The sequence below is a fragment of the Marmota flaviventris genome, chromosome 15 (genome assembly GCF_047511675.1).
Source record: "Marmota flaviventris isolate mMarFla1 chromosome 15, mMarFla1.hap1, whole genome shotgun sequence".
NCBI lineage: Eukaryota > Metazoa > Chordata > Mammalia > Rodentia > Sciuridae > Marmota > Marmota flaviventris.
In genome coordinates, this window is record NC_092512.1 from 76,586,922 (window position 1) to 76,647,869 (window position 60,948).

General features: G+C 36.5%; 2 protein-coding genes across 6 annotated transcripts in view; one reads left to right on the forward strand and one right to left on the reverse strand.

Moving 5' to 3' along the window:
- The window catches only part of Mrpl15 (mitochondrial ribosomal protein L15), a 12,567-nt gene extending 3,009 nt beyond the window's left edge, over positions 1-9,558 (reverse strand). Inside the window, exons 1-4 of the mRNA XM_027932830.2 lie at positions 9,397-9,558; positions 8,375-8,529; positions 7,448-7,613; positions 4,237-4,360 (exon numbers count right to left, since the gene is read on the reverse strand). Coding sequence (XP_027788631.1) covers positions 4,237-4,360; positions 7,448-7,613; positions 8,375-8,529; positions 9,397-9,504 — 553 coding nt within the window. The 5' untranslated portion in view covers positions 9,505-9,558. The remainder of the gene's footprint in view (positions 1-4,236; positions 4,361-7,447; positions 7,614-8,374; positions 8,530-9,396) is intronic.
- A 14,127-nt stretch (positions 9,559-23,685) lies between these two features.
- On the forward strand, positions 23,686-59,962 carry Lypla1 (lysophospholipase 1). 5 transcript variants are annotated; one of them, XM_071602363.1, is made up of 9 exons: positions 23,686-23,963; positions 25,122-25,153; positions 44,285-44,310; positions 45,885-45,932; positions 47,536-47,606; positions 51,042-51,115; positions 53,082-53,183; positions 54,492-54,668; positions 58,058-59,962. In XM_071602363.1, exons 1-9 carry the CDS (start codon positions 23,948-23,950, stop codon positions 58,109-58,111), a joined length of 600 nt encoding a protein of 199 aa, XP_071458464.1. In that variant the 5' UTR covers positions 23,686-23,947; the 3' UTR covers positions 58,112-59,962. The 5 variants fall into 5 exon arrangements, with proteins under 5 accessions (XP_071458464.1, XP_027788679.2, XP_071458465.1 ...); XM_027932878.2 differs by lacking the exon at positions 23,686-23,963 and adding an exon at positions 24,125-24,298 and having other exon boundaries at positions 44,285-44,350; XM_071602365.1 differs by lacking the exon at positions 23,686-23,963 and adding an exon at positions 37,466-37,640 and having other exon boundaries at positions 25,135-25,153.
- Positions 59,963-60,948: the final 986 nt, after the last annotated feature.

The window sequence follows — 60,948 nt, forward strand, 5'->3', positions numbered from 1 at the left end:
TATACCAGAGGATAATTAAATATCTGATATTCTCACCAAGAAATTTCCTGTGGCAACTGAACAGGCACTTCACAGAAGAAATATAAATGGTCAACAAATATATGAAAAAAAATCTTCAACATCTCTAGCAACTTAAAACTACACAACAAATTAAATTTAAAACTATACTACAAATTAAAACTACATTTTAATTTAAAAGATTCCATCTCACTCTAGTCAGAATGGCAATTATCAAGAATATGAGTAACATTCTGGCAAGGATGTGGGGAAAAAGGTACACTCATCCATTGCTGGTGAGACTGCAAATTGGTGCTATCACTCTGGAAAGCAGTATGGAGATTCCTCAGAAAACTTGGTGGAATGGACCCACCATTTGACCCAGTTATTCCACTTTTCGATATATACCCAAAAGACTTAAAATCAGCACACTACAGTAACACAGCCACATCAATGTTTATAGCAGCTCAACTCACAATAGTTGAACTATGGAAGGAACCTAGGTGCCCTTTAACAGATGAATGGATAAATTATACATACACAATGGAATACAACTGAGCCATAAAAAAAGAATGACTTTATGACTTTTGCCAGTAAATAGATGATTCTGGAAATTATCATGCTAAGTGAAATAAGCCAATCCCCAAAAGCCAAAGACCAAATATTCTCTTTGCTATGCAGATGCTAACACACAACACGGGGGCGGGGATAAAGAATAGAAGTGCAGTGAATTAGACAATGGGGAATGAGGGGATAGGAATAGGGAAGACAGAATAAATTGGACATACACCACCAGTGAAACCACACATATGTACAACCACAAGAATGGGATCCTAATTAGAAGTTATACTTCATGTATATATATGTCCAAAATATATTCTACTGTCATGTACATCAAAAAAGAACAAATAAAACAAAACAGAGTGTGGCAGGTTTTTAGTTTTTTTTTTTTTGGTGGTGCTGGGGATTGAACCCAGGGCTTGGTGTATGCAAGGCAAGCACTCTACCAACTGAGCTATATCCCCAGCCCTAATTGTGGCAACTCTTAAAAAATAAAAATAAATTACCTTTGGAATATATTTAAGAAAGAAGTTCACAAAATACTTTATATAAGCTATCCTCACTTTAAAAACATTTTTTTTTTTTTCTGGTAAGGAACTAGAGAGTGAATAAAGACACAGTATATGGGAATAACCTTGTTTCTCTGAAGAGAAAAAAGTTTGCATCAGTCCACAGTCACCAAATAAACTGTATGCACCCATACCCCAAATTTACTTTAGGCCTAAAACATGACTGGATACAGCCATTAAAAGTTCTAATAAGGGGCTAGGGTTGTAGCTCAGTGGTAGAGCACTTGCCTTGCATGCATGAGGCACTAGGTTCGATCCTCAGCACCACATAAAAATAAATAAAGGTATGTGTCCATCTACAACTAAAAAAATAAAAAAAAAAAAAGTCCCAGTAAGTGGGCTAGTAGAATGCTCGCCTCTCATGTGGAAGGTACTGGGTTCGATCCTCAACCCCACAAAAAAATAAAATAAAATAAAGGTATTGTGTCCATTTACAACAAAGAAAATATTTTTTTTAAAAAAAGTTCCAATAAATTAGGAAAACGTGCTTATGGCTGCCTAATCATACAAAAATGCAAAATAAATCAGGCATTATTCATCATGATCAAAGTCTTCTCATTAAAAGAACAGGCATCAGCCAGGTGCAGTGATCCACTCATGTAATCCCAGAGGTAGCAAACATTCAAAAAATGAAGAATTTATTCTAAACTTTAAAAAATTTGGCTCAACATGATGGTACATGCCATAATCCCAGTGGTTCAGAAGGATGAAGCAAGAAGATCGAAAATGCAAAGCCAAAGCAAGCCTCAGCAACTTAGTGAGGCCCTAAGCAACTTACTGAGGCCCCATTTCAAAATCAAATATAAAAAGGGCTGGGGATGTGACTCAGTGGTAAAGCTCCCCTACATTCAATCCGAGTACCAAAAAATAAATAAACGTTTGACTAAATCAACTTTGTTCAATCACAAAGAGAAAGAACTCTTCTTACTTTTAAAATATCCCTTTTAAAAAGGGAAGAAAAGCTGGGGCGGTGGCTTGGTGGTAGCGCACTTGCCTGGGATAGGTGAGGCACTGGGTTCAATTCTCAGCACCACATATAAATAAATAAAGGTCTATCAACAGCTAAAAAAAAAAAGTATAAAAAAAAAAAGGGAAGAAAAATGCGTATTTATTTTCCATAATTGAAAAAGTACAATTAAGTCAGTTATTCAGAAAAAATTACTACTAAATGTTAAACCTGTGATTTCATTGCTTAGTTAACGAAAGGCTCCCAAGACAACTGTAGAGTAGCCTGGAAAGGCCAAGCACAAGAGTCTCAAGGATGACGATGACTCCCTAGACTCCAGCAAATGGCATCAGATGAGCAAACACCATTGTCATACTCCGTGGTGACAATGACTGAAAAATATTCTGACATCAAAAAACCTTCCAAAAATATTTGTGATTAATGTAAAGAAAAGTATTCATTTTCATATTCAAGGAAGCTCACTTTAAAAAATATGAGTGATGAGGGACTGAAATGGGAGCAAATTATTTTACATGCTTGCATGAGTGTGTCAAAATGAACCTCACTATTATAAATAAATATAATACACTAATAAAAACATTTTTAAAAAATGAGTGACAGACCAAGCTAAGAGGCTCATCTACAATAAGAAGAAAATGAGAATTATGATTTATATTTTTATAAATTTTCAATTATGAAGAAAATGAAATGGTAACTAATTGTTTTAAATTCTCCATACAGAGAATATGAATATTTCCTTTTCTACTTTATACATCAATTTTAAAAGAATTTTCTTATAATTGAGCCATTTGGTCAGGAAATGTTTAACTCCCATTTTAATGTAAAACCATTAAAAAATACTTTGTAAAAGCATTTAGTCATCAAGCTGTGTTTGGTTTTCATCTCTTCAATTTAAATTGAACTGAATGAAAATCTCATCCAAGGAAGAGAGGGAAATAAAATTATAGCTGGGTGTGGTGGCACACACCTGTAATCCCAGGAATTTGGGAGCCTGAGGCAGGAGGATCACAAGTTCAAGGCCAATCTAGGCAACTCGGTGAGACCCAGACTCAAAAGAAAATATAAAAAGGGCTAGGGATGTGCCTCAGTGGTACAGTATCCTTGGGTTCAATCCTCAGTACCAAGAAAAAAGAAAAGAAAAAAACATCTGCTGGTTTGTAACGGCTACCGAGAACAAACACAACTCGGGAAAAGGATATAACTGTATGTGTGTGCACATGTGTGTGCACGTGCACATGCATGTTCCTGAGGGTATGGGTACATATATGCATGCATATGCTTTTGTGTAGGCCTACATACACGTGTGCATGTATGTACTTACGCATGTGCACGTGCTCTTTTATTTAGTACAGTCAGGAATGACCTCCCTAGTACATGAAGAAATGATCTCTCCTTCATGGCCCAGAGCCATGAAGATTCTAGGTGGAGGAAGTAATATCTAGGAAGCACCCAGAAGTATCTAGGAGGAGGGAACAGCTAAAGAAGCCTGAAGGTGAAGGGGCTTGGCATGAGAAGGCAGGCCAGGGCAGGTGGCCAGTGATGGAACTGAGCAAATGTGGGAGTGAGGCAGAAGGTGGTCCAGATCATACCCAGCCTCAAAGGAGCAGCAGGGATGCCACTGGAGCCTTTGTGGTAGCTCATGTTTTAAATGAAATCCTGTGCCAGGTTCCACCACAGGCAGGACAGACACAGAGAGGTCAGGTAGGAAGTATCCCAGTCATGCAGGCAACAGGATGGTGGTTTGGACCACATGTAGCTGGATTGTGAACACAGTATGAAGAACAAACTCATAGGATTTATTAGGGTATAAAGAAAGAGTTCAGAGGACTCCAAATGTGGAATAGGAAACCAGAAAGATGGAGCTGTCACTTACACAGGGGAAAATGCAAGAATAGGATGAGGTAAAAGAGACATTTTTCACATGTTAGGTTTGAGATCCCTCCTGAATTTTCAAGGAAAGACTCCAGACATAGGCCTGGGTTCAGAGGACAGACTGAGAAAACTTATCGTCTTTGGTCTGTCAGCTGCATGCTTTATTCTTGTATCATGATAATCCACATGCTAGATATGGATCAAATTAACAACAGTTGCCATTCACTCAGTTATTAATAAAGAAGAAAATGACTACTAGAACAAGCTTACCCAGACTTCTTGGATCATAGAAGGCTGTAGTAACTACACCACCGTTTTTTTCAATTGCAGCGATAGCTAGTTCTGAAGCCAACTGTACTTCAATATTGATTTTTGCCTTAAAAGTGTCAGCACCCTGCCATAGTCAAAACAAAGTCTGTTAATAAATAGCTTGAATAAAAATAATTAAGGCATGTTTCCTTTTTATTGATTTTGTATTTGTGTGTATACTGGGGAGGGAACCCAGAGGACCTCTACCATGGAGACATATCCCCAGCCTTTTATTTTTTATTTTTGTTTAGTTATAGGTGTACCTTTATTTATTTATTTATTTATTTATATGTGATGCTGAGAACTGAATCCAGTGCCTCACACATGCTAGGCAAGCACTCTATCACTAAGCTATGACTCCAGCCCTTCAATTTATTTTTGAGGCAGGATCTTGTTAAGTTGCTAAGGCTGGCCTCAAACTTGAAATCCTCTTGCCTCAGCCTCCTGAGCTGCTGGGATTACAGATGACCACCACATGCGCAGCTCAAGCTTTCTTTTAAATTGTACTCTCCCCTGTAAAGGACCTGTAATTTAGTAATAATTTCTATTTAAAATATCTATCAAAAGTTTTTTTTTTTTTTTTACATTTTATTTAGGCCCCGTTTTACCAATTTTAAATCTCTGTAAGTAGAAATGGATATGTTTTCATTAATAGTAGATAAATAGTAGATTAATTCATGTTCATAGCAACTATATGGCAGGGTTATTGCTATACCAACTTCACAGACAGGGGGCTGAAGCACAGAGAGTTTGAGTAAATGGCCCATGATCAGAAAGCTAGGATTCTAATCCAAGGACCTAGTCACAGCATTTGAGGTAGTTTTTGTTTTTCTTTTTGTGCAGCTGGGGATGGAACCAAGAGCATTGTACTTGCTAGCCAAGCACTCAACCACTGACCTACACTCCCAGCAGATTTTATATTCTTAACTACAACATTTTGCTGCATTATAAAAAACTAATCTTCCTTATCCCTAAAAAATCAAGAGACCAAGAGGAAGTGAAAGTTTCCACAAGGGAGTTGGAACAGTGAGAAGAACAAAATATCTGGCAACACCTGAATTTTAGAGGGCGTCAGCCCTCATTTTAGGAAAAGGTAGAAAACAAAAATTCATTTTGTACTCACTAGACTTTGTTATAATCTCTAAATTGAAAACAAAAAAGGTATTTTTATTTACTTCCAAATAAAAGATGGCACCACTGCCACTCTTTTGTAGGAAAAGAAATTTTTTTTTTGCTATTTTGGTGTGGTTAAAACAAACTGGGGGCTGGGGATTTAGCTCAGTTGGTAGAGTGCTTGCCTTGCATGCACAAGGCCCTGGGTTCAATTCCCATCACCACAAAAAAAAAAAAAAAAAAGAAATCTTTGGGCTGGGGATGTGGCTCAAGCGGTAGCGCGCTCGCCTGGCATGCGTGGGGCCCGAGTTCGATCCTCAGAATCACATACAAACAAGGATGTTGTGCCCGCCGAAAACTAAAAAATAAATATTAAAAAATTCTCTCTCTCTCTTTAAAAAAAAAAAAACTGGTTTCCAATTTGGTTCCTTTGAGTAAAAAATTTTCATGTATTTCAAAAAACATTCCATCAAACCTAAAATGTAATTCTCATATTTTTATCTTTAATATCAGTATGAATTTTTATAATCAATGGCCCTTTGGATTCATAAAATAGGGCCTTGACATATTATTTTTGATTTTTAATTACTATTCCATAAACTGTGTAAATATCTCCCTATTCTTGGACACTGATGTCAGTTCCAGTATTCTCAGTATAATAAATAGCATTTTTAGAAATAGCTTTATATCTTGTTTCGTTTATTACCCACTATGTACTTGTGTATGTAAAATCCAGAAAATGTAAAGAATTTACAAAGCCATAAATAATGTATGATTATATTTACTCAACCACAGCCCTGGGGTAAAGTTTTCAGGAAAATTTTTGCTAGTTTAATAGACATAGACCTGAAGATATTGGGATGTGCAATTTAAGACCTAATGAGCTCATGGATTTTCCCATATGTTAAGATATATGTCTGATTCCTTATACACCCAAAGTAAAATATTGAGGCTTAATCATGTACTTGGTATGCTCTTTTCAAATTATCTTATCTGAAAAGTTTAATCAGGAGACTGCTTTTTCAAACGTATCTAAAAGATTTTTCCATAAACATATGCTTCCCCCTAGTGGACACTACGTTATCTACCCACCTACATAGAACAAACAGTAGTTGATTAACCTACAAAAATTATGTTTATGAATTCCTGGCCAGTTCCTATAAACAAAACTTATTTAGTGCAATTAGAATGGGATTTGGTTCATTCCATACCTCTCTCCTATAAATATTCACTGAGTGACTATCATAAAAGATTATTGAAAATAACAGCAATCAAATTACCTGCCCCCAGGGGAACTTATATTCTAGAAAGGAAGACAACGAAACATAAATGCCTAAATAATAAATAACAGATGTTAATATAGATTCAAAAAAAATGCTTTGGGCAGGGTAATGGAGAAAGTGTGACTGCAAGGGTAAGGCAAGTACTCTTATAAAAAGCTGTCAAAAACCACCATCCTGATATGTTCACCTTTAAGCAGGGAACCAAAGGTAGTGAGGGAGCAAGCTGTAGGATACACAGAAGATGTACATTCCAGGTCCAAAAATATCAAATAGAAAATTCCTGAAATAAAAACAATTCATCCTAAGTTTTAAACTGTGCACTGAGTGCTGACATCTAATACCATCCCACCCCATTCTAGTATATACCAACTCATTAGTCTCTTACAGCACCACAGTATTTATATTCAAGTAACCCTTATTTTTACTTATTAATGACTCCAAAGCGTAATAGTAGTGATGATCGAATTTTGTACAATCCAAAGAGAAGCCATAAAGTACTTTTTCTAAATGAAAAGGTGAAAGTTCTGGGCTTAACAAGAAAAAAAAAACTGTATGCTGAGACTGCTAACAGCTACAGTAAATTATTGATGTTAACCTCTCCTGTCTCTAATTGATAAATTAATCTTCATCATAGATATATTATATAAAGGCAAAAACATAGTTTCAGGCCTCCACTTTAAAGGTATCACCCATGGAGCTGGTGGGGAGGGAGTCTATTATACGGGGAATTTAAAAATTCCTTCTATTTAACACCAAGAGGTCTAATTCAGACTTACCTCCTCAACAAGCTGGACACCATAGTCCCTTTTAAGAGGCTGGATAGTCACACCTCTCCCATTGACAAGCTGGGTTAAGTCAATAGGTTGAGTAGGATCAACTCGACCCAAATCAATAAGATACTGCAGTCTCTTGAGACTCAAAGGCTGATACTGGCGTCTGAAGCTATGAAACAACAATGTAACAGTTGGAAAATACAAATTAATTATTCCAAAATTTCTAGAAATCAATCCAAAGCTTTGACCTCTGTTTTCTTCCATCAGTTTTGAAGGTTTAACAAAATAAAACCCTCCTGAGTATAACAAAAGCATGTAATATTGCTGAATTTGCAGTAATGAAATAAAACTAGTACTTCCTTATTCCACTAAAAATAATTTGCCTCTCTAAAGCATTTACTTCACCTATATACACAAATTAACAAATTTAACCCACTATCTGAATTACATAGTAATGGAGTATAAAGAAATAATTGCAGTTATCATTTAATAGGTAAATACAGTGGACTAGATATTATGTGTTTATGTGTATGTGTGTGTACAAATACCATACATATACATATATAATATTGAAAATGCCTGTTTTCTTTATACATGAGAGCCAAATTTTCTACCTCTAGGTCTCTCCTAAAAGAAAAGAAAAAAAGAGTTTAGCATTTTCAGATGTGTGTGTGTGTGTGTGTGTGTGGAAATCACAAGAGAGAAGCACAGACATTACCATCTTCATTTTGCAGTACAATGTTTGAGCTTTTTTCCACTACTAATCCAGGCCTAAGTCTCATTACAAAAGTGATTTGTAGGACCAATAGCAAAAAGATTTTTTTTCTAACATTAGCTCCAAAATGAATTTAAAGTTTCTACTAAATTACTGTTTAGGTGATTTTCAGTGTAAATTAGTGGTTTGTACTTTGAGAAACTGCACAACCTTACCTATGTCCTTCATTAAATCCATATTTTGGGATTCGGATATAAAATGGAGTCTGGCCTCCCTCGAAGCCCAGCCGTGGCCGGGTTCCTCTCTGCCTTTCTCCTTTATGGCCTCTCCCACATTTTCTACCTCTTCTCCGACCTCTTGGTCGCCTGGCCTATAAAGATAAGAGTTGAATTTTAAGATCTTCAGATACATTTCTAAAAACTATATTTCGCTTCTTTGCTCTGTGTGTGTGGTTATGTCATTCACTCACCCAACCAACCAGTATTAGCTGACACTATGTTCCAACCACTGTTCTAGCTACTCAAACATACACATAGTCTATTGGTATCTGTGCCTCTGAGGATGTAATTACTTTTTATAACCAAAATACAAGTTGTGGAGAGCTGCAAGGGTGGGATGGGACTAGGGTTCTGTAATAGCCCAAAACTGGGGGGGGGGGGGGGGGGGAATCCCTAGAATTAAACATCCACAACAAAGCTTAAATTATAATCAAGAAAATGTTTTCATTTTAAATGTAACTGTACGTATGTAATTGTTGCCAATATACACTGTTTTATTTAAATACTTAATTTATTTTAAAAAATATTTTTCCTTAATTTACTTGCTGTCACTTCGCGTAAGCAATAAATTGTTACAATGACCGAACGTCGACCACAGCTTTTCTAGCTGTATTCGGTGAACTGCAGAAGAGATAAATGACAAACCAATTCACGTCTTTCCGATGCCGAAAAAATACACTTTCTAGGAGAGCACTTCATTTTAAATCCAAATTTGAATTACGATCATCTCGTAGTGCTTGGTTTGCTCCTCTAATATGCTTTTAAATAAAGCTCTCTTTATGAATGCAGAACAGGCGGAAAGACTTTCCTCGGTACAGTGAAGGGGTACCAGGGGTCCGGCAAGCCTATGTCCACCCCGACACCCCCAGGAAAGGACTTCTCGGGCTTGATGTGCAGAGAAAGGCCGCTGCCATTGCCCGGGCCCCCAGCGCTCTCCCGCACCACCACCAGTCCTTTACCGGTTTCCTGGAGCCGGGATTGGGCTTTAAATTGGCCAGGCTCACACGCGGCAGGGCCCGGAGCAGGTCTAGGGACCTGGCCCCACCGGCCTGCGCTGGACCAGCCATGACCGCAGATCCGGGAGCTTCCAAGGGCGCCCTGAGCCGCCTCCAAGGCCACGTGGTCTCGGCACAGTGCTCTACGGCCGCGGCCCCGCCCCTGTCGTGCTGCTGTCGCGCGTCGGGAGCCCTGGATTCCGGCCGTGGCTGTGGAATTTGCAATCTTGCGTCGAAAGCTAGCAACAAAGTTTTATTCTGGTACTTTGAGGCTGTGATCCAATGTTGCAAGATCCTGCTTAGTTTTCGAGTCCCCGTTTCGATTGAAAAACAGTCTCTTCCGCCAAAAAAGGGCACGCACTTAAAACGGTGCGTTAGAGGGTCCTTTTTTTTCGGTCAGTATTTGGCTTTGCATATTTTGCGTTAAGAGACAATGTCACGAAGCAATGTATTCGCTAAGCTTAATGTGGAACCCAGAATAAAATGATTTGAGCAGGATACACTGCGAGATACAAAAAATAATACCTGGAGTGGAGTTTTTAAAATGCCTGACTTTAATTTTAGTATCTGAATAAGATTCCAACTGAATTCTCATCTGTGTGTATATGGTTTCGAGTGAATCACTGAATACTAACTTGATTTACTATTAATGATAGGAACCACACCGAGCGCCTAGTAAGTGCCAGACAATGCGTAAACTTGGTCTTATTCAATTTATCTAACTAAACCACCACTCTCGAGGTAGATGTTAACCTCGTTTTGCAGACAGAAGGTAAGGCGTGGCATCGACCCAGGTCGCACAACAGCAGAGCCAGAATTCAAACTTACACAGCCTCCTTCTAGTATTTTTTTTTTTAAAGAGAGAGAGAGAGAGAATTTTTTTTTAATATTTATTTTTTAGTTCTCGGGGGACACAACATCTTTGTCTGTATGTGGTGCTGAGGATCCAACCCGGGCGCTCGCGTGCCAGGCGAGCGCGCTACCGCTTGAGCCACATCCCCAGCCCCTTCTAGTATTTTTTGTATTTTTGTAATGTAAGAAGGGATTATTTATTTTCGTCACAGAACACATTATTTTAACTCCAAGAATAAGTGAGTTTAAACACACTGAGTGAGTTTAATGTAAAAAAAATTATATGTTGCTTCCCTTCTCTTTCCTTTAATATTCTTTTGCTATTTCACTGTTTTGCAAGGGAGTTGTTCCTGTTGACTCTTACTAGCAATCACAAATACTAAAGGTGAGAAACTTTTTGGAGGACATCTGTTTATGTTTAACTAAAACGCTTTGAAGTTATCTTAAATCCAGTGTAATCTAGATCCATAAAGAAGCATTTGCATTCATTCTTTTATTTAAGCAGTGTGTTTGAGCAATATACTGAATTTATTGCATGGATGAAATCAAGCAGGATTTTGTTCGCAGAAATCCAGGAGAGAATTTCCAAAATAAGTATTTTTGAAAGTTTTTTGGTTTTTTTTTTTTTTTTTTTTTTTTTTTTTTTAAGGAATACTCTTGTGTAGCCCGCGGCCAGCACAGGCTTCATAAATGAAGGTTCAGCTACGCAAGAAATCTGAAGGGAGTTTTGAATTAAAGAGACAGGCTCTAATTACCTTTAAACCAGCTCAAGGATAGCTTCTCCTAGCTCCACCCTCCTACCTATTAGAGTAGCGAGGTTTACTGAAGAGGCTAGCCAGAGAGACGCCAGGGAGTGGTCTTTTATTGGGGAACAAAAAATTCTGGGGAAAATCCCATCCAATGAAGATTAAGGGGGGCAGTGTCCCAAGGTCAGGTGGGACAGTTGGGTCTTCCGGTACTGGCCAGACACACCTCCACACAGACAAGCCCTGGGACCTGAGAAGGGTGAGGAAAGCTCTGGACACAAGGATGTGTCTAAGCGCCTCTGCCCAGGCAGGGAGGTAACTCAAATCATGTAATTTATCTTGTAGATAAATTAGCAAAAATAGAAGAAATAAGATATAAGTGTTCTGCACAATTACATGAAGGTAAGGTGCAGACTTTATATAAAAGTATCAAAGAAATGGAATGTAGGGGGGAAAATAGAAGCTACTTCTTGTCTGTAATGGTTTTTGTTTGTTTTTGGTTTTGTTTGTACTGGGGTTGAACCCAGAGTCTTATGCATGGTAGGCAAGCACTCTTCCACTGAGCTACATCCCCACCCCTTTTTTGTTTTATTTTGAGACAAGGTTTTGCTAAATTGCCCATCCAGCCTCAAATTTGCATCCTTCTGCCTTAGCCTCCTCAATAGCCAGGCTGAATGTGGTGATGCACACCTGTAATCAGAGGTTCAGAAGGGTAAGGCAGGAGGATCTCAGGTTCAAAGGCAGCCTCAGCAACATAGTGAGACTGTAAACAAACTATTGAGATCCTGTCTCAAAATAAAAATAAAAATGGTCTGGGGATGTGGCTCAGGAGTTAAGTACCTTGGGTTCAATCTCTCATAATAGTAATACTAAATAGCTTTTAATTCAAAAGCCTCCATCACCTTTTTATTAGAACTTTCATATCTTTGGGTGGAAAAATCACAAAATACAGAAAGATACATGATTTTTTCCCTCTACTTAGAAAATAGATGTTTGCATTAAACAATGAACTTCTGGTTAAGTGTTAATACCAATAATGGTTTTTGTTTTGGGAAATTTTTATTGAGTAAATGAGATACAGAAAATGCAAAATAATGTGCTGTGCTTCTCGGAAATAGATATTATCTTTGTTGTGTGGGTTATGTAATGTGATTGGTGGACATCAGTTAATAGTGGAAATAATAATGGTTTGCAGTTAATTGTAGGCTACTTGTTTATCTTATATTCAACATGTTAATTAAGCATATAAATCTGTCAGAATTATTTGATGAGTTTCATCTTTGCTGTAAGAATGTAAATTGAGGAGGTGTGGTGAATAAGTCAGTGATCCTTGCCTTAAGTCTGTAGAAGTTTTTCATCATCATCACAGAATTAGTATTTATTACACACCCACATGCTTGGGGTGTTGTTCTAAACCCATTTTTAGATCAAGCTAAGGAGGCCTTGTAATAAGGAAACATTTATCTCAACAACTATTCAGGGTCTATCCTGATTCCAGCCCCAGTTCATAGGGACTACTGAATCATTACATAAAAACAATGAAATGAATCCTGTAAAGATGAAGTAATTAGAAATGCCTTGGGAAAGCCCCAAGCACTCTCAAATAATCTCTCATCTGTACCAGTGCCTAATAATTTGTTAATGTAAATTGATTCCTTTGAGCTCATTATTTTAGAAATACATTCTCAAGGTGAGAGTGAAGAAATGAAAATAAAAGGAAATAAATTCATCATATGCTTTGCATGAACCCCTCATACTATCCAACAAAATGAAGTGTTTGATCAACTTAATCACCTGTTATTGAGCTTAAAAAACAACAAAACAAAATCACATCTCCCTAAATGAGATAACTCATTAAATAATACCTTAATATCTTGGCAGAAATGTGAACAGGAGGAAGAAAGAATCTGCATTTATTAGATTATGATTGAATTTTACTACCTGCCAAAAAGTAAGGCATTTTCAGAATGGAACCAAGAATAGACTAGGTGTGTGATAATCAATTTTGAGGAGCAGAAAGCAAAAATAATTATTCCTTAGAGGAAGTAGGAGGAAATCAGGCCCAGGAAAGCTTTGAATTCCTTTGATTTGGGGAGAAAACTAGTACTGAGAGAGTTCTATGAAGAGGGGATAGAAGGGGGCTAGAAATCAGTCTCCTTGATAAAACCTAGTTCATTTTACAAAAGCGTAGTTCCAAGTTCACACCTAGATAGGCTTTTATTTTAATTTTATTAAAATATGGTAATGGCCACATATGCTATTTTTAAAAATCAAATAGCACATAAGGGCTTATGATGTGAAGCAATAGTTTCCTATCCTATTTTTATTTTCACTTCCCAAAAGCAATTCCCTATGTGATGAGGATCAAACCCTGGACCTTGAGCATGCTGGTCAAGTGCTCTACCCTGAGTTGCACCCCCAGCCCTATAAGCAATCACTTTTAGCTTTCCATTTTTGTTTCTTCTGGTGATTCCTGCTTATTAATAAATTTATAAATAAATAAAATATCTCCACTAATTGTATGTGTGGCTTTTTTGTTTTGTTTTTTCTTTGTGTGTGTGTGTGTGCGCGCGCTGCGCAGCTGGGGATTGAACCCAGGGCCTTGTGCTTGCAAGGCAAGCAGTCTACAAACTGAGCTATATCCCCAGCCCCATTAATTGTTTGTTTGTTTTTTTAAATCAACTTTCAACATGGTATTCACTTATGGTAGATAAACATTTAGATAACATAAACTATTTCCTCCCAGTATTTTAATTATCTCATGGTAAAGTTTGTAATTTAAATATGTAATTTCAGTACTTTAACCCATTAGATCCCAAGTTTTCAATTCTGCAACTATTTCAATGAAATTTTTGACATAGTGCATTAACATTTTTTTGTGTGTGTATGGTGCCGGGAATTGAACCCAGGGCCTCATGCATGCCCAACAAAACACAGGTTAATTAAAAATAGGCTGGAAATCATAATCTTGAGCTTATATGTGTGTGAATGTTAATTAATATCATAATTACTATAATATATTATTGTATATTATATACTATATTTAAGTTTTAATACATGTTCCACTTCTATTTCTTGGATTTTCATCCTTAAAAAGTATACTTTAGCTCTTCATTCTCTGTAAGATGAAGCTTTGAAATGTCTAATCTCTTACACTTCTTTGCCCCTTCTACTTTCCAAATTTTGTTAGTTGTATGTTTCTCATTGTCATGGATTATATTATACCTGTATACTTCAAGTGATTATTTAGGAAAATAAACTATAATTACTGTATAAGCTCTCTCTAGACCCATCTAGAGCAATTTTCAGTGTTCACCTCTTTACTGACTGCAGAGAACTAGCTTTCAGGTTGACAGGCTTCTTTTAAATTCTTAATCAGAAATCTCAAATTAGTTATTCAGTTCCCAAGATTATTTCACTTCCCAAGATTACTATTTTTTATCTTTTTTCTTCTTCAGCTAATGATTCTTTTTTTAAAAAAAATATATAGTGAGATTGGGAACTTCCTCAACATCCTGCCACGAAATCTGCAATCCTTCCTGTAACTGCATTTGTTCTCTATCATCCTATTAAAGTCTTTCCACCTGTGATCTGCACTCCTATTTGTTTGTTGTTGTTGTTATTTGGTACTAGGGATTTAACCCAGGGACACTTTATTACTGAGCCACATCCCCAGCCATTTTTTATTTTTATTAATTTTGAGATAGAGTCTCTCTGGCTGAGGGCCTCACTAATTTGCTGAGGCTGGCCTTAAATGATCCTCCTGCCTCAGCCTCCTGAGTTGCTGGGATTACAGATGTGCACCACGATGCCTGGCTCCATTTGCTTTTATTATCCCTTTTCTGTCCCACATCTCTCCTTATATTGGATAGTCTCTCATCATCATATAAAAATGCTCTAATGTGAGAAGGAATAACTTCTAATGTTTGGTATCACAGTAGATGACTGTGGCTGACCAGGATTAATTGTATATTTCAAAATAGGTAGTAGAGAGATTTTTGAATTTTCCCAAGACAAAGAAGTGAAAAATGTCTGAGATTATAGGGATGTCAGTTTCTCTGATTTGACCATTATATAGTCTATATATATACTAAAATGTCACATACTATCCAATATATTTGTACAAGTACTGAGTGTCAATTAAAAATAAAAATGTATTTTTTGGGAAATGCTCTAATGTGAGTTTGCTCCAATATCACTCATCTTTAAAAAAAATGAAAAAAAAAAAAAACCCACCACTTTTCTTCACCCTTCCATCACTCTGTTCCTCTAGCTTTGCCCATTTCTCTGTTTTCATAGCAAAAGTCCTCAAAAGAGTTCTATGTATGGTATCTCATGCCATATTTTTAAAATTTATATACTCTATTATTAATAGCTTCCATATTGCCAAATCTGCTAAGGACTTTTCTGTTCTCTTAATTGAGTTCTTAGAAGCAGTCTAGGCAGTTGATCTCTCCCTCCTTGTAATGTTTTCCTTGTTTGAATTCTGGGACAGCCTGTGCTTGGGGTTTCTTTTTCCATCCCTCATTGATCTTTCTCAGCCACTTTTGTTAACTCTTCCTATAGTTATCTAACCTCTAAATAAATGTTGACATTTTTTCTATGCAGATGTTCTCCAAAAGTGGTCATAAATGGCTTAAAAATTCTTAAATTTATATCTGCATCCCCAAACTACAGATTTTTATCTACACTGTGAGTTATCCCCAGCTGATCAATTGGTTATCTTGACTAAGATGTCTTCTTAACATAGTCAAAAGGAAATCATGAATTTCTGATTATTTGCTACAACCTCCCAAACCAATTGTTCTTTTCTTCTATTCATTCTCTCAATAAATGTCATCTCTTATTTATCTAGTTCAAGCTAAAAACCTGAGGATCATTCTTGATTCCTCTTTCCCTGTTTCCCACATAACAAGACCGATATCTTTGATCCACAAACACTACCCTAGTTCAGCCGACTATCATTTTACCTAGAAAAATGCAAAAGGCTGCTAACTGGTGTCTGTGTTTTCACTTTCTCTGTTGTCCCTTTCTTATCCATTCTCTGAAAGTAATCAGAGCCTCATTACCCTTCTTCAGTGACTTCACACTGCACTTAGAATAAACCACAAGCTTCTTACTATGGCCTGTTTGTATCCAGCTTCTCCAATCCCTGCCTATCTATCCTCAAAGTGTGTATACTGCAGTGAGTAAAATAGGCAAGGTTTTCTGTTCTTATGACGTTCTCTGTCCTAGAGGATGGGAGTGTGTATGTACACACACACACACACACACACACACACCAGAAGTACAAGTAAATAAAGCCATTTCACAGCACCATAAAAGCAAACCGGAGTGTGTTAGAAAGTAGCTGATACTTGTGGGTGCTTTTTGAATGAATGCTCAAGGGTTGACTGTCTGAAAGGACATTAGAGCTGAACGATACAAAAGAACCTTTAGTGCCTTCTAAGCAGAGGTTCATTTCTGAATCGCATAGTAATCCCATGTAAGATCAGCTAGGGGCTCTAATTTTAAAACCCAGTCGGAGAGCAGCCACCATCTTGAAATTTGTACTCTGCTATGACAAATGGAAAGAGGACTCTGGAGGGTCTCACACTAGCAAAGAAAATCTCTAGACTACTATTAGCGGCACTTCTCTCTTCCAGTTAAAATTCATTGATCACAACTACTCATACATATCACCTCATCTAAAACAAGCCTGAGAGTCAATCCTATGACACCCAGGGAGATAGAGAATCAATCAGGAATATTTGGATAACATGATTAAAGACTACCATGATCCTTTGCACCCAAAGGAAAACAAAGCAGACGGAAGGCACAGATACATCTGGCAGTGGTAAGAGTTCTCCCACTGTACAAGGTCATCAGTATTGCCAGTTCTGGTCTCACTGGTAGGCACACAGTAGAAACACAAAGTGGCTTGGGAAGTCTTATTGCTACCTCATCCCCCTAAGATTGAGGAAATAGTTTTCTACTATTTTTACAGAGCTGGAAGAATGAACCCTTATGATGTTTCCTCATTTTCCCTACTCAACATTCCAGTTTTCCCAGCTTCAGCCAGCCTACCTTAAGATTTTCTAAAAGTACAGAACACTATGGAAATACACTTACTCTCCTTATTGAATTCTCAGAGCAAAAATCAAAGAAATGGTATAGAACTGGCTCCATGATTTTATGATAGTTGATTATAATTTCAAGACTTTTGCTTATATATTACACATACATTTGAAGAAGGAATAAAAGGTTTTATCAAGGTTATAAATCCCACTAAGATATACATGCTTTTTTTTCTTCCCAGTATTTTTATGGTTTCTTTCTTTAAAAAAGAAAACAGAAAGAAAAGAAAAGAAAAAAAAGAGAGAAAAAAGCTTTTTCTATTTTAAATCTTTTCATTATGAAATATTCTAAATGGGTCTGATATTAAAAATAGCTAATAATAAATGTAATACCTTATGCCTAATACCCACTTATGAACCATTACACATATAGTAACAGGTCTATTTTATACATAATCACATTCCTCTTTCTCCCAGCTTCCCCAAAGTAACTACTACTTTGAATTTAGAATTTATCTCTCCCATACTTTTGTTTATGTTTTTTTTTTCTGTACTTGTATATATATCCATGAACAGACTACAGTTCACTCTTCATATCCATCTTCTGCAACCATGGATTCAACCAACAGAAGATCAAAAATATTTGGGGAAAAAAAATTGTGTTTGTTCCAGGCATGGTGGCACATGCCTACAATACCAGTGACTTGGAAGGCTTGAGGCAGGAGAATCATAAATTTGAGGCCAGCCTGGGCAACTTAGTGGACCCTGTCTCATAAGAAATTAAAACTAGAGAAGGCTGGAGGTGTAGTTCAGTGGTAGAGTGCCCCAGGGTTCACTCCCCAGAATCAAAAAAAATAAATAAATAAAAATAAAAATCATTTGTGCTAAACATGTATAGACATTTTCTTGTAATTATTCCCTAAATTATACAGTACTTTATATATTTAATATTATAAGGAACCTAGAGATGGTTTTAATGTATGGGAACTTGTGTATAAGTTATATGCACATACTACATCATTTTACATAAAGAACTTGGGCATCAGTGGATTTTGGTATCAGTGGCAAGGTGGGTGGTCCCTGAGAGCAATCCCCTAAAGATACTGAATAATGATGTGTGGTATTTTTGAGAATATTCTTCCAGGTGATGAAGTAGAAACAACCAGATTTAAAAAAAAAATGAGATTTATCTTTCCACCATACATAACTAAGAAACCAGACAAAATATATGACATGAGAGTTTCCAGATATTAAGTAACAGCCAGTGAAAGAGATGTCTGGGAAAAAATGAAACAAAAAACATACTGTTGCTCCAGCTTACTTCCTGGAGAGAATTTCCAGGATACATGCTCTGAGGAAATATCCAAAAGAGGCCTGTGGTCTCCCTGAGCAGAGAAGACATAGTTTACATAGGGAGCTTTATTAGAATTTATGAGGCTGAGCATAAAAGATGAGAGAACTGCACAGGGAGGGTTCCAAATGCAAATCTATCAGCACATGTATGCAATCAAAACATTCAAAGCCATAGGAAGAGCCAGAAAGAGTCAGATAGAAACAGTCTGAGAGCTCACACAAGGTTGGGAATACTTTACGTTCCCACCAGTCCAACAAAAAAATTTGCTCATGGAAAGGGGTATTCTCAAAAAGGTATTGTATCAGTATTGAGATCAAATTCACCCTGCATTAAAGCTAAAAAAGTGAAAAAGCAAGCTTCAAAAGGACCAGATTGACTATAATTGACTTAATTGAATCCCCAAATAAAGTCACAAATTTAAAAAAAAATCTACAACTACCACCCAAAACAAACAAACCAATAAAATATGTAGAGCCATGTCAACTGACAAAGTAAAATTCACAGTATCTGACATTTGTGTTTGTGTGTGTTTTTTTTTTTTAAATACCACGTAGGCAAATAAACAGAAAAAAACAGAGCTATGATGAAAAGAAAAAAAAATCACTCAATCTAAACAGACCTAGACGTGACAGAGGTGATAGAAATTGTTAAAACAGTTTTAAAGCAGTATAAATATAGTTCATATATTTAAGAAGGTAGAAAGATGAGCCTTTTAAGAAAAAATATGAGGGCTGGGGTTGTAGCTCAGTGGTACAGTGCTACAAAAAACTATACACTGGGTTCAATCCTTAGCACCATATAAAAATAAATAAATAAAATAAGGATATTGTGTCCACCTACAACTAAAAAATATATAAGAAAAAATACAAAAGATATACAAAAATCTAATTCACAACAATGCAAATATAATTAACACAAGTGCATTGTATATTTAAAAATTATTAAGATGGTAAATTTTATGTTTTTAGCAATGATTTTTTATTTGTTATTGTTTTTGTTATTCATTATTATTGTTATTATTATTATGGTACCAAAGATTAAACACAAAGGCACTTAACCACTGAGCCATATCCCCAGACGTTTTGATTTTTATTTTTTGAGACAGGGTCTCACTAAATTAGGAGCACAAGTAGATAATATAATATAGGGCCTTGCTAAATTACCAACACTGGCTTTGAACTTGGGATTGTCCTACTTCAGCTTCCCAAGACACTGGAATTATAGGCATGTGCCACTGTACCCAATGGCTTACCACAATTTTTTTTAAAAAGCACTGGATGAGGGGAAAATAATAGCACTTTGCTACTCTAAAAGAAAAAAAAAATCTACACATAGAAATCTAGAGAAGAAAAATATAATGTCCTGGTAGAAAAAATGGTCTGAATAAGATTATCAGCAGATTAGACCCTGTTTAAAAAAGAAAAGATTAATAAACTTGAAGACAACCATAGAAATCACTTAAAATGAGATAGAGGAAGGACTTGGAAAATGAACAACACAATATCTGTGAATTGTGAAATAACACCAAGTGTCCTGATATGGGTGTAATAGGATTCCCAAAAGGGGAGAGGATGAGACAAAAAAAGTTAAAGAACCAATGGCTGAATTTGGGTTAGGATTGTGGTTCAGTTAGAGAGCACTTGCCTAGCACAAGTGAGGCACTGGGTTTGATTCTCAGCCCTACATATAAATAAATAAAATAAAGGTCCATTGAGAACTAAAAAAAAAAAAAAAAATTCCCTGAATTTAATAAATTATAAATTTATAATCCTATAAGCAGAATTTTCCCAAGCAGGAGAAACAAGCAAAAAATCATGCTAATAAATACATCTTAGTCAATTAAGCTGATACACAAATTATCATAGTGGGTGGCTTAAACACAAACATTGATTTGTCAGTTATGAGGGCTGAAAATTAGAGATCAGAATACTCACCTGGTTGAATTTGGATGATGCCCTCTTTCAGGGTCTCTTTTATAAGGGTACTCAACCCTCATGAGTTAATTGTCTCCTAACAGCCCTGCCTCCTAATACCACATTAGGGATGAGGATCTCAACATATGAGTTTGGAGGAGACACAAACCTTCTGTTTTTACTAGCATATCACCCTGGGTTCAATCCCCAATACCATAAGATAAATAAATAAAGATTAAAATAGAGATTGTATAGAAAAGTGGGACATATTTGAGAAAGTGAAATAATATATTTTTTAAAATAACCTATAGGACAGAAAAGGAAAAAAATGAATATATTTAATGGGGTGAAACCAAAGCATAACATAAAAATGTATGGGGTATGGTTAAGCTGTTCTTGGAAACTAATGACATCAAGGCTACATATGGTTGTTTAAGAGAAGATTTGTGAAAGTAGTATGTTAACAATACTAGGTATTTCTTTAGTCTAAGTAAGATTTATGTAATTTCTTCTCCAAGTAATTAATCTGTTTTCTTTACCTGAAAGAATGCACAGCAATTTGGCGGGTGTAGATTTCATCTGGCTATTTGTACAAATGATTCACTTTTTTCTTCCTATGTAACTTTGTGTGGTAAACACCTTTGGGATTTCCTTTCCTATGCTTAACCCTGAAGTAAAAATCACACATTTTGCTACCCTGTAGTTTCATTTTATTTCTATTGCAGCACTGGGTAACAGAAATACAAAGACACAAACAAAATTTTTTAAAAATACATTTTTTGTTGTTGTTGTTGTTAACTAGAGATTGAGCTCCAGGTGCTTTAACTACAAAATAAATTTTTAAAAATTAAAAAAACACTAGTAAAGAAGAAAACTCTCAAATCAATGAACTAAAAAAGCTAGGGGGAAGAAAACTAAAATAAAAAAGGTAAAAGGCAATAAAAGAGGCAGAAAATGGCAAAAGAAAAAAAAAACCCAATGAAATAAAAAAGAGGAAAATAATTAAATGAAAAGCAGATTATATGAGGTCAATATAATTTAGAAACCAAGCCAGACCATCAAGGGTAAGAGTAAAGACACAAACTACTAACATTAGGAATGGCAGAGGAAACATCACTATAACTTCTTCAGACATTAAAAAATGAGATTGGAATATAGTGAAAAACTTTGCATCAATAAACTCAACAATTTAAATGAAATTCCTTGAAATCAAATTCCATGAAATACATACACTGTTCAAACTAACTTAAAAAGCAACAGATAAAGACAGGAACTTCCAGAAGTGGGGTATAGGGATGTGGAAGAATATTCCCCTCATGACAACCAAGTGGTGAAAAAAAAAAATTTAACTTAAAGTCTCTAGAAATTACTCCAAGGATGTAGAACACAAAAAGAAACATTCTAAAAGATCTAATAAATCTTGGCCAAAACAGCAAGAGTCTGTAGCCTTTGAACCATGACACTCCCAACTTTAAATGTCCCCCAACTTTAAATGACATCAGCTACTGCAGGCAGCTATGGACAAATGTGGGGAGTGGTGACTTGGATCAGGGTCCTGTTTCAAAGCAGGAGACTGCCCTAGACTGGGAACTTGCTGTGCAAAGATGTAGGTCAAGATTGCCCAGCTGCTATGGTGATACCCTGCTTAGGGAGGTTCTGTGCAAGGCATGGGACTATCAGTCTTAACCCTGAGTTCAGACACCAGCTGCCAGGGATAGAGAATTAGGAACACAAGTAGATAATATGATTGGCTGCCAGTACTTCAACCTTTAGCCTACCTGCATTCTTTTTTTTTTTTTTTTTTGTTTGTTTGTTGTTGTTTTGTTTTGTTTTTTCTTTCTTGATACAGGTGATTGAACTCAGGGACACTCAACCACTGATCCACATCCCCAGCCCTTTTTAAAAATATTTTATTTAGAGACAAGGTCTGGCTAAGTTGCTGAGGCTGGCTTTGAACTCTTGATCCTCCTGCCTCAGCCTCCTCAGTTACTGGGATTATAGGTATGTGCCACTGCACCTAGTGAAAAAAGAATAAAGTCTTCTTTTTAAAAAATGTACAGATGGAGGCTGGGTTGTGGCTCAGCCGCACAGGGCTCACTCAGCACCTGCGAGGCGCTGGGTTCGATCCTCAGCACCACATGAAAATAAATAAAATAAAGGTATTGTGTCTGACTACAACTAATTTTTTTAAGTGTACAGTTCAGTAGTTTGGGTATATTACATGTTGTGGTTCAGATGTGGAATGTTCCCCCCAAAAGCTCATGTGTTGAAGACTTGGTCTCCAGTGCAGCAGTATTCAGAGGTAGGCTTTGGAGAAGTGATTTGATCATGAGGGCACTAGCTTCATTTTAATCCATCTATGAATTCATAATCTGAATGGACTATTTGGAGGCGGTGAGAAGGGTAACAGACACAACTTAGTTGAAGGAATGGATCCTTGGGGTACATCCCCTTAAGACTTATCTTTTCCCTAACCCCTTCTTCTCTGCCTCTCTGCTTCATAGATGCCATGAGATGAGCAGCTGTCCTTTGCAACAACTTTCCGCCATGATGTTTCTATCCTGGAGCCAGCCAATCCTGGACTCAAAACTTTGAAACCATAAGCCAAAATAAATCTTTCTTTTCCTAAGTGAGTTTTTTTCAAGTATGTAATAAACATTGAAAAGATGACTAACACATTATAATATTAACTTTAAAAAATTGTGGTTGTGTATACTATGTAATATTTGCCTTTTAAACATTTTTAAGTATAAAATTCAATAGCATTAATTGCATGAAAAAAATGTTGTCCAACGTTCACCAGAATCTATTTCCAAAACTTTTTCATTACCCTAAACAAAAACTCTATAAACTTTAAGGAATCTCTCTTTATTCTCCCATCCCTTAAGCCTTGATAACATTTAATCTACTTTCTGTCTCCAAGAAATTTTCTATTCTAGATATTTCATGTAAATGTGATCACATTACTTACTGATGGTCGGATATTGAAAAATGAAATTGCTATCCTCCTGCCTCAGCCTGCCTGAGATTTACGGGCATGTGCCACCACACCCTGCTGGTCACAGCTTTTTGACTATCTCTTGGATCCTACCAGATCATACCACATATGCCATAAATTAAAAAACGCAATTAAGTTGTTGAATAAACTACATTTTAGACAGCCCAACAGTGCAGGGAAGGGGCCAGTTAGACTTCTGCTTCAATCTGTGGCCCTTGGCAATCTGACCATCTGTAAGCAGTGTGGATAGGTTTAGGGAAGTTGTGGCTTTTGAGTGACAACTGAAAGGCTTCCGTTCCAACTCAAGCTTGAGTCAACCCCCAAACTGCACACGGGTGCAAACCCAAATGGGGACACAGCAACAGCCCAGCTGGGTGCTCTCAGTCCTTCCCTTTTACTTTTACAAATGGGCGAACCCTGGCCTTCGGAGACAAAGGAGGAGCACCCAGGGTCGGGTGCAATAAGGTTTGGGAGCTCGTGCAGAGGACGGAGCCCGGCTCCAGGGACCAGCAGCCGGCCTGGGCCTCCCCCGGGTCCGCCCCGACGCCGCCGCACCGGGCACGCGCGGGCCGAGGGGACCGAGACCAGGTGTAGGAATGGAGACCCGCGGAGGTCAGCGCGGGCGGCGCTCAGGCTCGGGCGGGGAAAGCCTGGACATTGTGACGCGCGGAGGGCAGGCGGGAGGGCCTGGAGGAGGGGCGGGGCAGCCCAGAGAGCCGGAGGAGCCGCGGTGGCCGGCGCGGCGCCGCGTTGGCGCGCACGCGCCTGAGCGCGCGCCCGGTAGGGCGGGCCGGGACTCGCCGCTCGCACGCCCTTGGGCCGCGGCCGGGAGCCCGCTCTGCTTTCCGCTTCCGACGCGCTGTCCAGGGAGCCGGTGGATGTGCGGCAATAACATGTCTGCCCCATTGCCCTCCGTCGTTCCTGCTGCCCGGAAGGCCACCGCCGCGGTGAGTGACGGCGGCCGGGGCTCGGAGGGGCCCACAGGGCCCGTCCCCGGCGTCTGTCCCCCCTCGCGGCGTGGTCGTTGCAGGCCGGGGGCGACCAGGTCGGGGGGCGCCCGGGAGGGATGCGGGTGGTGGTGCGTCCCGGCCTGGGCCGTGAGGGGACACCGCTGGGGTCGCAGCTGGCCGGGAGAGCGGCGCTGACCCCCTGGCCTCTGCATTGCAGAAGGAGCGCGGCCCCGGGACCCCGGTTGCCCGGCTCCGGCGTGAAGCGACGCGCGCCGGTGCCTCTCCAGCACGCTTCCACTCGGTGTGTGGAGGAGGTCAAGTCCGCAAGCGCGTTGCTGTATTGTCCTACCTCGCACCCCTGTCCTAAGTGACAGAAGTTTAAGCTTTAGTGTCTTAAAAGATAAGAGGTCTTGATTTTTTTAGGGGAACTTGTTTCCTAAGAATTGCAAACTTATATTTGCCCCCCGGAAACTCCTTTTTGTGATGGAAAAATTCTACAGTGTATGAGACTTCCATGGTTTTACTTGACGGAGACAAACTGTTTTCCTTGTAATGTGATAATTTGCACTCCAGAATGTCTAACTGGGACTTCTAAAGTGCTAAAACCCCACGTTAATTATCTTAGGAACCAAAAGTAGAAAAGGTGATTGCTGTTTTGCCATTTAAAAAGAGGTCTATAATATTAATTCTATACAGTGTTCTGGAATTCTGTCTTACGTTTTAAGAACCTTCATTCAGTTTTTCACCTTAACCAAAGCTACAGTTGTGTGTGGGCTCGTTGATTTAAGCATTGCTTACTTTTTTTCCTCCTCCTCTTTAGGTTATTTTCCTTCATGGATTGGGAGATACTGGGTAAGTACCATTATTAGTAACAGTATTTAAATGGGGTGAAAGGTTTAGTGTCTTAAGAGGAGGAAATTGTATTAAAAAGTATTGCTAGTAATGTTTTACAGAGAGTGGTAAGATCTAATCTTCTGTGTTTTCAAAAGTCCCAGAATTTTCCCATATCTTGAATTTATCATTTTTCAGCTCCCATTTCTGGAACATTTTAAAATTGTAATACTCCTTGGTTACTTTGGGTATTGGATACCAGAGATGAGTGGAATGTTTGTAGAGGCGGTGTGCAATTGAGATCCTTCCAGAGGAGTTAAAATTTCAGTACAGGTTGGGAGGGGCTAATTGATTTTGTTAAAAGGCAATATAAGTCATATAGAGTTCTGAATGAGGGATTAGTTGATCCCTTAAAGAAGAAAATCAGTTGAAGGGCAGGGGAGACAACTCAAAGATTTATTTGGATCTAACAAGTTTATTGTACTAACTTTATGATTTATCTATTACTTATTTGAGAGTTTTTTAACAGTGATTATCTGTTTGAAATTTAGGTAAAATATGAATGCTAAGTTCATATTGTAAATTGCAACTCCAAATTGTATTTGGAAGAAAGAAGATAAATTCATTTTGATAAAGCAACCAAAACACTAGTTAATGTTCTTCAAAATGAAATATTGGGTAGGGTGCAGTGGCTCAGACTTGTAGTTCCAACTATTCTGTAGGCTGAGGCAAAAGCAACACTTGAACACAGGACTTTTTGACCACTCTGAGCAACATAAGAGACCTGGTATCTAAATAGATGTGTATGTGTGTGTTGAGGTGGGGGGGTTGTGGCTCAGTGGTAGAGCACTTGCCTAGCATGCGTGAGGCACTGGGGTCAATCCTGGAACCACATAAAAATAAACAAAATAAAGGTATTGTGATACAATAAAAAAAAAGAAAGAAAAGAAAAATTTAAAAAGATAGGCAGGCAGGTAGGCAGGAATTGGGCTAGATTAATTCTCTCTTCTAAGTATTAACCAGGCCTGACCCTGCTTAGCTTCCAAAATCAGCTGATAGGATGTATTCAAGGTGTTATGGCTTTAGACATGAGCTAGATCCGTTCTTTAAAGTGATTATTTGTATTCTTTCATCTCTGCTCAGTCAAATATGGAATTATAGGAAAGGTTGTAAGACTTTCTGGCAATCGATAGTCCGATGAAAATGACAGATTTTCATTTTACTGAATGGAAGCCAGGGAGATGCTTGCTGTCATATAACCTTGTCCATAAGGAGAACTTCTGGGTCTGAAGAACCAATCCAAGCAAAAATTGCCTCAGTAGAGGCAGAGTCTCTGTGGAGTCCAGTATAGCCAGATTCCAAACTGAAATTAAGAGTGGAGATGGTGAAGAAAATCAAGATAAAATCAAGATAAGATTAAAAAAAAAATACCAGCAGCATCTGTGACATCTTGATTTAAGTTTATGTAAAACAAAAAACTAAAGGTCTCCAGTTCTGAAAATATGTCATAACCTAACACTGAAGAAAAGTTGACTCTGTGTTGGTTCCATGAATTCATGATGAAATTCAGACCCAGCCAATCTGTCAAGTGGCAATTTAATGTTTAACTTTCACAGAATACATCTGAACATCAAAGTGGTGTAATGAACGGTGAAACTACTATTTGAAGAAATACTTTTAGGTCATATTGTATTGCAGGAAATCAGTTTTCTTTCTAAAATAAAAATAGTGTTTGTTATGGTTTTGAAAATGTTACATTTGTATTGTAAAAAAAAAATTTTAAATGCAAATATGTTTAAAAAGAGAATGAAAATGAGTTCAGATTCCAAGACCCAGAGATAAGCTCTTTTTATCTCATTTTAAGAAATGCTTTATTTTGAAATAGTTTCAAATTTATAGAAGTGTTTCAAGAATAATAGATACTCAATATCCTTTACCTAGACTTACTAATCTCTGTACTTATGAAATACACACTATGTTTGCTGTACCCTTTGAGACTAAATTGCAGATAAGATTCTTTACTTCCGTATACTTTAGCATAATCTCTTAAGTAATGTAAACTAAATATAAATTAAATGCTGTATGAATATATAAAGAGTCTCTTGTATAACCACAGAACAGTTAACAAATTCAGGACATTGAATATTATCTAATATACTACATATTCAAACTTTGCCAATTTGTTCCTGTAATGTACTTTGTAGCCATCTTTTCCCCCTGCAATCCAGTTCCTGTTCACATGTTGCATTTAATTGTCACATCTCTTTAGTCTTTAATCTGGCAGAATTTCTCAAGCTTTTTTGTTTTTGTGACATAGATAATTTTACAAATCTCGGGCTAGTCAGTTTGTGTAGTATTCCTTATGATTAGATCTATCTGTGCATTTTTTATATGAATACCATAAAATCGATATGTCCTGTTTATACTGTCATATCAAAAGATGAATGATGCCATTTGTCCCACTATTAGCATTAACTTGAATCACTTGATTAAGGCGGTGTCTTCCAAGTTTCTCTACTGCAGTTATTTCCCTTTGTAATTAAAAAAGCAAGTTGAAGGAAGATAACTTTGAAATCATGTAAATAGTTCCTCATCAGACTCTCACGTAGCATCTGGATAAATCTTACTTGAATCAATTATTATTATGATACTTTTAACTCCATCCTTTTCTGTTTTTTACTTCTTTGAGTTTATTTAATGTGGACTCAAATTTATTTAATAGGCTATATTTTACTGTTGTGTTTTAAATTTTTTAGCTTTAAAATAACTTCAAATTTATGTAAGTTATAGAAATAGCATTTTCAGCTTTATATACCTTTCACTTAGATTGCTCAATTTTTAATATTTGGAACCATAAGAATAAGTTGCAGACATGTTGCTTCATTCCTCCATATTTAATAAGAGTGTGTGTGTGTGTGTGTGTGTGTGTGTGTGTTGTAGTGTAAGGATTGAACCTAGGGCTCATGCTAGGCAAGAACTCTACCACTAAGCCACATCCCCAACCCTAAGCGTGTATTTTTAATTGCAGGATACTCCCAAACAACCACACTATAACCATCAATCAAGAAGTTAACACTGATTTAATGCTTCCATCTAATTCATCAACTGCATTCACATTTCCTTCATTTGACTTGATTTCTAGTATTGACCCTCGTCGCTCCAGGATCTAATCCAGAGTCACATATAACATTTAGTTATCATGTTTCCTTAGTCTCCTTTAGTCTGGTATAGTCCTTCCTTGTCTTTCATGACCTTTTTATTTTTAAAAAAAATACAGGCCATTTACTTTGTAGAATGTCCCTCAGTTTGGGTTTTCTGATGTCTCCTTGTGATTTGTACCTTTTTGTCAAGAGTACCTCAGAAATGTTGCTGTACTTGTCTCATTGAATTATCTCAGGCACATATTATGCTGATTTTAAAAAATTATTTATTCTAATTACATATATATGACAGCAGAATGCATTTTGATTCACTATACACAATTGCAGCACAACTTTTCATTTCTCTGGTTGTACACAACGTACGTCACACCATATGTGCAGTCATACATGTACCTAGGGTAATGATGTCCATCTCACTCCACCATCTTTCCTGCCCCTATGTTCCCTCCCCTCTTCCCCTTTTGCCCAATCAAACGGTCATTCCCTGTGTAAGACAACTTGAATGAAATAAATGACAGATTGAACAAGAGTGTAACCCTCAGAGAAAAATACATCCAATACTTTCAGGATAGTGCTCATGTCTTTTGGATATATTTTTATCATTATTTGCAATTCCTTTGCTTTGATTAAAACAAAATTTTTGCCAGGATCATCTTATATTTTTCCTGCTCTGTTTCTGGACTTAGCCATTTTTCTAAGAGTCTGGGTGCTTTCAGTAGAGAATTGTATTTAAAAACCAAGATCTGCCAGGTGTGGTGGTACATTCCTGTAATTCCAGTGGCTCAAGAAGCTGAGGCAGGAAGATTTGGGGTTCAAAGCCAACTTCAGCAACTTAGCAAGACTGTAAGCAACCTAGCAAGACCCTGTCTTAAAATAAAAAATAAAAAGGGCTGGGGATGTGGCTCAGTAGTTAAGCATCCTTGGGTTCGATCCCAGGTACAAAAAAAACAAAAAAAGAATCAAGACCTTGAGTACTGTGTGTGCTGATTGCTTCGGTTGTTTCGTCTAATTCTTTTAGTGTACAGGGCAATGAATGTGTCTATATACATATGTTTATAAAAATACATCTATATCAGTTTTGATATTTATAAATACTAAAAGTCTTAAGTTTGAATTGATTCCTCATATTCTATCCCAGCACTCCAGATTTATTATAGCTTTCCCCCTTTCAATATCTGTAGTTCCAAGAGGAGCCTGACTTCTACTTCTGCAGTTCTAGCAGTAGTGCAGCTCTAGTGTGCTCTTTCTACCTGCATTAGCCCACAGCTGTGCTTCCTACGTGAGACCCTTTCCCCACCAACCTTTTTTTCTCCCCAGTACTGGGGATTGAACCCAGGAGCCATCTACCATTAAGCTACATCCCCAGCCCTTTTCCTTTTGAAACAGACTCTCACTGAGTTGCCAAGGCTGACCTTACACTTGTGTTCCTCCTGCCTCATCCTCCTGAATGTTGGGATTACTGGCATGTGCCACCATGCCTGGCCTCCCCCTTTCTTTTTTGGTATTTGTTTTGCACTAGAGATTGAACCAAGGGGCGCTTTACCAGTGAGCTAAGTCCTCCTTTTTATATGTTATTTTTAGGCAGGGTCTTTCTAAGTTGCTGAGGCTGATTTCGAACTTACAGTCCTCCTGCCTCAGCCTCCTGAGTCTCTGGGATTCCTCCCACCCTTTGAATGTGATAGCTGAAAACTCAGTTCCAATTAAGGAGAATGAAGGAGGAAGAAAGGACAGGTGGACAGCTCAATCCTCTTTATGAGCCAACATTCTCACCACCACTACACCCCAGGCCTCCATATACTCCAGGAATTAGGCTCTGTACTACCAGTCTTTGTGAGATTTTTCTAGGTCGAAGAGATTGTGGAAGCACAGAAAAGAATGTTTTAAAGATAAAGAACTGATCTACTGCTAATGGATCACATTTTACTGAGAGGTCAAACAACGTGAGGATTGTAAATAATATAGGTTTGGCAACATGGATGTTTTGTGACCTTGCTAAGCTTGCTAGTCTTTCTATAATCAAGATCTAATAGAGCCAGGCGTCGTGATGCATGCCTGTAATCCCAGCAGCTTGGGAGGCTGAGACAGGAGAATCTTCAGTTCAAAGCCAGCCTCAGCAACTGTAAAGAGCCAAGCAACTCAATGAGACTCTGTCTCTAAATAAAATACAAAATAGAGCTGGGGATATGGCTCAGTGGTCGAGTACCCCTGAATTAAATCCCCAGTACCAAAAAAAAAAAAAAAAAAAGAAAAAAGAAAAAAAAGATCTAGTAGAATTATAGAGCTTTGAAGATTCTTTACACAGAATGAAAATCCTTCAGTTTAAGCAAAAAGTGGGATTTGTGGATAAGGATAGTTCATTATAAAAAGTCCATGAAGGCAAAGATTTTAAAAATTTATCAAGATACAGTTTATATACTATAAAATTCACCAAAAGGAATTTGTTGTTGTTTAACTTATATAGTATCCCAGGGCTAGAACAGTACAGAGTATTTGTTGAACAAATAATAAATAAATGGGTAATTAAAGGGCAAGACACACAAGGCACATCGATTATCACATATTTTAGTTTTCTAGGACTGCTGTAACAACCACAAGCTGTAGGGCTTAAAACAACAGAAATTTGTTCTCACAGTTGAATAGGTCAAAAGTCTAAAAACAAGCAGGGCTACATATGCTCCCTCTGAAGGCTCAAAGAGAGATTAGTCCTTCCCTGCCTCTTCCAGTTGCTGATACCCCTGGCTTTCTGTGGCCTGAGACAGCATGCCTTCAGCCTCTGCCTATCTTCACATACCCTTCTTTGCTGTGTATCTGTGTTCTTTCCTCTGGTATAGAGACACTGGTTACTGCATTTAGGACTCACGTAGTCCAGTATGATCTCATCTCCATCCTTAACTAGTTAATATCTACAAAGAGCTGTTTCCAAATAAGATCTTACTCTGAGGTTCCAGATGTCCTATATAAAAGTGGGACACTTAGGTTATTCTTGCCACCTTTCCCTGGTCTCACAGTTTCTCACTTTGACTTCTTTCTGTATTTGCCTAATTTTCTCTGCTGTCACATTTTCCTGTCACCCCAGCTCTGACTTTGTATCACTCGTAGATTGGGTTTTCAGTCTTATTATTTGACTTAGTATTCAGTCTTAGTTTCTTATTTGACCTATCTTATATCACTTTACTATTGGTCAGTTAGTTGAAAAGACTGATGAGGATTTAATAGAAAGATTCATAAGAATAATATGCTGTAGGGAATGTAGAGAGTGGCATTTTTGTATGTGTGAAAATTTTAACAGAGTCACCCCTTACTACCAGATAGCAAATAATGCTTTAGTTACTTTGCAGTTTTTTTTTTTAAAGATCACAATTAAGAAGTAAGTAGATTGGAATGAATTTATTTAAAAAAAATTTTTTTAGTTGTAGGTAGACACAGTGCTTTTTATTTATTTAATTTTATGTGGTGCTGAGGATCGAACCCAGTGCCTCACCTGTGCTAGGCGAGCACTCTACCACTGAGCCACAACCCCAGCCCTGGAATGAATTTATAATATTTCTTGTGTTTTGCCCTCGACTCCTGGATCATAAACCTTGTTTGTGCATGTCTGTGTTTTGTTTTCCTTCTTTTTTGTGGGTGTGCGGGTACCAGGGCACTTCGCCACTGAGCCATATCCCCAGCCCTATTTTGTATTTTATTTACAGACAGGGTCTCACTGAGTTGCTTAGCGCCTCACTTTTGCTGAGACTGGCTTTGAACTCAATCCTCTTGCCTCAGCCTTCCAAGCCACTGGGATTACAGGCATGCACAACTGCGCCTCACTTCCTTCTTTTTTCTAGTAATAAAATGAAATATATTCTGATCTAGAGTTCTAAATATTAAACTTTAATTGAAGCTTTGTATAGAACTCTTAAATTTGAGATTTTCATTTAATTTGAAAATTATTAAAAGGACTGGACACAAGTTGACAGTACTTTTATATTATTATAGTTAAAGTCAAAATATTTTTATAACCTGTAAGGATCTTCAGGATTATCTAGAAGTTAGCTCAGGTTATGGATTGGAAAACTGAGAACTTCCAAGGAGTTGATTCTCATAGGTTAGTATACATCAAAATCTCCTGAAGAACTAAATTGTTGGGCTCCACTGTTCGAGTTTCTGATTCATTAGTTCTGGGATGGGGTCCAGGAATTTGCTATTGACTACAGGTCCATTGAACTACATTTTTGAGAACTACTAATGCCACACTTCTAGATAGTGGCAAAATTGAGACTAGAACCCCAAATTCCCATTTCTTTTTCTCATGTACAATTCCATATAAAGGTTCTTAATGTATCTTCTGTGTAACAGAGATTGGCAAATAATGACCATTTCTGTTCTGTTATTTGTTATCTTTATTTATTGAGGTGTAATTCACATACTGTAAAGTCTACCTTTTTAAATTATGCAACTTAGTCGTTTTTAGTATTAACCATCTTAATTAAAACCACCTTAATTATATAATATTTACAATATTCCAAGAAGAAACCCCACATTCATTAGCAGACTACTCATTCCCCTTCTTGGCAATGACCAATCTCCTTTCTTTATCTATGCATTTGTTTATTCTGGATATTGCATAGAAATATGATTAGTAGGCTGGGGTTGTGCCTCAGTGGTAGAGCACTTGCCTAGCATGTGAGAGGCATTGGGTTCAATCTCAAGCACCACATAAAAAAACTAAAAAAATAAAGGTGTTGTGTCCATCTACAACTAAAAATATAATAATAATAACAAAAGAAATATGATTAGAATAGTATTTTTTTTTTTTTTTGTTTCTGACTTTTGCTTAGCGTAATATTTTTCAGGTTCATATATGTTATAGTATGTATATGATTGAATTTCTTTTATGGCTGAGTTAGAATTTCATTGTATGTGTAATACCACATTTTAAAATTTAATCAGTTGATGAAGTATTTGGGTTGTGTCTGCCTTGTAACTGTTATGAATAATGCTGCTCAGAACATTGATGCATGCACATATGTATTCAGTTCTGTAGGGTATATATATACCAAGAAGTAGAATTGCTGAGTCAATGATAACTCTACATGTAACCCTTTGAGGCACTCCCAGATGATTTTCACAGTGATTGTACAATTTTACATTTCTTCTAGTAATATATGAAGGTTCTGATTATCTGTCATTTTTTATCTCATTTTCTAGTAGCTATTAATGTTGAACAACTTTTCATGTGCTTCTTGGCCATCTGTATGCTTTCTTTGGAGAACTATCTATCCGATATATATTCACATACTTTACCCATCCCACCCCAATGCTTGGATCAAACCTAAGGCTTCATGCATGCTAGATAAGCATCTACCACTGAGCTAGCCCTGAACCTGTATTTATTTACTTTATTTTGAGACGAGGTCTAGCTAGATTGTCCAAGCTGGCCATAAACCTCTAATTCTTCTACCTCAGCCTCCCAATAGCTAGAATTATAGACGGTGTCACCATACCCTTCTACTTTGCCCATTTTTTACATTGAGTTCTCCTTTTATTGTTGACTTTAAAGAATTTTTTATATATTATGGACATTAAACTCTTTTCAGATATATAATTTGTAAAGCTATTTCATGGGTTGTCTTTTTATTCTCTTGCTACTAGGATCCTTTGTGGCTCAATAGTTTTTAATCCTGATGAATTCCACGTCACTTTTTTTTTTTTGGTTGCTTATGCTTTTAGTGTTATATCAAGAAATAATTCTCTGAAAGGTAGTAGAATACAACAGTTACTAATATGGCATTATGTAAAAATGTGGATGTGTAACCGATGTGATTCTGCAATCTGTATTTGGGGTAAAAATGGGAGTTCATAACCCACTTGAATCTAATGTATGAAATATGATATGTCAAGAGTTTTGTAATGTTTTGAACAACCAAAAAAAAAAAAAAGAAATAATTCTCCAATCCAGGGTCATTAAGCATAGCACAGTTTTTCTTCTATTTTATAAGCTTAGCTTATTTAGATCTTTGATCCATTTTAAGTTTATTTTACATGAAATAAGGGTTCACCTTCATTTTTTTTTTTTCATGTGAATATGCATTTATCTCAACATTTGTTGAAAAGACTCTTCTTTTCCAACTGAATTACCTTGGCACTATTGTCAAAAATTATTTGACCACAGGGCTGGGGTTGTGGCTCAGTGGTAGAGCACTTCTCTGGCATGTGTGAGGCACTGGGTTTGATTCTCAGCACCGCGTATAAATAAATAAAATAAAGGTCCATTGACAACTTAAAAATATTTTTAAAAAATTATTTGACTATAAATGTAACAAAACCCACTGTAGAGTGCGTATGTGTGTGTGAGATGGGTAAAACATCTTACAGTTTCTCCTCTGTCAATTCTTTCATGATTCCCATAGCTAAAATTTAATATTATCCTTTCCTCCTCATTTTTATTTTCTACGTAACTTTTTTGTTGTGCTTAAATTTTTATTTGAAAGTTGGTGCATTTATATCTTGTTTCTTCTACTAGATTATAAACTCACTAAGAACAGTACTTTTTGCTGGAAATTTTTTTTAACAATTTATTTATTTATTTATTTTTCCATTACAATTCTTAATACACCTTTATACCACAATTTATCATATCTCTGATTATATATAAGGTATGTTGACACCAAATTCACATCTTCATACATGTATTTTGTATAATGATGAGAGTTTCCTTTCACCATCCATGCTATTCCCTTCTCCCTCCTTTTCCCTCCGTCCCATATTCCCTATCTAGAGGTAATCTTCCTCCCTTCTCTCCCTCCCAACCCCATTTTGAGTCACCCCCCTTATATCAGAGAAGACATTTGGCATTTGTTTTTTGGGGATTGGCTAACTTCACTTAGCATAATCTTCTCTAATGCCATCCATTTCCCTGTAGATGCCATGATCTTATTCTTTTTTATTGCTGAGTAATATTCCATTGTGTATAAATGCCAAATTTTTTTATCCATTCATCCACTAAAGGACATCTAGGTTGGCTCCACAGTTTGGCTATCATGAATTGTGCTGCTATAAACATTGATGTTGCTGTGTCCCTGTGATATGCTATTTTTAGGTCCTTTGGGTATAGTCCGAGAAGAGGAATAGCTGGGTCAAATGGTGGTTCCATTCCCAGTTTTCCAAGGAATCTCCATACTGCTTTCCAAATTGGCACACCAATTTGCAGTCCCACCAGTAGTGTATGAGTGTACCTTTTCCCCCTCATCCTCGCCAGCACTTGTTGTTGTTTGTCTTTATAATGGCTGCCACTCTTACTGGAGTGAGATGGTATCTTAGAGTAGTTTTAATTTGCATTTCTCACCATGCACAAAAGTTATCTCAAAATGGATCAAGGATCTAGGGATTAAACCGGAGAGTCTGCGGTCTAATAGAAGAAAAAGTAGGCCCTAATCTCTATCACGTGGGGCTAGGTTCCAAATTCCTTAGTAAGACGCCTGTAGCACAAGAATTAAAACCAAGAATCAACAAATGGGATGGAAAAAACTAAAAAGTTTTTTCTCAGCAAAAGAAATAATATGTGAGGTGAATAGGGAGCCTACTTCCTGGGAATAAATTTTTACCCCTCACACATCAGATAGAGCTCTAATCTCTAGGGTATATAAAGAGCTCAACAAGATAAACACCAAAAACCCCAAATAATCCATTCAATAAATGGGCCAAGGACCTGAACAGACACTTCTCAGAAGAGGATATACAATCAATCAGCAAATATACAAAAAAATGCTGGAACTTGAAATCATAGTTTTGCACAAGCTGGGCAAGCACCTATTACTGAGCTTATTAATCCCTAGCCCTTTTTAGTTTTTGTTTTGAGACAGGGGCTTGTGAAATTGCCTAGACTGGCCTCAGCCTCTGGAGTTGCTGGAATATGCACTGTTGTGCCTGGCTCATGTACAATTTTTGTTTAATTTCTTTCTATTTTTTAAAAATGATATCTTTGATTATAAAAAGGGCATTTTCTTGAGCTAGGCCCCTGACTAGAGCTTTTGGTTAGATTTTGTATATTGGGGCAGGGGCAAAGGGGGACAGTGGTTTTAAAAGTAGTCAAGAGAAACAACATATCTTATGAATAAATAATAATTGTGGGGTTAAATTTTGGACACAAATAGGAGTATAATCATAAATAGTCAAGATTTAAGGTGAACCTTTGCTTCATTGTCCATACATTTGGGTCAAATAATTGAAAGACAACTTATCTCCACCACCCTCTCTTATCCCAAACAAGTGAGTGAACCAAAACATCTTTGATGTTTACCACAGTGAACTCCAGCTTTTTTATTCAATTTATGCATATATGGGAGCTACAAATGGTCAACTACGGAGAAAATGACCAAGGTTTCCTGTATTAAGAACAATTCTAGGGCTGGGGTCATGGCTCAGTGGTAGAGTGCTTACTTCACATGTGTGAAACACTGGATTCAATCCTCAGCACCACATAAAAATAAATTAATTAAATAAAGGTATTGTTCATCTACAAGTAAAAAAATTCTAAAATTAACATTGGATTTAAAATACTATCTTACTGTTTCTCTAGTCAACATAGATATGTGGTTACTTTTCAATGAACTTTATAATGTGGCTTTACTTTGTAAATATAAGGCAGTAAGGCTGTTATCCTTCCTACTCCGCCCTGTTATGTCCAGCTATATGATACATAGTAATGTCTTGAGGAATATAATTGAACCTGTGTCCCATTTAGAGTAATAAATAGGTGGAAAATTGTTTTATAAATGTGATTTTTAGTGGCTGCATTCCCAAAGCTACAATTAGCTGAAATAACACCATGATGTTTAAGGCCTATTTAGTCATCCCTGAGGTCATTAGTACAGATCCTGAAGTAGAAAATAAACTAATGATACACTTAGAAATTGAAAAGAGGAAAACAGAAACAACATACATAAAATCAGCATTTGCAGTGACCTTGGAAAGAACATATCACAGTCATATTAAAGCTTATAGTAAACTGAAGTGTAAAACATAAAAAGCAATGAAGAACTCATTAAGGGGGTTTAGTAAGTACTTTAGTAAGTACTTGAGTCATTTAACACAGCACATACCTTTACATTTTTCTTTGCAGATGGCAGAAGTTGATTTTATCTGCAGAATCTATAATCTTGTCTTAATATGATTTCCCAAATCTTTTCAGATTAATCTCAGATCAACCAGCCCATTGTCCTCAATTTTATCTTTGTACTGCTTATCCAAATTCAATAAAGTCTATATGAGCAATGAGCAGCTGGGATCCCACAAAGGCCACACTCAACCCAATTCCTATGACCTTCATTAGAATCGAGTTTGGCAGGTAGAGAAGAGTATACCAGGTGGGTTTTTTTTTTTTTTTCTTTTGCAATGGTTACTAGGGTTCTTAACTCATTTTGGTTCAATCTAGGTGCCTATTTGAGTTGGATATGCTATTTAAAAAAATATTTTAAAAATTGTTTTGGGGTATAAAATAGATATTTCAGTCTTAAATGTTCTTCTGGTTGTTTATATATATATGCCTATGTAATCATCAATATGATATAGATACAGAATGTTCCTAGCCCTCAAAAGTTTCCTTTATTTGCAGTCAGTACCCTCTCATCCCCAGAGGGAATCATGATTCTGACTTTTGGTATATCCTCTTCTGTATCCAGCTCCTTTTGCTCATTTTATTTTGATTTATCAATTGGAACATAATTCTTTACTATACATACTGTTGTTTAACTCAGTATTTTTTTTTTTGTAGATGTGTTTTTTATACCAAGAAATCCCATAGTGCTGTAATATAGCTTCCCCAATCTTTTATTGCATGTGTTCCATTGTGCACTCAGTCCTGTGTGTTGCTTGTGCTTGCTGATATTGCTGTGTTCTCTATATGTGTATGTATATGTGTATCCATACATATACACACACTCATCTGATGATATGAGTCTTTTATTCTTGAGATCATCCTGCAAATGAGATCTTTCATCACAATGAGTACTCCATATACATTTCCCATGCACAAGGACACTTATTTATCACTCCAAATTAGGAAATCAGCACTGATCTAACCCTACTGTGCAGTCAGACTTTTTACAGTCATTTTGCCCCGTATTAATTACATCCTAGTTTTTACTGCAATATTGACTTAAAGAATGTAATTACATAGGTATCCTTTATTATTAACTTGAGTCATGACGATAATATATCAATATGGTTGTTATTCTCAATATATTGTAAGTCACAGAGAGGAGGGAGCATATCTTTCTCTCTATTCCTTGTAGCACCTAGCCTAAGGCTTTGAAGGTAGTAAGGATCATCCAATGAATTGAATCCTTAGAATCAAAATGAAACAGTTCTACCACATATGTGTTTGTTAGAAGAGAGATATGTATCCTCTTTCTGTGTTCAGATGCAATATAAAACGTTTTTGTTTTTGTTTTTAAAAGGCAAAACTGAGTGAAAGGGCAGTAACATCCCAATTGGGTAGCTCCCTGCTACCCTCACCTGTGTCTATGCAGGCTGGAACCTGTTTAGTTGGGTTAACAAAAACAGGATGGCAGCTTGGACTGCCCAGTGCCAATGTATGCAGTGGATTCCAGGATGCTGTGAAGGTGTGCTGCTGAATTGAACCTAAGGCCTCATTGCCGCAGTCTGGCTGGGCACAATTCAGGAGCCACTTGTCAAAAGAAACAAACACACACACCACACCACACAGCTCCTCAGGAAAAACCCTCAGAGCCCAACTGCCACCACCTGCTTCCCACAAGCCTCTGCACCTCCCCCACTCCTCCTGCTCTTGAGGCTGATTGGCAGGGTCATGTGGGCGGAGCCAAAAAAAGTGCCCCAATGAGCAGCTCCGTGGTCTGAAAGGGCGGGGAAACAGCCCAATGAGCATCATGGCAGAGGAGCCAATCAGTTGGCAGCTAGACATTTGCTGGGGCCACTGTGAGCCAATCATCAGCTGGCAGCTGGAAGTTTGCTGGGGCCCTTTCAGCTGTGGCTCTCAACACCTCATGCCTGCCAGACAAGCATTTCTACCACTGAGCACATCCCCAGCTATTTCAGTGGCTTCTAATATGTTCATCACGGGTTATGCAACTTCAGCAATTTTAGTACATATTCATTGCCCCCCAAAAGAAACCGTATATTTTTTTAAAAAAATTTTTTTTGAGAGAGAGAGAGAGAATTTTTTAATATTTATTTTTTAGTTTTCGGCAGACACAACATCTTTGTTTGTATGTGGTGCTGAGGATCGAACCGGGCTGCACGCATGCCAGGCGAGCGCTCTACCACTTGAGCCACATCCCCAGCCCAAAACCCTATACTTTTTAATCATCACTCCTAAAAGTCCCACGCCCCCAGTTATAGGCAGCCACTAATCTGTTTTCTATCTATATAGATTTGTCTAACTTGAACATTTTATATAAATGGAATTACATAATACATGGTCTTTTGTAACTGCCATCTTTCATTTAATATTTAAAGATTCATCCATATTGGATGACTAATGCTGCTAAGAACACATGTGTACAAGTTTTTATGTGGACATATGCTTTTAGTACTCTTGGGTGTTAGACCTAGGAGTAGGATTGCTGAATTATGCAGTGACCTCATGTTTCCCTTTGGAGGACTTGCCAGATTTTTTTGGAAAAGAAGCTGCATCATTTACATTTCTACCAGCAGCAGTTCTGATTTTTCTTCACCCTCTTCATCTCTTGTCTTTTTTATTATAACCATATGGTAGGTATGATGTGATATCCAGCAGTGGTTTGATTTGCGTTTCCTAATGACTGATGATGCTGAGCATCTTTTTTTTTTTTTTTTAATTTTTTATTGTGGGTTGTTCAAAACATTACAAATTTCTTGACATATCATATTCCACACTTTGATTCAAGTGGGTTATGAACTCCCACCTTCACCCCATACCCAGATTGCAGAATCACATCAGTTACACATCCATTGATTTACAAATTGCCATACTAGTGTCTGTTGTGCTCCGCTGCCTTTCCCGTCCTCCACCCTCCCCCCTCCCCACCTCTCCCCTCCCCTCCCCTCCTCTCTCTCTACCTCCTCCACTGTATAACCCTGAGGGTCTCCTTCCATTACCATGCAATTTCCCTTCTCTCTCCCTTTCCCTCCCACCTCTCATCCCTGTTAAATGTTAATCTTCTTCTCCTGCTCTTCATCCCTACTCTGTTCTTAGTTACTCTCCTTATATCAAAGAAGACATTTGGCATTTGTTTTTTAGGGATTGGCTAGCTTCACTTAGCATAATCTGCTCTAATGCCATCCATTTCCCTGTAAATTCTATGATTTTGTCATTTTTTAATGCAGAGTAATACTCCATTGTGTATAAATGCCACATTTTTTTATCCATTCGTCTATTGAAGGGCATCTAGGTTGGTTCCACAGTCTTGCTATTGTGAACTGTGCTGCTATGAACATCGATGTAGCAGTGTCCCTGTAGACCTTTTTAGGTCTTTAGGGAATAGACCAAGAAGGGGAATAGCTGGGTCAAATGGTGGCTCCATTCCCAATTTTCCAAGAAATCTCCATACTGCTTTCCAAATTGGCTGCACCAATCTGCAGTCCCACCAGCAATGTACAAGTGTACCCTTTTCCCCACATCCTCGCCAGCACTTGTTGTTGTTTGACTTCTTAATGGCTGCCAATCTTACTGGAGTGAGATGGTATCTTAGGGTGGTTTTGATTTGCATTTCATGCTGAGCATCTTTTCATGTGCTTGTTAGACATTTATGTGTCTTTGGAGAAAGGTCTACTCAAGTCCACAGCCATAGCTTACTTTTAATTGGGGCATCCCTCCCCACCAACCCTTTCTATTTATTTATTTATTATTATTTTTAAAAATGGTTTTTTATAGTAGATGGACACAACACCTTTATTTTATTTTTATGTGGTGCTGAGGCTCGAACTCAGTGCTTCACACATGCTAGGTAAGTGCTTACCAACTGAGCTATAACCCCAGCCCCACCTTTCTATTTATTTTGAGTCTTTTTTTGAGACATTTTCTCACAGATTGCCCTGGCTGGCCTTAAACTCCTGAATCACTGGGATTATAGGTATATACTACCATACCCAGAAAAAGGAACCATTTTAACATGAACAGTCAATGACATTTAGAAAATTTGCCATGTTGTGCAATCATCACTACTGTTTAGTTTCAAAACAGGAGTGTAAGCATCTCAAACCCATTAAGTAATCACTTTCCATTAATGTTCTTTGCCCCTTGGTAACCTCTCATTTGCTTCCCATAGCTATGGATTTGTCTATTCTGGATATTTTATATAAATATAATAATATAATTATAGACATATCATGTCTGATTTCACATAGTATGACATATTTGAGATCTATACATTTTGGACATGTATCATTATAGTAATTCTTTTTTGTGCTGAAATAATATTCCATGAGAAATATATTAGTCACTCACTGTTAATGGACATGAGTTGTTTCCTTCTTTAGCCTTTTAGCTATTGCAAATAGTACCATTATTAATATTTATGTGTAAGTATTTGAATACCTATTTTCATGTTTCTTGAGTATATACCTAGGATTGGGATTGTTGGATCATATAATAATTCCATATTAATTTTTTTTTACTGGGAATTAAATTCAGGGGTGCTTTACCACGGAGCTATATCCTCAGCCATTTTGAGACAGGGTCTCACAATTTATAAATTGCTTAGGGCCTTGCTAAGTTGCTAAGGCTGGCCTCTAACTTTCAATTCTTCTACCTCAACCTTCTGAATCTCTGGGATTACAGGCCTCTGCTACCACACCAAACTTATGTTAATTTTTTTAGGGACTACCAAACTATTGTACATAGTAACTAACCATTTTACACTTCTGTCAGCAATGTGTAGTGGTTCCAATTTCTCTGCATCCTTACCAATTCTTATAATTTTAAGTTTTTTTGAAAATTATTTTATATCCAACCTAGTGTTTATTAAAACCACCATCTCATTGTAGTTTGGATTTGTATTTCCTTCATGACTAATGAAGAGCAAGCATATTTTCCTGTGATTGTTGGCCATGTGTATATCCTTGAAGAAGTGTCTCTTCAGGTTCTTTGCCCTTTTGTAAAATGGTGGGGTTTTTTGTTTGTTTATGAGTTTTAAGAGTTCTGAATGTATTACAAATATTAAACTTTATTAGGGATATGATTTTACAAATATTTTTCCTATTGTGTACATTGTCTTTTAACTTTTTTCATAGTGTCTTTTGAAGACCATCAGTTTTTCATTGTGATGATTTCTAATTTATCTATTTTTTTTTTCTTGTGATTATGCTTTCAGTGTCCTAAGAAAACATTACCAAGTCCTGGGTCACAAAAAAGTTATGTATTTTTTCTGGAAATTTTATAGTTTTATCTACTATATTTAAATCTTTGGCCTATTTTGAGTTAATTTTTATGTATGGTGTGAGGTAGCAGTCTAGCTTCCTTCCATCTCATGTAGATATCTACTTTCCCATTTGTTGAAAAGATTATTCCTTCACCATTAATATGGGTTTTGCGGGGGTAGGTTTGGTTTGGGTTTTGTTTGTTTTTCAGACAGTACTAGGGATTGAACCTAGAGGCACTCTATTATGAAACCACTGAGCTACATTTTCAGCTTTTAATTTTTTTTTTTGAGACAGGGTTTCACTAAGTTGCCAAGGCTAACTTTGAACTTGCAATCCTCCTGCCTCAGCCTCCTGTGTTACTGGAATTATGGACATGTACCACTGCACCAGGCTTGTTCTGGTGCTTAATTGACAGTACATGTGAGGGTTTATATTTGGATTCTTGATTGGCTTATTTATCTGTCTTTGCCCCAGTACTACGGCTGTTGATTTTTTTAGTAACTTTTGTTAGTCCTCCAACTTTTGCAAGATTGTTTTGGTTATTCTGGGTCTCTTGAGTTTCCATGTGCATCTTGAATTAGCATCAATTTCTGCAAACTCATCTGGGATTCTGATAAGGATTGTGTTGACTCTAGGTTAATTTAAGGAGTACTGCCATATTAAAAATAGTGTTTTCCAGTCCTTGAACATAGGATGTCTTTCCATTTATCCAACTTTTAAATTTCTTTTAATTTCATGTTTTGTAGCTTTTAGAGTAAAATCTTTAAAATAGATACCCTGACATATACCCACAACATAACACATGAACTTGCACATGTACAAATAGACTGGCTCATACTTGGTGTTATGTACCGTTGATACTGTTATTTTAAATCTTTTTATGTCTTTAACATTTTGGAAGAGGTGGATTAAAACAGAATAATAGCTTGCCAAAGTATTCAAGACTTATTTCCAAAAAATTTTACAAAACAAAGACCTTTATCCTTCAGTAGAGATAACATGTAAAAAAAGCATGAAATATCAAGTGTAAATAAGCAAGAAACTGAACAGTATGTCCCTTCTGTGCCAAAACCATGATCTGTTTCTTATTTGATATACTTGAAAGGAATTATACCAAAAGATTAGCTATTTCTGGCTAGGATTATTAGGATTTACATTTTTCAGTTTTTCTGTATTGTATTTTAAGCATGTATAAATTTTTGCATATATATATGGAAAATGTTAAAGTTGTTTGTAATAATGTAAGCATGCAGAGATGTTAGAAAAGTGATTTACCTTATTCCTCCGAGGCTTTTTCCAGAGTTATATGTTTTGCCTACTTTATGGGCATCTGGTTGTAAAAAATATGCATATGAATTTTCAGAAAATTAGGAAACCTAGTGGAAATATATGAAGGAGTATACATTGCTGTTCAGAAATCATGAGAGATAATCTTTATGTATAGATAAAGACTAAATAACAGCTTTGTTTAGGTTGTTTCTAGATTCATGGTGGTGTTTTAATAGCTTTGATGGTCCACATTTAAGGTATTTTTAGGAACTAACATTTATCCTCACAAAATTTCTAAGTACTATTTTTTTGCAATTTAAAACAGTAGTTAATAGCATTATCCAAATAATTTCTCCACCAGGCACGGATGGGCAGAAGCTTTTGCAGGTATCAGAAGTTCACATATCAAATATATCTGCCCGCATGCGTGAGTATTTCTAGTCTTTAGGCTTTTGTGGTTCAAAATCTGGGGAGGAACAATTATAATAGATTTACTTTTTCAGAAAAGCATTTGAATATAATTAATTTTTATCCCTTAAATCTTCAGTTTAAGATTAAAGATTAGAACTCCTTAAAACTAATTTCTTAATTTCAGGATTTCTTAAAACTAGAATTCATGGTTAAAATGAAACTTTTTTTCCTTTTTTACTTAAGAAATTTAAATATTGCTCTCCTAGAGATCAGCTGAACGTAAAGTCAGGAAAATTATTTTGGATATTTAAATATATGTAAAGTTCTAAGGATATCCCAGGGATATCTATGAAGGGGATCTACCTGCCAGATTTTCAAAAATTATTATGTTAAAAACACTCTTGAATTTTATCAGAGACAATGTGATGTACTGTGGACAGAACAGACTTTCAAAATTTCAAAATATTTGGTTTCAATTTCTGATTCTGTCAAAAAGGAAGTGGCAACTTCTGAGTAAATGTAGAAAAATCAATAAGTTTAGCAAGTTTCCTGTCAAGAGGTTGCTGAGGGGAAGTAGCTATGGAGAAGACAGAAGGGTGGGGTACATGGGGGTAGGTTAGTAACTCATCCTGAGAAGTGGGAAGAGCAGTACAGTTGAGACATACATGAATATGGGAAAAGGAGTATTATCTGAGATTAGGAAAGAAAAATTTTCTTTCTCTTTTTATTCAGAAATAGAGGGTCTGTTTTACTTCCAGCTACATCTGAACACTGTGGTGTAGTGTGGCTGTGTCTTCTATTAATCTATTCAAACAAGAGACAGAAGTCTTACTATGTCAGAATTTCTGCTATATTGTTATTTTCCCCAGATTGAATTGCTGTAAGGCTATTTCACAGCCTAGGGGATGTTTATATCATCAAATTTAGATATAGATGTTTAAAATTTCAAAGAAATATATAGAGAGATGTGTTACACAAATGATGAGAATAGTCATGAAATGTGTTTATAGTGTGTTTATTTTTCTTTCCTTTTGTACCTGGCTAAATTCACATAATCTGTTATATTTTTCATCTCAGATTTGAATTGGATATACTGGACACTTAGGCAAATCTTACATTTATTTAGAGGTCTCTTAATCAAGCAGGTGCATAGCTAAGAACTAGATGATAAGAAAAATGTGATCTGAGTTATGAGAATTGAAGTTTGCCATTTCAATTCTCAAAAAATTTGCTCTAATTGTCTCATATTTTATGCTTCCAACCATCTTGGTTCTTGGCTTCCCTTCTCATGTCTGAGAAGTTGTAAGTATTAAGTAAGTGTGTTGAGGACATTTTTTTATTTGCCAGGCTTAATCCTTCACAGCTGCTGCTGTGTCCTCAGAGCACACTTGGAGGGCAGAGATCATAGTTATTCAGGAAAAGATGCATAAAACATATGTTAAAATTGTAGCAGTTTTGTGTGAGCCTCATGTAATTTATTTTTGATTGGTTAAATTTATCAGGTTTTGTGCTCTGTTATTATTTTGCTTTTTTTTTTCTCTCCCGTATAGGCCAGTTATGCCTGTTACATTGAATATGAAAATGGCTATGCCTTCTTGGTAAGTTAGAATTTACTTATTCAATCAGAACTCTTTAGTTTTTCATTACAAGTGCTTTTGTGTATAACAGTCTTTATTTAGTTATTTTTTTAATTGCAAAGTTACAAACATTAACCTTATTTAAGGTTTTATGCTTTAGATCTGTGAATAAACATAAGGAATTATATAAACAGAAACATGAATAAATGTGTACATAGAAATATTTTGAGAAAATATCTTTCTGTTTGATAGGCCTTTGTTGACTTCAGTCACCAAACCTCTGAATGATCCGATGTGGTTCACTCTAATTAAGCCACAGTCTCTTTATCCTTCCAGTTTTTTCTCCTTCTGGAGAGCTGGTTAATTTTTAAAGAAGCCACTTCCCATTCTCACATTTGTTGTTTACTTTATGGTCAGGAAGTAGATTTAGTTTCTCATTTCTCTTTATTATCTTATATGATTTCTCTCTGCGGTTCTCTGAGACTCTTGTCATCAGGTGTTTCCAAAAAATGATGGCTTTGACATTTTGTCTTCTACTTCAGCTTCTGCCACTATTTTACTGTTTGGGTGACCACAGGGTCCAATTTAAGTGGCCCATTTACCACTTGACTGGCTTCCTAGTTCTTTCACCTTTTCTGTTTCCCAGGTTTTTTTTTTTTTTTTTTTTTCCCCTTCTTCTTAACTTTGGTCATCCACTGTCATTCCTGGAGTCTTGTCATCTGAAACTGTCTCATCTCTGAAGTTACTTAATTCACCCCTGAATAGTAACATAATAATTGCATATCCATTGGGTTTATTTCCTTGTTTCCATACTGTTTATTCTGAGACCTCATCAGGACCTCCAGTCTGTTCTCTTTGGCCCCACTACTTTTTCTACCCACCCTCCACTTCCCTTTTTATCTACTTTGGATTCCATGAATGTTTCCAAGTTTCTACATACCTTATTTTATCTCTGTGTCTGACAAAAATCCTGATCCCTGAACTAAAATTTCTACTAATGTTGTAGAGACCATAATGTGAGCATATAACCAGATAGAGAAGTAGAGAGAGCAAATGGAAGATTTTCCTTGATTTCTGGTTTGAGGTGGTTATAATGCATAATGGGGAATGAATAAAGATCACTATAAGTACTAATGTTTGATGGGTATGAGGTGGTACATACAGGAGTAACATGATACAGAAAAGGAATCATTCCATTGAATTGATTTAGAATACAGAAAAGGATAGGAATGGCTGGAATTTATTACAAAATTTTCAGGATTGAGGGTTGAAATACCAAGGGGTTGTTTTGGGGTTTTTTATTTTGTTTTTGCTTTTGCTTGAGTGTAAGGTTAGACTAATATTTTAGGCTCTTCTCATCCTAATATTATGTGACACTGTGACTTTTTAACATTAGCATCTGAATCTAGTTAGAATGAAAGGAACATACAGAAGGTCAGAGTCATGTGTTTTAAGTTAGTTGTATGACCTCTGTAGACATATTAACATGAGTTTCAAGTTGTAGAGGGTTATCTTTGGTCAGTGCTTTTTATACACACTACCATGAATTTAATAAAACATCCTTGCCAAGAATAGACGTTTTCAGAATCGAATGGTTCTTTCAAGGTTTGGCCTCATTTTCTAGGTTTGATATCATTGGACTTTCACCAGATGCTCAGGAGGATGAACCTGGAATTAAACAAGCGGCAGAAAATGGTAAGTATAGAAAATTTTTGTAACAGCGAAGGCATCGCTAAATGCTTTTATTTGACTGAGTAATTACATTGATACTGATTAGATATGACCCAGCTATATGATCTCAGGAGGTTGTGCTGTTTCCTTCCTTTCTGATCACTCTGACTGGTTTGCCGCCATGTCTACATGGACTCAGTTGTGGTTGATGGAGGTGAGGTGGATGGGGAGGAAGCATTTGTCAGTTTCAGCTCTGTCGGATATAAGAATTTTGCTTTGATTCACAGAGTAGGCAAATGGAGAAAATAGAACAGTGTTTAGTAGTTGTGGCTAGTTCTCTTCATTAAGGAGATATGAAATATGATAAAAATAATGATGTACAGAACATAATGATATAAGGTTAATAAAAAATGAAAATGATATTAAAGTCGAATATTAGTGTCACAATAATACATATCACTAATTAATTAGCTGTTCATAAACTAGGTATTTCTCCTGTAAATTGTCTTCACTTAACGCTTTTGTGCAAGTATTAGCTAAACTTTACAGAATCTCCAAAGTCAATTTTATGGGTAGTATTGCATTCTCCTTTATGAACATAACTCAGCTTATTTTGTGGGTGAAAGCATAAGAACATTAACTTACTGAAAGTTTGATAGTTTGTAAAAATGCACAGACGCATCCTTTCCTTTTACATGTATGAGCCGAATTATTTACAGGTAGAACAATGTAATGATTAGGATTGACTTCAGAATAATCTGGGTAGTGGCTCCTGGATGGTGGCATCAGCAAAACAATTGTGACTGTGAATTGATAATTAGAGAATTAAGGTGATGTAGAATGATCAAAGGAAGGATCCCAAGGAATTATTTCATTACTCTTCATACTTTTGTAGTTGTTGAAATTTTTAAAAATAGAATTAGAAACCCAAGCCTAGTAAGAGTCTTAATCTTTTTTAAAGAACTGTTATTATCTTTAAGAAAGAGAAAATACATTCAAAAGACATTGGATGTTTGGGAAAATCCAATGAATACTGACTTTTATTAGATCATCAGAAGTAGATCAAAGCTATCCTAGAGTTAACATTTTTGCCTAAAAATAACCGATAATAAAAATATATATCTAGATATTGAGTAAGTGTTGGACCCTATGGAAAACCGGGAGGGGCTGAGTAGGCCCTGTGGAAAAGACAGGTGGGCCTCATGGTTTCCAGAATGAGAGAAATCCTGTCTTGACAGTGGAGTTGGCCCATGAAATACTTGTCACTGCTTTCCTTTCCAAGCCACCAGTTACTGGAGAGAGTAAGAATCAGAGTTAGGGGAAAAAAGGCAGAGAGAATGTGCTACTGAAAAAAGCAGAGTGCTCCATTGAGGTTCTCAGAAGTAGTACTGCTCCTGCCCTTAGGGTGAAGGTCATTGAAATTAAAACCTGCCTCTCCACAGCTGACTGCTGTCATTGTGCCTTGTCCAGAGGCCTTTACCTCAGCCACTGGGTGTAACTGTAAGGAGCTAAGCTTTGTGAAACTGAGGGAAAAACTCTCAAGTGCTTCCTGACTGACTGGTAGTAATGTTCCTTGAGCCCAGCCTCTGCTGCCCTCTGCCTCCACTCTCCTAGAAGCTGGGCTGTTTCTGCCCCTTCGGCATCTTTTGATCTCCAGCTGCGGCTGTGCGGTTTCCCCCTAATCAGTCCCTCATACTTCTTAACAGTTCCTTAAGCCTCATTTCCTGGTGTCTAACACATTATACTGTGCTTTTCAAAATAGTTAGAGTACCCTTGCTTTTTTATACTAATTCTAACTAAAGAACTAATTTTATGTAAATCAAAAATAACTTTTAATTTGGACATTTTTTGGTATTTTAATAAAAGCAGAGTTGTCGGGAGCTGCCCTGCATGCAGACGCCTTTAAGTCCTGATGCACTGGGGTTCTGAACAATTATTGCCTCAATCTGACATGGTAGTGCCAGGTTGCACTAATTTGGGAGTCACCCCAGTTCAGATAACAAGGCGTGGCTCTAGGAGTAGGCGTCACCCACTGGGGTTGAGTTACACTTATCTATTCCTTTGTAATCCTATCCCTTTGCCCTTGTTGGGATAGAATGTTCCATGGAACCTCCCCTTGTGTGTCCGCTATATAAGAATAAAGAATTCCAGTGGCTCGCTCTCTTTCCATGGATCCTTAAGGTCGGAGATTTTGAAAAGATACCTCTGTATATTTGCCTGCTTTCTTTGTTGTTTTCTTAAGTTATTGGAATAGTCAGATTTTGTGAACCCAGCATTAGGTCGCCAGCTAAGATAGATGGCAATACAAAAGTTTTTTGTTTTTGATAAAAAAGGAAATATAAAATCAGAGATTCTGATTTTTTAAAAACATGAAAGAATGTATGTATGTAAAACATCAGGCAGATTTGTAAAATGTCAAGTTATCCATGAAACACAAGATTAATAATAAGGAAAAAGAAAATTCCAGGAGTTGTTAAATACTTATATTTGTATGGTGCATGTCAAGGTATGTTGTAGAAACAAAAGTACTTATTTGAAATTCTTCCCTCATCAATTATTTACTGACTATAGGAAAATTTTACTGATACTTTTAAGAATTAGAATGAACAGTTTTAAATACTGTAAATCACAAAACATGTAATCCTATATGCTATTTAACTCAGGTGTCACAGTGGCACACACCTGTAATCCCAGAAACTCAGGAGGCCAAGTCAGGAAGATCCCAAGTTTCAGGCCAGCCTAGGCAATTTGGTGAGACTCTGTCTCAAAATACAATAATGATATTTGTTTTAAAAAAAGTACTGAGAATGTAGCTCAGTGGTAGAATGCTTGCCTAGCATGTGTGAGGTCATGGGCTTACTCCTCAACTCTGGGAGAAAAAAAAAAAAAACTATATGCTATTTTAAAATGATGACTTTTAGGTATAAATGCCTTATAGTTTTTTAATAGAAATATAAAATGTATATGAGCAGAATTAACCATGAATTAAAACGTATGCATACACCCTACCCCCTGTTGAATCCTGGGCCTCATGCATGCTAGGCAAGTGCTCTGCCACTGAGCAGTACCCCAGCCCTTATTTTATTTTGAGACATGGTCTCACTAAGTTGTTCAGGTTGGCCTTCAACTTGGAGTCCTTCTGCCTCAGCCCCCTGAGTGGCTGGGATTATAAGAGTGCACCACCATACTGGGCAAGAATATCCACCTCTCAATGAAGAAAGAGTATTACAAAGTGACAAGAAATTGTTGAAATTTTAAGTTATACAGCACCTGCAAAATCTGAGAAGTTTCGTAATGAAAAGACATTCTGATTTTGTGTTTTAACTGAGTGCTTCAGGTTTTTCACTCATTTTCACCTTGAATATACTTAGTGCTTTTCTACTATTTTTTTTTCCTATTTTATATTGCATCTCTGGGCTTAACTTTGAAAGCATTTGTGATTAACTTTCTTGTTTTTAGTAAAAGCTTTGATAGATCAAGAAGTGAAGAATGGCATTCCATCTAACAGAATTATTTTGGGAGGATTTTCTCAGGTAAGTTAAAGTTTGAGTGGTATGTCAGTACCATCAGTATATTTATCTAGAAATCTGAGATTTCAGTCATTTTCTATGGAAGAATTATAGAATCTTGATGGATGTTAATGCTGAATTAAGTTTGGATTAAAACTAGTTAATTTTCACTTTAGATACATTTTTGCTTTCCTAGTTTTCTGTGTCCTTAGCAATAACCTTTGTCTTTTAGATTGTCTTCAGAATCAATTTATTAAGGAAACTGATTGAAACCTGAAATGTATTTTCTTAAAATAACAATAACAACACTGTGGTTAGGTTTTTAAGTTAACGCTATGTACCCTTTTAATTAATTAGAACTCTGATAATACAGGCATAAGTCCCTTGTTCTAGGTGACTTGGACTAGAAACAATAGGTAGATGATGAGAGAAAAATAATGTCTTTCCCTTTTTTGTTATATAAAAATAGGTTTTAAATATAAATGTGTAAAGTTTATTTTGGTATCTTTCTTCCTGTCTTTACTTTTTCTCCGCCTTGTACTTTTTTAACAGCCACGGTTCCCTTGTGTTGGCCTCATGTCTTTACTTCAGCTTTTCACCTGTTTCCATATCACCTGTCCTAGAATGCTCTAGCTTCTAATCTACAAATCTTCTAAATCAGCAACTGAGTGTTCCCTTACTTAGGCTAATGCCAGAATTCTAGAATTATTGAGAGAATAGAATTCAGTATAAACATAAGATTGTTGATACAATACAGTAAAAAGGAGTTACTGATAAGGTGTTTGTTGAAATAATGTGCATAATACACATCTTGACAGAAACATAAGACACAAAAATTAATGCTTGATTCAAAATATGAAGTGTACCTGGGAGTCTTGTCTATTTGAGATTTATTGATAACAGCCTACAGAAAACAATCCCTAATACCTATGTGTGGAATGATGGAACATCATGAGTTTAAGCAAGAAGGATTAAGTTAAGAGTCTGTAGTAGGGCTGGGGATGTGGCTCAAGCGGTAGCGCGCTTGCCTGGCATGCGTGCGGCCCGGGTTCGATTCTCAGCACCACATACAAACAAAGATGTTGTGTCTGCCAAAAACTAAAAAATAAATATTACAAAAAATTTCTCTCTCTCTCTCTCTCTCTCTCTCTCTCTCTCTCTCTCTCTCTATCTATGTATCTATCTATCTTTAAAAAAAAAGAAAAAAAAAAAGAGTCTGTAGTATCATAACAGGGAGACCATGCCTAAAAATAAAGTATGGACTCAGGAAGTAGCGGGAACCTGGAAAGCCATCAGGACTTTTCTCTCCATCTTCAGCTTTCTTTGTCAGCTCACTTGCCTCATTTGCTTCTCCATCATTTGTTGGCCATCTTAGCTCTTGCAGCTTGTAATTTTTCAGCTCTTGAGCTTACAAGTTACAGTTCCAGCCACACAAAGAGACTGCCTACAGTCACTGAATCCCAGTTCCACAGTTCCTGGGAAAACAACCATCAGTGTCTGGGATGTCCCTAGCAGTGGCATATGGGCACAATCAGGGTGATAGGCATCTAGATGGCTGCAGGATTATAGTTCCCAGGACATGGGATGTTTTGAACCGGGTGGGCAGATACTCTAAAGATGTCTGCTACACTGTCCTTGTTATCTTGATTCCCACTTTTAGAAAATAGTACTAATTTAAGACAAGATTGGATTTTAGACCTGAGACTTCTCATAAGAGAAAATGATAACTAAGTTCAGAATATTCCTAAGGCATGCTGTAAATAGTTTACTATACTATTTATTGTCTGTGTCTTGACTGGGTAGTTGGTATGTTCTCTTTGGTGTAGAGAGCTGTGTGCATTAAGGGTATGTATTCCCACTGTTTGTCTGATTTGATTTGACATTGGCCACTCAGTTGATATCTTCATGGACATCATTAATTACAAGAAATTTCCTACTTTGTGTTAGCAGAGTGTGGATTTTCCATTGACTTTCCCTGCTTGCTTTCCAGGGAGGAGCCTTGTCTTTGTACACTGCTCTCACCACACAGCAGAAACTGGCAGGTGTCACTGCACTCAGTTGTTGGCTTCCACTCCGGGCTTCATTCCCACAGGTAGCCTGGTTTAGATTTCTGAGCTAAGAGGTAGCAGATAATGTTGAGGAGGTCATCCTTTTTATTTAAATCAAGAAACTTTATTTATTTATTTTAGCAGTTTTCGTTTTATAGCAAAATTGAACAGAAAGTAAACTTCCCATTGTGGAAATCCCACACCACAGTGGGACCTTCCTTAAAATCAATAGACCTAAGTGAGACATCATTACTACATGGTTTATATCAGTCATCCTTTTTAAATTTTATTTTATTTATTTTATCTTACTGTATTTTTTTTTTTTTTATATTACCAGGGACTGACCCCAGTGGTGCTTAACTACTGAACCATGTTCCCAGCTCTTTTTTATTTTTTATTTTGAGACAGGGTCTCACTAAGTTGCCTAGGGCTTCGCTGAGTTGTTGGGGCTGCCTCGGCCTCCCAGTGACTGGGATTACAGATGTGTCACCATGCTTGGCTCAGTCATCCTTTTTAAAAAAGAATTTCCTTGGGCCTTTGTAAAGTGTTACTAGGCTTTACCTACACACTCTTTATTGTCTTTATTGTGGATTGCATAGAATGGAATAAGAAATAAGCCTTAGGTCATAAATCTTTTATTTGATTTATATTTTATATTTTAAGGGGTATATGGAAATTAGGGCTATTTTTTTAATACACAGAACTATTTTTTAGTATCAGGGTTTGATAGCAGAATTTTACTATAGAATATAATTTCTAAATATTCAACAGTGAAGCAATATATAAGACACATGGGAAATGTAGACATTATTTTCAAATTCTTTTTTTTAGGGGGGGGGTTGGTGCTGGGGGTCAAACACAAGTCCTTGTGCATAGCAAGCACACGACCACTGAGTTATTTTCCCAGCCCCAAATTTATTTTTAAATCTAGGGTTTTGTCTTATTATTATTTTATAACTCTTTGGTTTCTTGCACTTACTAGGTATTGTTTATTAACTGCTTATTAAAATCAATTAAATAAAACTGAAAAAGAACATGATTAATCTAATGTATCCTAATAGATATTAATTACTTCTCATATCAAGACACTGAAAATATAGAAATGAATTAAGATGTAATAGATTTCAAGAAATGGGTTCATTGGGAAGATGTGTTATAAAACAAGGCAATCATTCTATAGAATTTTAAATAAAGAGACCTGGAGAAGAGAGGAAGGAATTTTATTTCTTTGGCCAAATATCACCTGAAATAATAAGTAATAACATATTTGTTATTACTCTGTGTACAGTTTTAAGTATCTGGCATAATGCTTTATACATGTGACTAACTGGTACTTTTATTCTGTTTTGCAGAGTCCCATCAGCGGCCCTAATAGAGAGCTATCTATTCTTCAGTGCCATGGAGATTGTGATCCTTTAGTTCCGCTAATGTTTGGTTCTCTTACTGTTGAAAAACTAAAGACTTTGGTAAATCCAGCAAATGTAACCTTCAAAATCTATGAAGGCATGATGCACTGTTCATGTCAACAGGTAGGTATCTGGAAACAGTGATCAGAGTCATAGTTGCAACTTCTTTATGTGATATTTTTAAGATCAATAACATTTGACACTTGGGGACTTAAAAGAGTTAATGAGTTCAGTTTAAATCTTAGGTTAGTCTTCAAACGTTTATTCACTAAAATTCCACAAATCCCTCATTGTCCATCACACATAGAAATCATACAAAAAGCAAAAGTGAATAATAAATATTCCCTTTTAATTATTAAAATTTAAGGTTAATTAATTAACACTTAATAGGAGAAAGATGTTTATCCAAGTATCTAACAGGAAACAGAACATGATATGTGCTCTAGTAGCAGTTTTTGAAAACTACCCTGCAGTCATCCAGGTGTGGTGGCACATACTATGCTACTGTGGAGGCCAAAGCAGGAGGATTGCAAGATTGAGACCAGTCTCAGCAATTTAGCAAGACCCTGACTCAAAATAAACAATAAAAAGGGCTGGTATAAGCACCCCTTGGTTCAATCCCCAGTACCACAAAAAATTTAAATAAATTAAAAAATAAAAAAGTGGACTGGGGATGTGGCTCAAGCGGTAGCGCGCTCGCCTGGCATGCTGTGTCTGCCGAAAATTTAAAAAATAAAATATTAAGAAATTCTCTCTCTCTCTCTCTCTCTAAAAAAAAAACATTATTATAAAAAAGAAATAAAAAAGTATCCTGGGGGCTCGGGATGTGGCTCAAGTGGTAGTGCGCTCGTCTGGCGTGCGTGAGGCACTGGGTTTGATCCTCGGCACCACATAAAAAAAATAAAATAAAGATATTATTTCCATCTAAAACTAAAAAAAGAAAATTTAAAAATAATAAAAATAAAAAAAGTACCTGTAACTAAGTGTGGGTGGTATACACCTGTAATCCCAGCTACTGAAGGCTAAGGGAGGAATAAGGAAAGTTCAAGGCCAACCTGGGCAATTTAGGAGATTATCTTAAAATAAAAAGGGCTAGGGATATATTTTAGTGGGTTTAATCCCTAGAACCACAAAAAAAAAAAAAAAAAAAATAGTGCCCTGAAAAACTGAGACAGGTGAGATTAATTTTATTTTAGGAAGTGCTGGTATCATAATAAAAGAGCTGGATTTTGAGGAATGAGCAGAATACAGATAGGAAATATGCAGGTAAGGTCTATAGGGCAATAAGAAAAAAATGTCCATTTTGGCCAAAGTTTTATGAAAAGCTAGATGTTGTAGGACAGAAGAGACAGGGAGCGGCTTGTTCTCTAGACAGCAGGAAACCATCAGTGTTGATCAAAGTGAGAGATGTGATGTAATCTACATGCCAGAGCAGGTGAGAAGAACTCCTGTAGAATTTAGAAGTTAATTCTATATGTAGGAAAGTAGGAGGTTTCAAAGAGGTCCCAGATTGTTTAGCTCAGATGCCAAAGATGCCATCATAAAGTAGGTACAAGGAGCAATTTTAGAGTAACAGGCAGGAGATAATACTGAGTTTTGTGACCATTTTGAGATGTACCCCTACTGTATCAAAATAGGGTGTTAGAAATACTTGTCTGTAGCTCAAGCCTATAAATGGAGACTTGGAATAATTACCAGTATTGTGGATCAGTGAAGAATAGTGTACTCAGAACCTCATCATCAAAAAAGCTGAGAGAGAGAACTTTGGGGGATACATTTGAATTCAGGCTAAAGAAAAGAGGAGTAGGTGTTTGAAAGTATGGGGGAAGAGAATTTCTACAGGAAAGAGCAGTATCACGTATGTCAGAGGATTAAAGAGAGAGAGGCCAGGAAGGAACTGTCCAGTGTTAAGCCATCTCTGACCTTGGTTGTTTGGGAAGGAAAAGCCAAACTACAGTGGACCATGTGACGTAGATGGGGAGACAAGAAAGTAGAGAGTGGAATACAGACCTTTTTTAAAAAAAAAAAAGTTTTGGTGAAGAGTAGGAAGTCTCATTTTTAGATGGGAGAAAGACCTGTGGTGAAGGGAGGATGCAATGGAAAAAAGATAATTGAGAGGAGGAAGTCTGGAGGATCATATAGTAGAATTAAGACTATAGATGAGTTGTACTACCGTAGGAGAAAATACTTGAAATCAAAATATAAGAGAATAGGTGAATGTAAACAGATGTCAGGGTAGAAAAGAGATTATTTATTTGAGAGCTTACATTAGATGCTTTTTCAGTAAAGTAGGAGATGTGATCATTTGATAAGAATGAAAGCGGGGGTGTGGTTCAGCGGTAGAGCGCTCGCCTTGCACGCACATGTGAGGCCCTGGGTTCCATCCTTAGCACCACATAAAAATAAAGAAAAAAGATTGATGGCTAAGCAGTGAAATAGTCCATGCAACACTGTTTTATAGCCATTCAGCCTGGTTAATTCACTTGCTTTAGAGATAAGTCATATTACTACCCACTTTTTCTTATCCAGAAAGACAAGGGACTTGATATCCTATGAAATATTGAGTGCACTGAGAGGGGAGAGGGAGGTGCTGGCATCCTAAGTACCCAGGAGGGACTGAGGGTTTAGAGCATCACAGGTACCCTGCTTTTTTGTGTGTGTGTGTGTGGTACCAGAGTTGAACTCAGGACCATTTGCACGCTTCTTTTCTGAGTGACTAAATTATAAAGTTGAAGGTTCTCTGTATCAATGATTTGTGGAACAGTGAGGCCAAGGCCTTCAAGTGTAAAAGGCAGGAAGTGGGTTTGAGGGAGATGGGAAAACTGTGAGCCACACTCAACACAGGAGGCTTCCAGGAGGAAGTTTGTTCTTATATTCAGATCCTTCCAGGCCTATCTTAGGTATGTTCTTTCTTTCTGATGGTTAGTTGTATGTAATTCCTTATTAAAGGCACAAAATAGTTTATGCTATAGATTTAGCATTTCATTCTAATGAGGGAATGGTAAAAGTGAGACTTGATTGTCAGTTACTATGCACTTACCAAGTCTTCTTGGTATATGTACTGTAACTTCTAAGCTTCTACATTCCCCAGTGCTTTATTTTATTTAAATATCAGAAAATGTAAACCATTTTCATGGAAACTAGATAATAATCAGAAGCTATCATTTCAGTATATGATGATCATCATAGGGTATGTTATGAAATTTCTATTAAAGCCTCATTTTTCTTTTAATTTTTTTTTTTTTTAGTTTTTGATGGACCTTTATTTTATTTACTTAATTTTATTTGTGACACTGAGAATTGAACCCAGTGCCTTACACATGCCAGGCAAGTGCTCCACAACTAAGCCACAAACCTAGCCCTCATTTTTCTTTCATGTCTCTTTATTATAGAAATAAAAATGAGACTTCAGCTTACCTATGTTCCTACTTGGATTTCATTAATGACATTTTAGTGAGGATTTAATTTCTGACTTACGTTGCTGCTGACTAATTTAACTTTATCTCAAACAGGAAATGATGGATGTCAAGCAATTCATTGATAAACTCCTACCTCCGGTTGATTGACATCACTAAGAGGCCTTGTGTAGACGTACACCAGCATCATTGCAGTAGAGTCTAAACCTTTTCCCATGCTCAACTTTAAAACTTTTAATGTTTGCAGTGTTGAAATGTTTTGCAGATACACACCAATGATACAGACAAAATAATGGCTCCTCCGTGGGAAACCTAGGATCTTTTAAGTTTCTATACATGTATTTGTATACGATGATCCAGACTACATTAGTATTAAAATAGGTGAAGCACCTAGCTTCTTTTTCTTAAATGTAATTGAGCAAAATAAAATACTACAACCAAATTTTTTATCATATCATTTGAAAATTACTAGTATGCTTGACAAAAATTTGTTTCAGTATAAACAAGCAATCAAGATATAAACAATTTATGCATGCTGTGACTTGGTCTATGGATTTATTCCAAAATTGCTTAGTCACCATGCAGTATCTGTATTTTTTAATATATATATATTCGTATATACATAATGATGGTAATACATACAATTAGATGGTGTTACATTATTCCTGATAATAGGGATAATGCTTATAAGTGTCAACAGAGAATAGTGTTGCTCTTTTCAATTAATTGCCCTTTTATTTGGGGGACCAGGCTGTTCTTTTCCTTGATATTATTTCTATTTAATATTCTTTTCTCTCGAGAAAAATAAAAGTCCTTTCTTTCTTGATTGTCCTTCAGTAGCAGACCAGTTATTGCTTCCTTGCCATAGACATCTGAATCACTGACATAGGATATTTAAGATCAATGTATGCTTTAAAAGAAATTGAACATTATTTAAACTCCCTGTACTACATATTTCAAAAACTATACCTTAGTCCAAATTTAGACCTGTTTAGTTATTAGAATATTCAATCAATAAGAACAATTCTGTCTGTAGTTTTATTTTTTCTGTAAACAACTGAAAGACTAATTAATTAGGTCATATTTTGGCATTTTCTGAAATATTTGAGATTGATCTTAAAAACTGGTTTCTAAAATGATTGGGTCTTATAGCATACGGTTTAGATTTACTTTTTTTCTCTCTCTCTATATATATATGTTTGAAACCAACTACTACAGAAAATGAGCTGTCCATTAGAAAAAGTTGCTTTATTTTTGTCTGCCAGTGTACTTATTTGAAATTTTCAGTTGAGTCAAATGATTTTTAAAATTATGCCTGTAATCCCAGCAACTCTGGAGGCTGAGGCAGGAGGATCACAATTTCAAGGCCAGCCTCACCAACTTAGAGAGACCCTAAGCAATTTAGCAAGACCCGGTCTTCAAAATAAAAAATAAAAAGGGATGAGGATAAAGCTCAGTGGTAAAGTACCCCTGGGTTAAATTTTCAATATCAAAAAAGCAATTCTTTGTTTAATATGCATTAGATTTTCCAGATTACTTATAAAAATTATTTGAAAACAAATTTATGGGTAATAAAAATTAATCAGACCCCCCCCTATATATATGATGTAGTACCCTCACAATTTAGTATATTGCAAAAATGTATGCTTAATATTTCTGAACTGTTAATTTTTTTTTCTGTACTCCAACTGACCAAAACAATGTTAAGAATGCATCTTTATAAATGGGTGCTAATTGATAATGGAAATAATTTCGTAATGGACAATATAGGATGTTAATAATGAAGCCATATGTTTATGTCTGGATTTGAAAATTTTAAACAATCATTTACTAAGTCATTTTTATTTTAACTTGAAGAACAAAAACTTTAATTTCAGTTATACAAATCAGTAAGATCTTATTTATGGCAAGAAATATTCCGTTGAAATGTTGTGCTGTAACATGGGAAAATGTCGGTGTTTTTCACAGTTTCTATAAATGTGAAATAAAATTTAATTCTGACTTTTCTGTGACTTTTTTTTTTTTTTTTTTTAGTAGTAGTTTAACATTTGGGCTTATCTTGAAATAGGTGTCTGAAATGCAAAAGAGGAAGATAACAATGTAATTACAAGAAAAAGCATTGGGAAACAAACTCTGATGTTGGTGTTACTGACTTGGAATGGAACCAGGCCTGAGAAATAATCTGATGTTATTTAATTTAATCTAAAAGAAAAACAAACACCCACATTTGGCTTTCAGACTTCCTAACTTGTTTAAAAAGTTCTATTTGGTGTTTTCCTTTTGTCTTTTCCTTTAATGCAGTATTCACTGGAACTTTTAAATTAGGATCACAAATCAGTTATCCAAATATTCCTATCATCCAAATAGATCTTGTCAGCTGGGTATGGTGGTGCTTGATTATAATACCAGCCACTTGGGAGGCTAAGGCAGGAGGGTCAAAGTTCATGTCAGTCAGCCTCAGCAACTGAGCAAGATCCTATATCAAAAAAAAGAGTTGGGGATATAGCTCAGTGGCAGAGCACTCCTAGATTCAATCCCTAGCACTTCCCTACCCCTGCCCTGCCAAACAGTTTTTCTCTTTCTAGTTCACCATTGGCATCTAACTTTTCCCAGTACTGGAATTCTTTCTGTTCTAAATAATCTCTTAGTTTCTGCTTTTGAATACTTAAAAGTGACCAGTGTACCTTTTGTTTAGTCTGTTAAAATTTTACATAGTTCTAATTATAAGAGAGTTCTATAACAAAAATATGTGTGCAACTTCGGTTCTTATGGATTTATCCTCTACAGCACCTTATTTCGTGTGTGTGTGGATGGAACCCAGAGCCTCACACATGCTAGGCAAGTACTCTACCACTGAGCTGTACCCTAGCCCTCATGGGATAATGATTATTTCATCAACTTTTTTTTTTAATTTTTATTTTTTTTAATTTTTTATTGTTGGTTGTTCAAAACATTACATAGTTCTTGATATATCATATTTCACACTT

What these genes read in the sequence shown, in the direction of transcription:
- Lypla1 (XM_027932878.2), top strand. Translation starts at nt 24,230, where the DNA reads ATGTGCGGCAATAACATGTCTGCCCCATTGCCCTCCGTCGTTCCTGCT. An exon ending in CCCGGAAGGCCACCGCCGCG is followed by an intron (nt 24,299 to 25,121) that starts GTGAGTGACGGC and finishes CCTCCTCTTTAG; the next exon opens with GTTATTTTCCTTCATGGATT. An exon ending in CATGGATTGGGAGATACTGG is followed by an intron (nt 25,154 to 44,284) that starts GTAAGTACCATT and finishes TTTCTCCACCAG; the next exon opens with GCACGGATGGGCAGAAGCTT.